Source organism: Pollicipes pollicipes, unplaced genomic scaffold (assembly GCF_011947565.3).
Source record: "Pollicipes pollicipes isolate AB1234 unplaced genomic scaffold, Ppol_2.1 Scaffold_6138;HRSCAF=7277_pilon_pilon_pilon, whole genome shotgun sequence".
NCBI classification, from domain to species: domain Eukaryota; kingdom Metazoa; phylum Arthropoda; class Thecostraca; order Pollicipedomorpha; family Pollicipedidae; genus Pollicipes; species Pollicipes pollicipes.
The window spans coordinates 25,807,733-25,879,821 of NW_023596818.1; the positions used below are offsets into that span (position 1 = coordinate 25,807,733).

At 52.3% G+C, this 72,089-nt stretch overlaps 1 protein-coding gene and 1 long non-coding RNA gene across 2 annotated transcripts; both read right to left on the reverse strand.

The window, feature by feature from the left end:
• Positions 1-10,290: 10,290 nt before the first annotated feature.
• On the reverse strand, positions 10,291-19,264 carry LOC119105898 (uncharacterized). Its single transcript, XR_005095080.1, has 4 exons — positions 18,948-19,264; positions 14,237-14,354; positions 12,929-13,222; positions 10,291-12,650 (listed from the first exon to the last, which is right to left on the reverse strand). It is a non-coding gene; the product is annotated as an uncharacterized LOC119105898 (long non-coding RNA).
• Positions 19,265-19,435: 171 nt separating this feature from the next.
• On the reverse strand, positions 19,436-34,115 carry LOC119105508 (homeobox protein araucan; the record flags this gene model as incomplete). Its single annotated transcript, XM_037228973.1, has 5 exons — positions 33,943-34,115; positions 31,317-31,574; positions 26,050-26,159; positions 20,097-20,407; positions 19,436-19,749 (listed from the first exon to the last, which is right to left on the reverse strand). Coding segments are annotated over exons 1-5 (1,044 nt in total), but the record flags the coding sequence as incomplete, so codon positions are not given.
• Between the last annotated feature and the right edge of the window lie 37,974 nt (positions 34,116-72,089).

A 72,089-nucleotide genomic window follows, 5' to 3' on the forward strand; every position in this document is an offset into this window, starting at 1 on the left:
CTGATGCCACTGATTGCGTAATGGGGCGGAACCTCCTGGGGGATTGCGCTCTTATAAAACTACCAACTAACTAAACCAAAACCATACAGTCTGAGTTCCATGTCACACGTACACGCACAGGCGCAAAACTTATCCGGTGTGGATCATCTGCAGCAGCTCGCTTCACAATTCTACCACATCGGGTTCACCAGGTCCCCGGCCACGATCCCCCTACACGCATTCGGTTTCTAACCATTCCCACCTTCATCGTGGATGGCGCTTTGTATGCTCGGAGAGAAATGTCAGTCCGGTTCTTAAAGCTCTGCATGAGCCCTACACTTCTCCGATTGTGAGAAACTCCGCAACAGTTCTGCTGCGGCGGTGAGCGTCGCAGAAATATCTCAGCGTACATCAGCTAGTCGCGGAAGTAGCGCCACCTATTCGGCATTGTGGCGCCAGCTATATGTATAGTAGGGCTGCGTGCTCAGGCGGAGCTTTTCGAACTCGGACGCATTTTTGCGCTGACTGGGGTGGCAATATGTTGTCCTGTTGTCACATTGAAACCGCATATTGATGCGGCTCCGTTCCAACCTAGATTTGGCGGCGCGGGGGGGGGGGCTGCCCAACACGAATAAAAACGAGTGGAAGTTTGGGATGGCGACTTGTCGCGACGTGCGGGATTAATGCCGCCAGCAGTTAACTAATTGGCACCGTTAGACCTAAAACTAGATAAAGACGATGCAACGAAATTACAGAGCATGGCTCTGAGAACCAGCAGTAAGGGTCTAATTAGGTAAGTGTCATATGATGATATCAGAGTTCGATCTGATGGTCTAGTAGGGATAATGCTTTGCAGAGAGGTGAGTCGAGCGAACGCGTATCTGCGTTATGACATATTCATTAATTAGGGACATATTTACAGTGTTTTTGTCGGACACAGCCTGGCCAAACCCTCTAAATCGTTGAACTGAGATGACCTGGACCCAGAATTTCCAAAATGTCCGTAACATTTATGTGGGAGAGGTCGAGAGGATAGCAGAGATGGCAGGAAAGTGATGCGAACCGTTCTGGAGATGCTAAAAAAATGTCACAGAGTCACTGATTCCTGCCTCCCCTCCCCTGAGGCCGATAATTAAAGTTGTTGATATGCCCTCGGTCCAGCATATCTTGAACCTCATACTTCCCAGAATGCGGCCTTATGAAATGAGTGGAATTGTAACAGGACCCCTAAAACCATCTATGTTTGTAATGATGTGCAAATATTCAACACTGCAGTATCTCGCAGCATCAAAACCTTGTCTAGTTCGCTTCGGCAACGAAAATAAACAGCACACTCGGCACTGAAAACCACGTCCACCTTACCACACACAACAAAAGAGCCCCCTGGCGGGCGCGAGCTCCTGACTAAATGTTGATTCGACCCTGTTTCAAAGTTAATCGACCACCTGTTCTTACACCAGCCCATTAAGATCGGTGGCCGACAGCTGTTGAGTCTTGCCACGGACAGCTGTCGGCTCCCGTCTGTCAACAGCATACCAGGGAATGAGCGCTTCACAGCACGAGGAGCCGGTGTTCATGGGCGCTCGCTGTGTGCACAGCCTGACATGCAGGAGATGAGCGCTCTCCACAGCGCATGGGGCGTACTGTCGAGGGATTGAGCATACAAGAGTATGCACTGTTAGCTCATATGTTGAGGGCTTCTGCGTACGCCTCTGGTTTGTGTCAAATTTCTTGCCGCCTGGGGCGCTTCCTTACACAACAATAATCCTGCGAAGCATTTTCCAAAGCGAAGGCCCGATGAGAGGCGTGTACCACTCGGCAGTGCTTCCGTTACAGCGGCGTTTTAGCTCACGGCGCTACGGCCGAGCACCATGAGTAAACGGGACACTAGCAATGTTTCAGATGTCCGGGATCTGTGCCCGTGGTATGCCATCATGCTATTATGATTTGATATGTTATCGTGATATTGCTGTCAGGAGTGTAGTTTCCTATTCAGTTGGGGGCTGCAGCTCCCCCCCCCCCCCCCTCCCATCCCTCAACTTAATGAATAAAGTGGACCAAACCCGTGTAGAAACCCGTTTGTTGGCGTCTTTCAGGGTAGTTTTTTTCACTGTCCGGCCCTACATTTCATTTTGCGAAACTAAGCCCCTGATTGTAATGTAATAACAGGCACTAGTTATATATGTATATACATATATATATATATATATATATATATATATATATATATATATATATATTGCGCAAGATTATGGAGAGCGTATTGCGGGCATTATAATGCGTTTCTGCCAATGCATATTACGATCGGCGTGATGCAAGAATTCTAGGGGGCCGTCACCCAAACATCCTTCTTCCCAGCTCTAGTTGCCCCACTCCGTCTCGGAGCCGGTAGCGGCCGAGACACAGCAAGGCCGGTGCCGTTGCACGAGCGCAGGTTGCAGAACCTCTGCCGTGGCTAGCTCGTTGGTCCCAGAAACCCAGCCACGCTGCTGTCGGCGATGCCTGAGGGTACCGATGGACATGTAAAGCGTTTGTAGCGGTGCATAGCCCTTTCTTACGCCTGTAAATGGACAGTAGCTCAGATTAGAGACGCAGCTTTCCAAAAATATCAGCCCGCAGCCCTGCCCGTCCCGCCTAGCTAGTGATCAAGCTCGCAGAAGCCCGCCTAGCTAGTGATTTAGCCTGCAAAAGTCCGTCATGATCTGATGCTGATCTACCAGTAGTTTTAAAACATTCATTTATTACAATATGCATTTTATCATTTCACCTTAATTTCAAACTTATACATTATATTGTGCATGTAATTGGCATCCAACTTGAGGTACAGAAAAAAATGCATTATTTTGTCTGCTAAAATTTTTGACCCGCAGAAGCCTGCAAGTCTGGATCATAATCCCGCCAAAAGCCCGTGGGTTCCTGCAGGTTAGAAGTCGGCGAGTTGGCGGGCTGAAAGGCTGCGTCGTCATTTCAGATGCTGAAAAGTGAGGGATTTGTGCTGATAACGTAAAATTCATTCACCAATCCTTTGATAGCTACCAAGTGTTTGCTACTGAGTCATAAATCAGACTGGTGTGCACACCGTAGCAAAGTCTGAGCGTGGCATAGGAGCTTCGGTATGTAAGTCCACCTTAGTTGTTTTCTCTGAAATTCATAGAAGCGGGTAGCAGAGACCGTAAAATTTAAGGGAGGCTTGGCTTTGCACAGCTGCTAAAACCTGCCGATGTTGTTGTTGCTAATGTTGGGAAGCCACCTTTAAAGGGAATGTTTTTTAATTTAATTTAAATTTAAGGGGAAAACACATTTGAAGATATTGAAGCAAGCTATGATGAAATAAGCTCACTTGTATGCATATGGTTTGTTTTAAGTGTAAACGTCCGCTCTAGACGACCCATTTTCAGGCAAATATGCTCCTCAATGTGTTATCGTTTGATTACGTCACGAAACGTGTTTACGAAGTCAGGGCCGCCGCCAGGCTGGCCGCGTCAAAGTTACCACTTTAGCAGACGTCCGATTCACTTGAAGTACTTCAACTTGCCGAGAGATGGGATTTTTCTGGTGCGTGTTTGGTGAGTTCGAATATCGTTTTGTTCTCCTGTATTGGTAGTTTCTCGTGGTGTTCTTGCATATTCCTCCGGGGCTGGATATTTTTACTAGCATTTACGCAGTTGATTATGGCGCTCTTCTTTAGTTATTCTATTCGCAGTACCGACATAGCTGGTACCGCTGCCCAAATTTTTCCCTCATGCAGCATAAAACGTCATTCGTGTTAAGAACTTGTACTAAACGCACAAACCTGCTTAAAACAAAGGTCAACTGATGTCCGTTAACGCTACGATTTGTACTGACGTAGATAAGACACGAACAAGTCGAGAGTCACATTTTTCTTGACCTTGAACATTACATGGCGATTGAGGTGGTGGCATTCGCATGACGTTTCTATGGTGTCACGCGTGCTCTGGTGATCTCTAAATAGCCAGCATGCTTGAAATAGTCTGTACAAGATTACAGGCGTCAAGCTCAGAAACAAGAGAGTTTTAAGCAGTGGCGTAGTTTAACAAAAGGAACTGGGGGCTGAACAGTGAAAATGACCCAACGTTCCTTCTAAATGTGCCAAAACACAGATTTCTCCGCAGATTTGGCCACTTTCTCCCAAAATTTGAGGGGCTGGAGCCCAAGTTGGGGAGGGGGGGGGGGGGAGGGAGGGCTGAAACCCCCATTCCCTAGCTGAGAAGGAAGCTACACCGCTGGTTTAAACCATAAAAAGGCATGGCTGTGACTGCACTAATGAACTCTTAAATGGCAAGCCCAGCTTAAACCCCGTACCAATATGGAGCGCTCTCACAAATGGCGAAATGTTGAAGTTAGGACGATTCTAATGAAACCTAATGTGTCAGGTGGAACCGCTCGTCATACACATGCCACAATCCTGTTCTTAGAAGAACAGATTTGATGCCTGTGGCCGGGGAATTTTATGACCTCAATGACAGCAACAGAAGATAAATTATCGATAACTGAAAGCTGGCACATTCGTGGCATTGAACTGAACATGAAATGTGGTTAGGCTGTCTCCGCTGATTTGAGGCTCATTCCTCTCCAAATTCCATCCGACCAAGGCATAAAGTATGAAAGCTATTTATGTTTAAAACCGCGCTTCGCACAGCTGCCTGAAGTCACTTTTACGCAGTCGAAAAATGCCCATACGTACTGAAAATAATACGTAACACCGTACCCGTTGTTTCGCTTTCAACGCGTTAAGAGAGCTACCATAAGTGCTTTGTTAGACGAAGCAGCGTTTTAGTCACAGTGTGCAACGTGTCTCGTGCGCCAAGAGTGCCTTAGACACAAACATAAGATCCTCGCATATTTGCAAAACATGGTGCGAGAGTTAGGCACCCGCCGCCCATCATCCGAAACCTGTCGCGGCCGCTGGCGTTTTAGCATCTTACATACAGTCTAGCCACTTGCCATGGGTTCTAGTGATCGCACAAGCTACTTCAAGTTTTACCCAATTTTAAGTTGAGGCATGAAAGTGTGCAAATAAATGGATGTGAGGATGCAGCGATCTTTGTTTTGGCAGATGCCTGGAAATGAATCAGGTGAAGTAGCATGCTTAACTTGAAGTTGGTGCTAAGCTCATAAATTTGGCTGGCTGAATAGGTAGACAGAAACTATGGTGTTGACATGTAGTTGACGTTTATAATGTGCTTAGACAGGAGCTTATATTCCCAAACTCTGTGGTGTGCTTTTACCAGCAAAACATGCCGCTGTCCCGATTTTCAACCCTGAGATGCAGAGTCACCTGTGCATAAATGGGATTGCTGGCCAGGCCAGAAGAAATGGTAGCTATGTTAGGATCAGACGGGTATTAAACAAATACATATTTGAGCTACTTGGAAGGAGTGAAAGCCCTAGTTTCCCATAGCAGCATAACTGAGTGCCACTTATATCAAGTTTTCAAAATGATCTGTTCAAATGATAAAAATGATTAGTCAATTTTCTGGAATATTTGACTGAGTTATGCTTTACACAGCCTGTTTGTGCATTGCTCTTAATTGAAAATGCTGCATTTTATTGGTCTAGAGGTTATTTTCTGAGTTTGATGTCTTCATTCAGTATTTTAGGGACTATTTAGCGATAAGTTCCATATGATTGATTTTCAATCCGTTCAATCTGTGTGAGCTGGTAGATTTGAAAATCCGGTCCGGTCCTAATCCATGTTTTGACGTAAATTTCTGATTCGGTCCAACCCGACCTGCGGATTGGCCCACAACCCGCGGATTGATCCAATCCATGAAGCGCTCTACCGGCAAGCAACTGACACGCTCTCCCCTTCCCCGCCCCCGCCCAGGGTAGGAGGGGGGGGGGGGGGGGGAGAGGCGCGTGTCAGTGTCATCCGTCAGCGTGCGTCCAGACAGTGCGTTTGTTTTTCTGGCGAACGCGGGGAGCGAGCGCCTGCCCAGCGCCGGCCTGGCCAGTCAGCTGTTTATTGCCAGTGCCCGCGGGTGCTGCGGGGCCAATTGACAGGCCGGGGAGAAACGAGCCCGCAGCGTGCCGTCGTGTTCGTTGATTTGAGTTGTGTCGACGGGCGGGCGCATCAGAAAACGTTGTTTGACAGGTGGAAATCCCTTGTCAGGTTCAGGGCATAAGACGGATCGAGCCCCTGCTGGGATCTTCGAGGAGCTAGATTTGTTATGAATTGTTGATGATGCCTAGGCTGCGAGCCGGCTCAATGGTTTTCTTTTTATGGGCACATTTGTACACACATTCATTTCTATGCATTCTGAGGCTAGCATCGTCGTTGTGGAAGGAGAGGCGGTGGCTGAAGTAAGAGCCAGCACGCGTCCAATGTCTGGGAATTTCTTTGAACGCTTGGGTCCCTTGAATTTCGTTACGCTAGGCTCAGATTTTTCTTTTAACAAGTTTTGCCTAGTAAGAAATGCAAAGAATGAGCGTTTTTGGCCAGTTCAACAATGATTGATCGTTCCGTGCTGGAGATATTCCGATGGTGTTGTTTGTTCAATCAATATGACATGTAGATTTTGAGCCACATGTGTTCGACCTAAAATTAGAAGCTGTTGGGAACGCCTAAGCGTTGCCTTCAACTTTCATGTTAATCACTTTCAGGTACGTTGAAAACGTCACCTGCCAAAACGGGTAGTATGAAGTCCAATGCTTGTTTTTCGTTTACGCGTGGACTGATAATGCGCTTGCAGTTGCAACTTACTTCAAGCTAAATCAACGCATCATCTTAAGTAAAGAAAAATAAGAATAACCTCATGTTCATAAAAGAACTAATTAGTCCAGAAAGAAGCACATAAAGCGAACATTGGATTTTATGGAACGGGTCGTTTTCTTTATTCGCGAATACTGGTGAAAGCCCACGGCTGAAATATATACACTTTTTTCTGGATGCCTAATTCGTTATATTATGAGCATAACGCTATTATTATTTTCTTCTCCATGTGTCGTCATACTGCTCGTCCTACTAGCGTTATATCATATCCGTTTCCCAAGCACCAGCTTCCTCCGTGAGCAAAGTCAAATTCATATGACATCCTTTGGTGACTTTCCTTGTAGCGCTCTGCCCGACTGGAGTTTCACCTAAACATATCTGTGCATTGCAACCTTACTTGTGAAATCTGTAAAGGCTTTGAGACATCACTTTAAAGCAATTCCTATTGGATTGGATACGATCCTCAAATGGAATGACCCTCTTGGGAATTTCTGTATATCTGAGGAATTACATTCGTGTATATTGTATTACGGTTATTTTGATGCCATCATGTCAAATTTAAATGGCACGTTGAGCTTGAAAAGTATTTCAAACTATCACTTGCATTGATGGTTTGCTGTTCACCAGATGCATGTCTGTGTCTGGAATTAGAAAGTACCCCGGATCCAGGAGCATCTATCCCCACAATTAGGAAAAGGATCCTAGATTTCGAAGGATCCCGAGACAAAATTCCTGAAAATGTATATTCCAGTTCGGAGCTGTTGCTAATTGAAACCTACCATTCCATTGCTGAAGTATCGTTCGAAGCGCTGGATTGCTTTCAGTGCTGCATCTCAGAATAACAATTGTTTGAATCGTGATTTCATTTATTTGGTCCTTGGTCATGATCGTGGGGCCAGATAGGTCAAACAGGGTCAAACTCCACATTAGTGTCCAAAGTGCCCCCAGACCGCCTCATGCAACCGCCGTGAACCTCCGCACCTGTTCTAAGGAAAAGATCAATGGTGTTGGTTTAAGGTCATAACCTCGTTTGACGAGTAGAAGGTCTAGGCGACCAAAAAACCCACGAGATTGCTCCTATTTTGTCCAAGTAAGCGCCAGGGATCACTCTAGGTGGTAGGTACTTAAAATTGAAATGTTCGCCTGGGTCGTCTTAGGTCAGCGACCCGTTTTGGTCTTAGGAAGTCCACGGGACATATATGTTGCGATCCCTGTCATTAATGAATTCGAAATGAGCACCAGAGACTACCATGTACAGCAATCTCGCGAGTAAAAAGGCACGTTAATTTTGACCTCGCTCTGGCCTTTATACCATTCAATTCGCTCAGTGACCTTACAAGGTGTATCTAGTTTTTGACACCAAAGGATCTGCGCTTCAGTTGCCTGTAGCTATGCAAGGACTGACGCAGCCACGCTCGAAAACCATTCCGGGAAAACCGTAGGGGGCTCAACCTGTCCCCCACCCGAGCGATGATATGCATGTATGATAAATACCAGAGATAAATGATACGTATGATAAATATCAGAGACTTGCAGCTAATTTTGCTTTGTTCTCACGTAAACCGTCTAGGAATGCAAATGAAGGGAAACGGGATGCAGTTTTTCAAAAAGATTATTGGGGCCTGTGCCTTACTTGGCAGTAATCAGTGATGCTGAGAGGCAGAGCAAGGCGCAAAGCCACATGTGGGTAGAACTTATGTGTACAACCCATGAAAAGAGCATCTGGAAGATGAACTTAAGATCACAATAACTGATCATTTTAGCAGATGCAATGCAAAATATTTGTTGTGATGGAGTGATGCCATCATCGAGCTCTGTCGTACATGCTCTGCTCTGATGAAGATCATGTTCTAACTGAAAACCCCTCTTCTTACTGAAGATGCAAAAAATCATTCACACACATGTGGTATGCCTTAACACATGACGCCAGGTTATTTGTGCTTGCATTTCACTAAGTAAACAGCCAAACCGGGTCTGATGCAGCTTTGAGAATGATTGTAAATTACTTTGTGCTCCTTCCATCTAATACAAAAATGCCCATTCGCTAACGGAGAATGTTGCTTAAGTGCCGCGGAAGGTTAGAGCGAGCATTTACACCAATGACAAGACGCTGTTGAAATTTAAAACGCTCAAAACACAGGCATTACTTATAAAATATCAAAACTTGGTTTTGAGGTACCTGAGAACATGCAGGGGTTGAAAATTACAGTTTTCAGAGCGTTGTGAGAATTTAAGGGTGTGAAGAGTGGTCTGAGAATTTTTGAACAGGAAAATGGCGTATGACGCCTCTGACAACCCGCGATCAACGTACAACAGCACATGGTGTCGGATTTAGAACACGGTAACGTAATCCGATGGTCCCCCCCCCCACACACTATCCCCCCCCTCCCCACCACCGTGCCCCATTCCCACATGCCTCCGACCCGGATCAGAGCTCAAAAGGCGGACACACTGGCACGTGCCAGAGGCATTACGTATCGTGCGCAGTCTCTGACACGCCGCTGCGGCACCGCGCAGCATTATTGTCGATGGCCCATCGGCGGCCGAGACGGCAGCGATTGCTGATTCATCGTGTCAGAGGCTGTCCATTAATCATAACAGCCGGCTGTGTGCTGACGCGGTTGCGGTGATGCCGAACGGACGCCGTCGGTTGCGCGTCTGCTGCTCCTCGACGATCAGGACGCAGATCGCGCTCAGGACGAGCCGGGGTGGTTGAGTGGATTTTCTTCATAGGCGTCCGTAGAAAACATGATCTCGAGATCTGCACCGAAATTCTGAATTTAGAAATCGAATCCAAAAACCAGCATTGTCACGCATTTCTTAAAGGATTCGTCATGGAAACTTTCATTGCAGAGTCTATGACATTTGGCTAACTGAATCCTCATGGTTCTCTGCGCCAGTGCAAACGTTGTCGAAAGACCTCCCTTTGCTTACACAGATACATTTGTTTTCTGTATAGCCAAGTGTTTATCGTAATCAGCCGGATGAGCGGTAATGGTTTTCAGGCAGCTGTGGCGGTTTCTGGGGCCCGGTAGGGCGCTCGGAGTAGCACAAACGTACGATGGAACCGTGCGATCCCGGACTTGGCGAGCTTTCCTTTAAAATGTGGAGGATTTGTTGTTATAAAAGGAGTTGTATCAGTTGTATCATCGAATGCTAGGCTAAGTTTGTGTGTATTGCGGCATCACATGCCTTCATGCATGCACGTGACAGGCTGCGATGGCCGCTTCGTTATGGCGTACCTCATTACTTCACTTTCGTGTTCCAAAGACTGGAACAACCTGGCGGGACCTGAGCTTTATTTGACAACAGATCATCAGTTCATGAGAATCCCGGCTTGTTGAAAGTTGTTGTTAATGAGACGTCGCTTCCTAAGGCTTGAGCGAAAAACTTGTCCTATAAATCAACATGTCGTCGTTGAACCCTTGGCATGCATTATACACATTGATCAAACCGTATCGATTTTGCTTGTGGCAAACTACAATAACTCCAATCAATGCATTAGCTTTCGGCCCATAATTGGCGATTAAGGCAAGCAACTTTCAAGGTTTGGCTGAATCCTCTTGTGCCGTGTCACTGCGAATGGACAGAGGTTTGCTTAAAGATCACAGCATATGGAGTGAATGGGACTTGTCACAATATCATGATGCCGGTAGGATTATACCGCATGCACTTGCCTTGAGTGTTGGCTTTCAGTGCGGATGAGATCTCAGAATGTTTCTTGTTGGCGCTGTTTTTGGATTTTTAACAAGGAAATTAACGAACATTTTCAAACATTTCCGGTCTGACTTAGTTTCACACGAGGGATAAACAGCTTACAGCTGCAAATGTTTCATTCGGGTCGAGTTACTTGACCCAAAGCAATGTGTGGCGTGACGTACACACACCTGCATGGTGGCCGACACAGCAGGGCGCAACATCTGACATGCACAGCCACCGCCGGAGTTCCCTTGAGGATTATGGGGGTTAGGTCCCCACCGATTTCACGACTTTGGTAATGGCGCGCGACGCACTCGACCGCTGAGTTCCCATCCCCGCCTGTCCAAATCTCCGCTACCGCCATATAACCTTCATGTTGCATTGGCCACGCTAACTTGAAGGGCCGTTTCCGTGCCACTTGGCAACACATGTATTTGCGTCAAAGTACCCACGCAAATAATCAAATCACAAACTCGTGCAGCGAGAACCAGACTGCACACGATGCTCGCATCGTTCTCCTCACATGAAACAAGACGTCATATTACGCGATATGGCACATGAGCATGACGTTCTGCGACGCATGTAATCAACTGGTGAACGCTCAACGTGACTCTACACTCGTAACCTAGTTCACATCGATTCCTCTGCACCCACGTGCGGTTCTTAACCCACGAATGAACGAATAAACCGAAGTCTGCTCGGCACATCGGAACAGCACGCGCGAGCAACAATGACACATATCACAGTTGACAAAGCCAGGACCCCATCTCACGCAGCAACTCAACGGAGCACCTACACTTGAGAACACGGCGATCACGGCGCTCACCTCCGACAGCTGGCCAGCGAGCGATGCTGGACTTTTGATGCGCAACACATTGTACTCAGCCATCACAGGACATGACGAACACGCTGCCCCATACGATTGACTTTGGACGTTCGGCCCGAACACGAGCTTGTAAGTACGCGACTACGACAGGCGGCCCCGCCAAATCATCTCGAAGAAGCAAATCACGGTGGTGGCACGATTCGGGGTCAAAACGAGCCGTAGCCTGCTCCTCAGATCCAGATTTGGCGCTGGTGTCGGCTCCGCTCTCTAAGTCAAGCCTGCATCCGCCTGCAAGCCCTGCCCCTCGCCGGCCGAACAGCAGCCTCGCTTCGCGGTGACCTCTGACCTCTGACCTCCAGCGACCCAACCTGACCTCGCAGTGACCTCTGGTCGGTACCCCTCCATGCTGACCCCACTAGGAGCCACCAGTGCAAGGCACCCAGCTGTGCGGCTCGCACATGTCTGCGCAGCTTTTGAACTGAGGCAAAACTGACGACTCCCGACGACTGTCGACCATCACCTCCCCTGGCCGATCCCACCCAGTTCGGAGCGGAGAGGCACGCGCGGAGCACCTGATCGAAATGGCACGAGTACCGCCGGCATTTACTGCGCTGATCACGGACCAGGGCCGCTGGTCGCTACCCCGGCAGCTGGGACCAGGGGCGTATTCAAGGTGGGCACTAATGGTGTCGCACCAACTACCACTATTATCAAATATGTAATGCATTGATATGCATGTGGGGAAATGTCTACGATTAAATAGTCAGGGTAGACGAGTAAAAACAAGTAGATTGCAATAATGCGACGATGTCATATGCCATGCGAGACTTTTTGCGTACCTCAAACGCTCTAAAACGGACTTTTCAGTGAACAGTTTTTAGTTCTGACCCCCTTCCCCATTGAGAAATCCTGGATACGCCCCTAGCTGGGATGGTGGCCTCTGCGAACGCCGCTATGCCGCGTCGCGGCCAGTCCGTGCCTCGTGCCCGGTTGTTTCTGGCCGTATCCGTTACAGCCCTGCCCTAGCGCCACGTGGCTTCGTGCCTCCCCCAGCTGGACACGACTCCACGACGCTTCGTCCTCGCTTTAGGCGTGAGCACGCCTGGAGCGCGAGCGCGTGCGGAGCAGCCGGACGTGAGCACGTGCGGAGCAGCCGGACGCGACCACGCACGGAGCAGCCGGACGCGGACACGTGCAGAGCAGCCGGACGTGAGCACGTGCCGAGCAACCGGGCGCGAGCACGCACGGAGCAGCCGGACGCGGACACCTATGCAGCAGCCGGACGCGGACACGTAAGCGCCAGCCGGATGCGGACACGCACGCAGCAGCCGGAAGCGGACACGTGCGCAGCAACTGGACGGAAGACATCAGCTGCAGGTCTTCCTGGCGGGAGATGTCGGCTTGGATGTTCGTCTGAGGAATCGCACGATCGTTAGGCAATCCGACAAATGGCCCGACGCGAAGAATGTTGGAGCTTAGGAGGCAGCTACTCAGGCGCCCAGAACAATCTGTTATCGGTAGTTGAGCAATTCAAGGAGCACCACTGGAAGCAGGACCGCTAGCAAAATGACACTGCACTGGCAATGGGTCAAAATGCGGAGGCTAGGACCTGCTGCTGCTTGGACGACGCTCTCCAGAGAACACTGCTGGGACATTGGTTCCTTGCATCGGAGCAGCGTGCGACCTCTTACCTGACCACGGGTGTCTCCAGTAGGTCTCCACGGAGATGGCCGTGACACAGGAGCGCCAACTGATCTCAGCTGTGTGCCAGCCGACGTCTGCCGCCAGTCAGCTGATGTCTGCCGCCAGTCAGCTGATACCCGCCGCCAGTCAGCTTGCTGATGTCTGCTGCCAGTCAGCTGATGCCTGCCTCCAGCCAGGTGATGTCTGCCGCCAGTCAGCTGATACCCGCCGCCAGTCAGCTGGCTGATGTCTGCCGCCAGTCAGCTGATACCGTGGCGAATGGGACCGCCGCAGTTGAACCCCTGCGAACGGTGATGGGTCCGCTCGTATCCGGCAGCCGACATTCTTACGACTCGTTATTATAGACAGAATTCTACTATATCCATTGCAATGCGCCTGCAAAGCTTCTGCTCCGACATGGATGAATGATGGATAAGTATGCTAACGGTACTGGTACTTCGCCTAACTGCTTATTTTAAAGCCAACACTCCTTGGCAGAAAAATGGCCACGGAAGTAGAAAACAGCTGGCTGAATGAGACAAACGCAGGAATCAAGAGATACAGCAAATGTTAACGCATGTGACTAAAACGAATTGTCCATTGGGGAAATCTCCTAAACAAAGTACTCCTGCTGCGCATTGAGACTCGAACCTACGACCTTTCGTTTGCGAGACTGGTGCTTCACGAGTTGGCTGTCGCGTCCATGACATTCCCATCTAGTATTGAGCTGGTAAGTTTACGCCTGGGTTGACAGCAACGACAGCAGCACAATCACCAGTGAGAGCTCGCAAACAATCAGCCATGCTGTGATGTCTCCACCGGGTTATGACTACGTCTTTGTTATGTCTGCCGGGCAGTTGCGCTATTCCAAAAGTACCCATGCTTCTCTGTTCGCAGAATATGCTGTGAAGCGCTTACAAGAAGAGACATGTAAAAAAGCAGAAACGCGCAAGGACTGGGATTTTGACGCCAGTCAGTCTCTGCAATAGCTGCTGGACACAATGCTCCCTACGTAATCAGATAAGCCCCTTCGTTGTAAAAACCACAAAATGCGACACAGGTAGGTGTTTTGGACAGGCGCCCCGTGACACCGGACAAAGTTGGTGTCGTTAAGCCTCTGATAGTGATGTACGGCCTTACATCGAGGTGACAGTGGTGGCGCTATCGCGCGCCGATCTTGCCAAGTAATTGGCAGGATTAATTTCCTGCAGCATCGTGCCGTGGAAGGGTGTTAAGCTGAGAAACCACCCGGCCAGCTCTGTCGGGCGGTGTCGGTCGGCCGGCCGGCGGTCCACGGGAGAGAGACGGCCGCTCACCTCAGTGGGCAGGAGCGCCCGACCGGAAGTCAGGTCAGAGGTCGGCCTGCCGGGCCGGAGGTCACGCCCTCACACGGGCGACACGTACTCGGCCGGCGGGACGGAGCCGGAACTACCGCTGAAACGGGAGACGAGACTAGTAAACGGAAATACAAGACTGGTGAACGGAAAGGTACGGCTGAGGAACGGAGGGATGCGCCTGGGCAGCGGAGAGCCGCGACTGGTGAACGGAGGGCCACGGCTAAAGAACTGAGAGACTGCTGAACGGAGAGAAGACTGGGAAAGTATTATTGGTTGACGGAAAAACAGCCGCTGATCGAGGTGAGAGGAGTGGTGAACGGAGAGAAGAGGCCGCTGGTGAAATAACGGTTAGAGAAATGACGTGTGAATCCGTTCCTTCGTTACCAACATTCGCTGAGAGCTGACCGGGAGCTCTTTGTCGCGCTGCACCTCTATACTAACCCACCCTGCCAAGATCTACGGATCCAAACCGCCGAAACGAGCCGCGAGCAGCCTTCAGCAGCGTGAAGCATCCGTCGGTCATTACGCGCAGCGTGCACGGCGGCCGATTTTTAACTGCGGTTACGTTGAATAATGCCACCTGTCGCGCTCTCGTCGCGGCCGCGTCTGACAAGCTCTCGCGTGGCTGCAGTCGGCCGCCCTGCGAGCCTGCCATCAATCTCGGCGGCACCGCGCGGCGTCTCGAGCGGCGCCTGGCGCGGAGCCTCGCCCGGCCGCCGTCGGACACCAGGCCACCAAATGTTGCCGTGCAGCGGCGGGACTGGGGCGCGACCGGCGCTGTCCCGGGGCAAGGGCGCGGGAAGGACGCTGAGGCGTGGGGTAAAACAAACAGCCCTGGTGCTCTCGGCAAAACCGGGTAACAGGAAAAAGCCGAATTCTGAGATACAACACAGACCATGTGGCGTGACGCTGGTCAGCTGGCGTTTTTCAAGTAACCATTTGGGGTCAACTAGTTTAGAGAAATCAGATTAATTCATGGCAGTTTTAATCGATGAATTTTATGCACACGGTATAAAGTGGTTTCATTTACATGCGATTTGATCCCGGAATGCTGCACCTATGCCACCTGACCATGTGGGCTGACGTTCTGTTTACATCCGTCTTTTGCCAGCTGACGTATCTTGGATAGCCGTTCTGGTGATAATTAGCATACAGAAAATGACATAAATCTAAGACAGCTGAAAATGTCAGAATGTATGCCTACAGAGTGCAGCATGATGCGATGTTTATCAGAAATGAACTTGAAGTTGCGGCTGCGATGTTAGTTGAGCGTGTCAGCTGACGTTTTGTTTACATTTATGGCACGGCCGCTTCTGGGCATCTCCGGAATGGAGGACCAAGCATCAGCTGGCGCGGAATTGTTTTGATCCAGGCTGTCGGCGTCACCCCGTGCGGAACGTAAGTTACGCTCAAAGACATTTTTCTCATCGAATTTCGGCAGCTTTGCTAACAGATCTCAAAGACGCTCGTCAATTTCTGCATGCCTTTTAAAGTATGTGTTTGTTTACCGTCAAGAGCAAAAAAACTTTACGGAGCACTCATGTACCATGAGCTCACTAGCTAACATATCTGAGGCCCTACACGCCGAGCGCACACGGTCCACGGTCCATTGTCATGGAATGTCCCTGTAGCGATACGAGCCACAGTTCGTCTAATACATCGTGAGTCTTGGGCCGTGTCTGCACTGGCCTCTAGCGCGGCCTGCGGTGTGTACCACGTGTTCCGCACTCAGCCGCATTGACGTCTTTACCGCAGTTTGCAGAGTGAACGACACTCACTCGCGTAGAAAAAATAGCGGGCTTTTCGGGCCTTTCCACACACCTTTCGGGAAAGCTTAGTGTTAAACCTGTGGTGATACATGGGAAGAATTGGCTTCGGAGAGGTGCTGGCCCACCCTCCACTGACGCGTCCCTGCGCTCCTGCTGTCCCGGATCACTGCAAGTGCAGTTTCTCCGGCGGCGTCAGAAACGTCGCATGTCCGCGCAAATCTCAAGTTAATACGCCAACCTTGGACGGACATTACACGGCGCGGAGGGGGCTAATCCCACTTGCAGGAATCGCACGCGTGCTCGGAGCGCGGGCTCCCGTCCACTGGCGGCCCGCGTTGTCCTCAGCGCGGGGTCATGCGCCGCGCTGACCACAAAGCTCTTGGTGCGGACCCCCAACAGCGCTTCAAGTGGTCGGCAGCCCGGGCCAGTGCAATCAATCGCCTTTAATCCCGCAACACGCTCGTCAGTTATCTGATGGGCGCCCGGTTTGTATTGGCAGGGATGCCTGCGGCGCCCGTAACATGCAGCGCGCTAGCGACGATTGGCCCCTGCAGTGTAAACAATAACACGCTTATGGCTAAACTGATAAGAAGCAAGCGGACATCTCTGGCAAACATTCCCACACTCGGCCCTGCCGGCCGTCGGGCTTATGCTCACGAAGATAACACGCCGACGTAACTGGCCTTATGTGAAGCACATTCTGCGATCGCTCCCACAGCTCATCGTTGGCATGTTCGTTTCACGAAGAAGTGCAAATCGCGAGCGTTAGCTCAGTGATGAACTGCCTGCAGTGCACACTAGCTAGTTTTATACAGGTTGCAATGCACCTGTGTCGTGGGAATGGACCAAATAAGATCGGTTGAATTCTCAACGTCCCGAAGCGATGCACGGCTCAAACGCAGCCTTCAGCTGGTTCTAGTTAATCACAGCCTTCCCACAAACCGGACGTCTCCTACACCCATGAGCCAAGCCGCAGCCCACGGCCCGCCGCGTCGCGCCCCGCGAGCCCTGGACGTGTGCAGCGCGGCGCGCCGCCGTCGCGCCGCTCGACTGGCCGTGCCGCCGTCCCGCCGCCTGCACCGCGACGCGCCCGCTAATGCAGCCACTCAACATTGCACACCATCGCTGCAATAAATCCTGCTCATTTGCAGCTGGAGACACGCGGCGACGCTCGCCGGCCGGCGTGACGTCATCCGTGGGACAGCGGATCACAGACGACGGACGCGAGCCGCAGCCGAGCTGACGCGGGACAACAGCTACGGGGCACGTCCTCTGGAGAACCCAAGGAGAGCAGCGGGCCGCGGGCCGCCAGAGCTAGCCTCCCCAGCACGGCCAGCGTTCTGTTGTGTTTCATTAGGCTTGGTGTTTTGAGGAGCAATGGCCGCAGAGCTTGCAGCCTACCCCTCCGGGGTTCGTGCTGGATCTGCCCTTGCAGACATTCATGCTCCAGGCGTTCGTTGCCACGCGACATCCATAAGCGCAACGTCCAGTTCTATAAGGGTGGAGCATGGTGTCCGTTCCCTTCGGTGACGGAGTCCACGGGTCCCTGCTCATCGTTCCCGCGCCGGCTGCGTCCCAAATTTCAGCTCGAAGTGGCGAGTGCTGGCAATACGCCGAACGCTTGCTCTATAACGTCGTTTAACCACTACTTCACGGTATGTTGAAAGTCAATAACTTGCCATAACAACGATGACTGACAAAGAATTGGGAGCTACAGAGACGAGAGGGGGATGGCTGACCTGCGATGGCGTCTCACGAGGGCTGAGGAATCAGCGCGCCGCCAGGGGGCATCTGTTGTGAGGGGTCAGCGGGGTCACCACGCAAATCGGCGGAATATCGCGTATTACGGATGAGCGTGATGTAGCACGCTGTGACCATGTCATTTTCTCGTTACGAAATGCAGCCGACGATGTGCGATATGGACATCGTCAGCACGCATGCCAGCGACGCCGCGACGCCCACTTGCGATAGTCGCGATATCACGCTTGCGACGCACCTAAGGACTCCAGGGAGCCGTGCAGAGCTTGAACGTCTTGGGAGCAGGGCCGTGGACTGGGCCGTGACCGGCGGCGGTCGTGCGGGACTGCATGGAATAAACCCCCCCCTCCCTCCCCCCTCACCTGACGACTGATGGAATGAGCGGAACGACGCGGCAGTGCGTGTGACAGCGCCGTGGAGCAGCCGATGGGCCAGTCAGACCTCTACACAGACCCGGGCGTCATGAACGGCACCTGAAGCTTAGGCTAGTTGGAGCTAGGTGCTGCGATTCGAGCGGTAGCCTATGTACCGATCCCTTCGGCCTGTGATGCATGCATCATGCTGTTCTGCTTTTCCAGTGCAGTCGTGCCACGGCTTTATGAGATGTGATGATGACGATGATGACCATGTAACTGCCAGCAGGGGAGATTTAGACTCGCTGTGTAAGGCAATACGTCTCTAGCTGGCAAACCATCCAAGTAACTTTAAAACACCAGATAGAACTGTGCAGTGGACAGCAGGAGTCAGGAAGAGCTGCTGTCACACAGATTAACAAAAAGTGAAGAATTACGCGTAGGGCATTACATGGAAAACCACACCAATCAAAATGCAGGGGACGGTGCAGATTCTGGTTCAGCAATCACTTCACATGCTGCAGAGAATTGTTGTGCTGAATTCCATGCCTGTTTTTGGAAAATTTGGTTTCGGACCGCTCCTACGGAATTGTGATCCTTCTTAAGGTGATCCTGCAGATGATCCTGCTCAATACACATTATTTCACATATTACGTCTCTGTGGCTTGTTTAGACCGGCACTGATTTCACATGCTACGTCTCTGTGGCTTGCTTAAACTGGCATTGCATGATACACCCAGCAATGACAAGACGAGCTCATTGCATGATATTTGCTTGGGAGGGAGCCACAAAATTTCCGACAATACCTACCCTTTGTATGGGGCGGCGTATGAGGTCATCTCCACAGGCATCTGTTGTCGCGCCGCCTGCTGACTCTGCTGCACGTGCTGCTGCTGCTGCTGCTGGTGCTGCTGAAGGTGGTGCTGCTGCTGGGCCGACAGCTGCGTCTGGTACACGTCCGGGCGCCGCTCCAGCGTCGACGGACGGGTCGAGCCCAGCGACGAGCCCGGGTAGGGACCGCCGTAGCCCATGGCGCTGCTGTTGAGGTGCGCCAGCTTGCTCAGCGAGCTCATCTGGCCGAGCTTGAGGCTGGGCGGCGTCTGCGGCGGCGTGTCGGTCGGCGCGTCGCTGTACGAGCCGCCGGCGGCCGGCAGGCTGGGCGGCGGCGGCGCTACCATGCTGCCGTAGCCGCCGCCGCCGGCCGCCGCGCTGGCGTAGCCTCCGCCTCCGCCTCCGCCTCCGCCGCCGCCGCCTGAGCTGTGGTGGTAGGCGGCCGAGGCGGCGGCGACTGGCGAGGCCTGCGCCTGCGCCTGCGCCTGGTGCGAGTAGCGGGAGAAGGGTGCGGCGCCGGGCGCGATGGTGGGCGGCAGCGGGAAGGTGGTGGCTGCGGTGTGCGCCGGCAGCCGCTCGGCCGGCCAGCCGTGCCCCGGCGGCGGCGGCGTCTTGCAGACGGCCGTATCGGCCAGCGACCAGATCTTGGGCTTCTGCGGGTCGCTGCAGTCGTCGAGCGGCTTGTCCTTCCAGTCGCCGCCCGGCGAGAGCGTCTCCGACTTGACCTCGGCCCGGGCCAGCGGCGACAAGCCTTCGCTCGCGGCGTTGCTCAGCGGCGACTCTGCGACAGACGGCGTCGCGTGAGGTCACCGGGCGTACGGTAAGTTCGGTCATTACGGTCCAACGACTGGCTAAACAACCTAAAAGGATGAACAAAGCGCAGGCACGTTAGTGAAGTATGAATTCTAAGGAGTGCGAATATTGTGGGCATTAACGTCCTGCTGATAGACGCGTCCTGCTTTACCAAGATTTGCTTGCTCTTGAGAATGGGACACAGAACCTCAAAAGAATACCACCGCATGAAACTGCGACCTGCAGATCAATGAGAAGCAAGAGATGCATACCATTAATTTCTTATAAGTCATGCAAGTTATTATGACACTGAGTCAAGCGGCCAATGGGGTTTACCTTTCTCGCCATCTTCTTTCTCCCCCTCGCTCTTGTCCTTGCCATCCGCCTTTCCCTCCTCGTCGTCCGACTCTCCCTTGTTCTTCGGCTCCCACGTCATCTTGTTCTCCTTCTTCAGTCTTCGCCGGGCGTTGGCAAACCAGGTGGAGATCTGCGTCAGCGTCATCTTGGTGATGATGGCCAGCATGATCTTCTCGCCCTTGGTCGGGTACGGGTTCTTCTTGTGCTCGTTCATCCACGCCTTCAGCGTGCCCGTGGACTCGCGAGTGGCATTCTTCCTCCTCGCAGCCAGGTCGTAGGGTGCACCATACCTGCGGCAAAATATAACGTTATGGGGATGCTGATTCTCATGCTCTGCAATACGGCCACGTTATCAGGTTTACCATGATTGCCGCTCCCGGCTAAGGGCTTGTTATGTCAGCACTTCTGTTGCTTTTTACTTACTCCACTCAGTCCTGTCTTCTCACGCCCAGCGGGACGTGTTATCGAAACGCCTCTCCCAGACACCCAATCCTGCCCTTTGACTGAAGTCTGGTGGGGTGTAGATCAGCATACGGCTGCTGCCCACCCTTCCCAGCCACCCAGTCCAGCCCTCTGACTGAAGCCCGGTGGGGTGTGGATCAGCATACGGCTGCTGCCCACCCCTCCCAGTCAGCTCAGTCCAGTCCTCTGACTGAAGCCTGGTGGGGTGTAGATCGGCACACGCCTGCTGTCCACCCCTTCCAGCCACCCAGTCCTGCCCTCTGACTGAAGCCCGGTGGAGTGTAGATCAGCACACACCTGCTGTCCACCCTTTCCAGCCACCCAGTCCTGCCCTCTGACTGAAGCCCGGTGGAGTGTAGATCAGCGCACGCCTGCTGCCCACCCCTTCCAGCCGTTCGTCACCGCCGGCTTATCTGGCCGACGGAGGTCCCGCTGCTTGGTTTATGCACGCGCCAGCCGGGGCCGACATATCGCGTGAGATCAGGCTCAATTATGGGCCGTAAATCTGACCCGTCCCGTCGGGACAACAAGCCGGCGTGCACTCCAGGTCCGCCCAGCTATGCGGGGACAGATACGTGCCGGCTTCGGCTGGAGCGGCGCCGCTCACCGGAGCGGGGTCAGACGTCTGACCAGCGCCAGAATGCCAGGCTCGCCAGCGGCCGGACCGGCGACTCGCGCCCGGTAACATGTGACGAGCTCCGTGCCAGGGTTCGGCGACGGCGGGAGCCGCGGCCGCGCTGGCCGGCCCCAAAACCGCGAGGCGTGGCGTACACTAGTCCCCGATGGCGTACACTAGTCCCCGATGGCGTACACTAGTCCCCGATGGAGTACGCTAGTCCCCGATGGCGTACGCTAGTCCCCGATGGCGTACACTAGTCCCCGATGGAGTTCCCGGCTCGTCGGACGTTGACGTTGGAGGGAACTAAGGACGTAGGATTGCTGTGAACAGAGTATTCTAGCGGGTATTTGCCATTCCATACCGTCTTTATTTAGATAAAGGGGTCATCAAAATTGGACATGCCGTAAAGCAGTAGCATCAAAAACTTTGAATGGTGTGATGCATTTTAGCAACGTCCTACGGGCAGTTATTGTTTACGACCGCGTGTATGTTCGTTAAGTTTAGAGCAAGCCTGTCTACACACCCTTAAGCGCAGCCGGAAGTACGCATGCTTACTTCGAAAAATGCATACAAAACCTAGATTCTCCTCAGTCGTGAACCAATGCTTGCGCTCAGCCTAAATCTATAACACATCCTCAACCACGCCTTTGGAAATGGAAAGCAGCTGCGCGGAGTAGTTTTACGGAGAGATTATGCAAGACCCTGCACGGCGGTGACTTGCGGTGACGGCGGTGATTGATTGACTAAGTATGCAAAGCAACCAACAAACAGAACTCATTCAAACATGCATCTTTTATATAAGAAGGTTAAAAGCACTTAGCATATTGTAGCATTACGATTCATTCTACCCTTCAAATATGTGTTCTGATCTATCTTGTTCCGGTCGCACTCGAAGGAGCGAAACCTGTTCTCGCTCTCATAAATCATCGGCATCCCCGACGCACGAAAACCCCGACAGCTGTGTCGTTCCGGCGGACATAAGTTGGATTTTATTAGTTCTATTAGGCTGACGGTTGGCGCCTGGCTGGCGGGGGCGACCGGCGAAAAAGCGATCCGTCCAGTCCACTCAGGGGCGGGGTAAAAACTGGCTGGAGCGGACGGACGACGCTGGACACGGCCGGACCGGGGTCGGCTGAAGAGGCGGCGGCGCTGAGAGGGGGCGCCCGGCCGGCCGCTGAGCCGACGCCCACCGGTGACCGCCCACTGGCGACTGCAGAGGCGGGTCCAGCATCCAACCTGATGGAGTGACAATTTTCGCCAGCATCCATTCAATTTCCAGTCTGTTCGCTAGACGATACGGCTTTGATTGAAAATGAATTAAAATATAAGTGATTCTTTTTTTGGAGTCTAGTAATTCGGGTCGGGTGGGGTCGGGTCGACCTGACCATCTGTTCCCAACTGCAGCTGACTCGAAGCTGTGAATCGCAGGCGTTCGGGGGCGTTGAGGCGAAGCGCCGTAGGTGCCGCATGTACGGGCTTTACGTCAACCGCTGTGACGCAAAGGAGGGGCAGCGATCTTTTCCTCTCCTCACAACCTGTTAGAATCTAGCAGATTTTGTCTTCACAGCCTTTTCGCCGTGTCAGGCTCTGGCTAACCAGCGGTGTGACGTCAGTGAAATGGTGAGCCAGTGACGTCATATTCAGCCGTGACTCGAGCGTGAGCCCGCTCGGGGTCGCTCGGCACATTCGACAGGTCCATAAAACAGGTGAGCTGCTAATTGGTCTCGCGGTGTTAAAGATCTGCACGACTATTTTTCCAAGGCGGCATTGCTAATAAAGTATGCAAGATAGAGCCGTTCTGCGCTAATTAGTACCTATTAGATGGGTCTGACAAGTTGGAGAGCTCACGACTCCTGACATTTTTAGGCGATCGGCTTAGAAGAATCGGACATCGAGAATAAGCGATCAGAATCATTGAATGATCTGGTCCGAGCCAGACTTGCTCCACGGGGCAGTTGGACAGATTATCTAGGCAAAAACATTTCCATGAACTTGGTCAGCTCCAACCACTGCACGCACTTAATAGACCAACTTATTTGTATCTCAATCAGTATATTCTCACTTATTCCCCATTAAGTTTATTTCTATGGCCTCCCTCGAGCTCCTTGATCACGCAAGTGCGAGAGGAATAAGGACGGTTGAATCAGCCATGGTTACAAGTTCCTCTGTAGGGCAGGGAACGGGGGCGAAGCAGTCCCCACAGCTTTGCGGAAGTTGATGTAACGTCTACAGGAGTTGCACGCAAAGAAACGCCTCAGAAAGCCTTGATATCCCTCTCACCACACCTGAGCCATGGCGCAGCTCCTTCCCACAATTCACCCACTTATGTGAAAGCTGAGCATTTGTCCCACGGGCGATGCATGAGGAGAATGGCTTTTACGCAAGACAGCATCCTAATTCCAGTCCAAGTGAGCCGGCTATACCACAACCTTAGCTGCATCCCACAACGGAACCGTCCTGCAGGCGCTCAAGGCCACCACAGCCAGCGGCGGTATGTCCGTCGTTCCGAATCTGTCGCCCCATCCCGTGTGCCCGCTGTATGTTCCTGTCGCCCCATCTTGCATCCCCGCAGTACACCCCTGTCGCCCCATCTTATATGTCCGCTGTATGTCCCTGTTGCCCCATCTTGCATTCCCGCAGCTTCAGTCAGCGCAACACGTCAGTCAATTTAGTAAACGTTTGCTCACTTCCTCAGTCACTTCCACATCGATTTTCTGCGGTCTCAAAAGCTTAGCCGAGGACTCAAAACTAATGCACTTCGCGGTCGGCCTCCGTTTTACAGCCGCCTCAAGCAGCAGGCATGCGTCCGCAGATAGCCGGGAGGACAGCGCTCAGCGGCTTATTATTTACGTTCTGTCCAGTACCAGCTCTCGAGTAACCCAGTCCTTTAATCCCATATGCCCTGAGACCCAGTTCCCGATTCCTTATCCTCCTAATGTGCGGGTCCTAACCTCCGGTCTCTAATCCCTCAGTCTCCCAGTTTCTTAGTCCTCAGTCTCCCAGCCCGCAGTCCCTAATGTTTAGTGCCTAGTCCCTAGTCCTTAGTCCCTAGTGCCTAGTCCACAGTCATCAGTCCCCAGCCCCCATTGTCAGACCCTATTCCCCAGTCATCAGTCCCCAGTTGCCCAGTCCCCAGTCTCCCAGTCCTCAGTCCCTAGTCCCTAGTCCACAGTCCCTAGTCCCCAGTCCCCAGTCCCCATCCCTGCAGTCCCTGCAGTTCTCCATCTCCGCCCTCGGGCCGGCTTCATGTCTGGCGATCATTGGCGTGCCGCACCACAATTACGTCCCATTTGGCCGACATAGCTCAACAGCCATTGCGAACGGACGGAACAAAACGCCGGCCGGCCCGGCCGCCATAGCTGTTTGCCCTGGGGCTGACCGTGCAGCGAGCGGAGCGGGGCAGTCGGGCGCGACGGCACCACACGCACATGGGGGGGGGGGGGGGGGGGGGGGAGCGACATGTCGCGGTGGAGGCGGAGCAGGCTGCAAAAGGTACAGGTTTGCAAGTGATGCTAGGAGGAATTGGGTAACGTTGGACGCTTGGCGACAAGTCGTCAAAGAACGTCGTTAGTCTGTATTTGTTTTTCTTTTTGCCGTTGAAAGATCGACGATAAATGGACACTGCTGACCTGGAGCTTCAAACCACTTGCATTTGGAAGCCTCCAATCAGACTAATGCAAAAATTCAAGTGCACGGTTGGATCGTTTTCGAAATTTTACACTGCATAACACAAATTTTGACAATACATCTTAAGAGTAATCTGTCACAGGTATGATATAATTGCTGCGGAATAAATGGCGCACAATCGGGCCAAGTCAGCGACTTCGAAAACGGGAGCCCAATGCCAGCCGCTGTCGGGGGCCACTACACCAGCCGGCGATTAATTAGTGCACTTGCTGTGTCTGTCTCAGGCGACGGCTGAGAAATTAATTAACGTCACCCGGCCTGCAGCAAAGCCGGCAGATGTGGAGGGAGGGACGGTAGCAAGCGAATAGGAAACGGGGGGGGGGAGGAATGGGAAAGGCGGGGAGGGAGGAGTGGGGACAACGGGAGGATGAGAGAAGGACGGCAGAGGCAGGGAGGGATAGACAGCGAGAGAGAGGGAGAGGGAGAGAGAGAGATGGAGAGAGAGAGAGAGAGAGAGGAAAGAGAGATAGGAGAAGAGAGAGAGAGTGAGAGCGGAGAGAGAGAGAGAGGAGGAGAGAGAGAGAGAGAGAGAGAGAGAGAGAGAGAGAGAGAGAGAGAGAGAGAGAAGAGCGCGAGAGAAAGAGAGAGAGAGAGAGAGAGAGAGAGAGAAGAGAGAATAAGAGAGAAGAAGAGAGAGAAGGAAGAGATAGAGAGCGCGAGAGAAAAAGAGATAAATGCGGGATGGTAAGGTATACCTATAATATAGCCCACCCCCGCCAATTACTGGAAGAGGAAGCGAAACAAACAAAATGATGAAGCGTTATGCACGCATCCTCAACAATTCGTGCTCATGGCAAACATAGAAGCGTTTGCTAATATCGCGTAAATTGCACTGTAAACAAGGACCTTTGACGCATTCTTGGATATAATTGAGTGTGTATGTGCTCTGGCGATGCTATGGCGCAGCGTGAGCAGTGAGACCTCAAAACTGGTGCTGTGCACCTTTTTCAAGTCGTAAGCTCCCGTAAAAAGGTCACGACGAAAAATTGTCAGTTACTCCGCATATTCTAAAGTGTCAAACGAATGCCCATCACGGTGTCAGGAAGATGTCACGGCGTATGCGTAGAGGCTTACTTGAGTGGAGTTTATATTGAACAAGGGGTCAGACGAAGGGTTCAGGCGAAGGGTTAAACGACGCACAACTTGGCGTCCTGGCGTGCTCACCCGTACAGCGAGGGGTCGTAGGGGCTGTAGCCGTAGCCGGCCGTGCCGCCCAGGCCGCCATAGACGCCCATGTCAGCTCCGCTCGACTCCTTCAGGCCGTACGGCGTGCCCTGCGGGACAGAGCGACGGCACGCGTCACGGATGGGGCAGAGGAGTGGCGCATGTCACGGGGTGCAGAGGAGAAGCGGGGCATGTCACGGGGTGCAGAGGAGAAGCGGCGCACGTCACGGGGTGCAATGGAGAAGTGGCGCATGCCACGGGGTGTAGATGAGAAGTAGCGCACGTCACAGGGTGCAGAGGAGAAGCGGGATAAGTTATGGGGTGTGGAGGAGAGGCGGCACACGTCATGGGGTGGGGCATATAAGTGGCGCACGTAAGTATAGAGCGGGAGCACTTGGAGAGACCGTGCCGATAGTGTAGCCGTTAACACGTCTGCGTAAACCACTGCGCCTCTGGCAAACTGGAGGTTCCGGGTTCGATTCCCCGCGGTGCCCGCCCTGCCCGCCAGGGTGAGAGGCAGGCGACGCCGTATGGCCGCAGCAGCTGAGTGCGTCATAACGCCCTACCCCACTGACAGCAGCGATGGGAGCACTGACGACAGCGACGGGAGCACTGACGACAGCGACGGGAGCACTTTGAGCACCTCAAGGATGGAGCGAAGGAGTGGGTAGATCACCGACGGAGTAAGGAAGTGCGCGAGTCAGGGGTGTCAGTAGCCCATTAGGACAGTAAGTGGTGCACGTCTGGTTTGAGGCAGGGTGGTACGCGAATTCCTTGGTTCTAGGCGTAAATAGCGCTTTGGCCGGGTCGTAGGGTTACCATTTGCGCTTCGCAGGGGATCAGTAAAATTCGAGTGGGCGCCAAATGACCACTGCAGTCGGCGCGCCCGAAAACACCAATCAACAACAATCAACAACAGTAGAATTCGGTTAGTTCACTTACTACCGCAAGGAACCAAACGCCGCGTGCCTTGATGGGGAACTAAGATACACTTTGTCTTTCCGCTCGAAATTTAGTCACGATAGGCCGTGGGTCATTCTGTGATGAGTGGCGATAAGGTGAACCTGAACTAGGTGTGTACCGCCCCACAACAGGAACGTTCGACACTTACAGACTGTCCTTTGGGACGGATTCTTTCGTCCTTCACTCGCGAGAGAGAAAGCCACGATCCATTCACGTGCGTCGCCCGTGTTTTTTATCAGCAGAGCCCAGATTAGTACGCCCTCGACGCTCAGGCTGCTACAAATCGATTTCGCTGTCATCAAGTCTTTTTGTGTGTCCGGACACTCATTGGATAATGCTTTCACGGACGTGTACGGTCTTGTAAGAGACCGATACATTTTATCGCCCATTACCATTAGGTTTATTTGCGTTCTTGTCGTAGTTCTAGAGGCGTCTCACGTCCAACCAAAGAGGAACAGAGGGGACAGAGCGGAGGGGGTTCGTGGGGGCTGTGAGCGACGACGACGACCATATACTACTAACTCGATTGCGGGCTCGTCCTTTAACCCAATGACGTACATAAGTTACGGACCGGCACAAAACCCCGACATGAAACTAATGGAGGGGCGCGTTTTCTTCGTTTTATGGGCGTTTTCAGTGACGACGGCAGTAAAACGCATGTTTACGTCTGAAGCAATGTCCGGACCGGTCATTAGATGTCGAGGGAAACTGGTGACATTTGTCTATGTTGTCTCCAAAACCATGCGAGTAATACATGCTTTATCGGGTTAGCACTCCGCTCTTGCGTCAGCACTTTGCTCTATTTTGGTTTCCTGCTCTTCACTTAGTCAGTGACCATTGAAATCACCTCGGCGGAATGTGAAGCCATGGATGAGCTTCATACATTCATTGATGAAAGCCATGAGACATACTTACAAAATTCATGTGAAAAGTCGTGAACACAGACGCACTCCTCTAGTAAGATCTAGCACAGTTATCGTCCATTAGTGTTCGTCGGTCGTTCCGGAAAAATATCGTCATGACACGTAGAGCACGCACCAGGCTGCACCTGGGGCACTGCTCGAACACCCGCCGGACAACCGATGTTCTTTGAAATTGATGATCACAATAGGCGTTGCTGCATGCAACATATTGATTCGACACAAACAGAGTCGCCCTTCAATCACACCAGGAGTGCGACCTCTCCCCACGCCCATCCAGTCCCTGCTCCGCACCCTGCTGCCGGGTCCAGATGGCGCTCAATTAGCGCCGATTCTCGGGCGCGGCTGGCGCTCGCGCGTCTCGCGGGGGGCAGGGGAGGAGATCGTTTAAAGCGAGCAGCCGGCGGCGGGGAGAAGCGATCGAGTGTGCATACACAAACGTTAGCGAGGCGCTAATCGGCACCGGTGCTCATTGCTCTCGTGTGGCTGAGCTTGACTCGGTTATTTGGCGGGCAGAGGAGGTGCTGGTGAGACGGTGTGGCGCGAAATAGTCCTGTCATTGCAGGCAGTGGTGCCTTTTCTGAAGGCTCCATTCAGCCATGTTAATTCACAAAAGAACGCATTTGAATAGATGAACGTCGCTGCGGTGTGGTGTTCATGAGAGAGAGCGGATGTGACAAGCAACACCACAACGGATTATTTCACAAAGCGGCAACAGACTTCCTTGAGAAAGAGGGAAGACATTTTTGGTGAACTGCGTGCAGCCCATCACGAGCAGCTGGCTAGTGACTAACGACCCCGGCACGACCGTAAATAGCGTCCTACCCAACCATTGCGTCCCTCATAACTAGGTCACGTGGCCAGGGCCGGGTCACGACGGAGCACGTTTGGAGGGGGTCTGTGTTGACGCAGCGCGGCGCCGGCGGCGATCCTGGCGCAACAGAGACAAATGGCCGACGTTGCGCGATTTCTCATCGACCGCGGCCGACCGCGGCGTGTTTGACAAATGACTCATGAAACGACGCACGACGCGCGCGATTGGTGCGCTTTTTAACGCGGCGGGCGGGCCGAAATTACAATAATTCATCGATACCATTACCATTCAATAAAGTCATCCTTTCCTCATCCATCACCGCGCGGCTCCCGACGGAGCGGTGTGGGTTTTCCGCTAATTCTCATGCAAAGCGTCCCCATGTGGCCCGCCACCAGCCGGCGGTCGGGACGGGCCGTATCGATTTCGGTCCAGCGCCCTGGGAGGGCGCCCGCCGCCCGGCCTCGGCCGCGGCCGGCCCGCCGGCCCGGCCAGTCGGAATGAACCGCTGGCGCCAGGCGGAATTATTTGTGTTTCAAGTTACGGCCGGGGGACGACCATAATTCATTCCGCCTCCGAGCGAGGGGCGGACAGCGGAGGGGAGGGGAGGGGCACGCGGCCGCGAGCCGGGGAGATTTGTCTCCACCAGTTTTGGCGGACTTGCCGCCCGTCGGCTGCCGTTGGCGGCTGGGGGTGTGGAGTCGGGGTCGACGGCGGTGCAGGCGTCTCGGCGCCGTCACCGTGGGGGCGGCTGCGGCGTGTTGGCCGGATCGGCGTCGACGTTCAGTGCGCGGTTTTGGCATCTTTCCCATAACGGCGGAGAGACGGGTGAAACGACAGGGGTGATGGGACTGAGACTGGCCGTCTCTAGAAAGACAAAAGTAGCCTAACAGCTGATGGCTTCGCTCGTTTAGGACAAATGGGAAACGACCCAAGAGGATTCGACGCTAGGAGATGAGAGGAGCACGTTTCTCAGACAGTGCTTATTGCCAGGTCAGGGCCCTAGCTCCCGGAGGGTCCCTAACCCTGTGATAATGGAGCGTTATCAGGGACAGCTCACGTACCGGAGCTGCTGGGACGCGATGGGTTGTTCCCTATGTTCCCGTTCGTATGAAACATGCTCCCGGGACGGCCCGTGTTCCCGGACCAACGGGACACGCTCGCGGGACAGTCCATTTTCCCGGACCAATGAGACATGCTCCCGGGAAAGGCCACGTTCCAGACCGGCGGCTACGACATCCAATGTTCCCGTTCAAACGAACTCGCCACATGACAGACATGTTCCCACATAGCTGGACCACGCTGGCGGGACAGGCCACGTTCCCGGACAGGTGGGATGCGTCCCCGGAGCAGCGTGGAGGTGTGCACGGGCCGACCGATGCCACCACTAATGGAAAAACCTTGTTGTGCGCCGCGGCGCGGAAAAATATTGGCAGCCCATCGCTTCCCGCGGCGTTATCATCGGCTTCCGCAAGGGCAGGCTTCTGCACGAACTCCGGGTTCAGTGGACGGTGGGGCTGTGCGTAACTGAGGACTCTGTCTCGCTGGTTCCGTCTGCGCTGCTCGTTTTGAGAGAGGTGCGAGCTTCGAGCTAATGCTTTCCGTCCATTTCTCGTTCGTCCGACTCCGGACCTCCTCCCTTGTTGAGGCTCAATAGTTACACTCTTCTCTGCTTCCCGTGAATGCTTTCGGCAAAGAGAAGAAGACGAGCGTGCCGTGGTTACCGTGGCATCCGCCCACGTTGTCACCTCGCATGAAGACACGGTAGCCGCCTCTACTCCAAGGATAACTGCCAAAGGGCTATTCGAACTACATTGCAAGGCATCCGCCAGGCATGGGGTCGAACAGGCGGCTACGGCCCTTCAGAATGTAGCGTATGCCTGCTCCATCAAGAGGCACACGTACGGGACATCACGGCCATAAAAAGCAGCAGGTATCCGGATGCTCAGAAATGTGATGAAGCGGGCTTAGTATGCGCGTTGGGCCACGCCCTCCGGACGGCGAGCATACATGGAAATGGAATGTCGTAATGCCTGTCGTAAATGCCTACAGGTTGCAGAGTGCATACATTTAGGGCGCAGGAATGTTCCTTTAATACGGTTGGTGACCTAGTGGAGTCATGGCAAGAGGACATCAGCTCAGGCCACCGTGGTGAACAAGACGTACTGGACGGGGTAGTACCTGTAGGGTACATCGGACAGAGGTCAAAATGGCCCTCGCCAGGGTGGTGAAGCCAGTGCGTCTGACGAAACAGTGCTTATGAAGGGCGAGAGAGAGAGAGAGGGGGAGAGAGAAAGAGGGGGAGAGAGAGAGAGGCGAGAGAGAGAGAGAGAAAGAGAGAAGAGAGAGAGAGAGAGAGAGAGAGAGAGAGAGAGAGGAGAGAGAGAGAGAGAGAGAGAGAGAGAGAGAGAGAGAGAGAGAGAGAGAGAGAGAGAGAGAGAGAGAGAGAGAGAGAGGGAGAGAGAGATGGACAGAGCGCTGCCCACAAATTTGCTGGGAGAAAATGCCGGATGGAGCCCTACACAGCACTCCCGAGGTGCTGAGACAGGCACACCGGACAGAGCGGCACTCACGAAGGTGCTGAAGTAGGAGGAGTCGACGCCGATGCTGGGGTAGGGGTTCTGCTCGCCGCTGGGGTAGCTGGTGCTGTAGTGCAGCGTCGAGCCGGTGCTGAGGCGCGGGTAGGAGTTGAGCGCGGCCAGCCGGCTCGGGTCGTACTGGCACGAGCAGACGGCCTGGCCGGTCACGGGGTCGGTGCCCACCACCCGGCCCGTCTCGCAGCACGACGTGCCGGCCGTGCTCGGCGTGCTCGGCTGGCCCGGCATCAGCAGCTGGCGGAGCAGGGCACGCTCCGGTCAGTGTGGCTCACGGGTGAGCACAGGGTTCAGGTCAGCAGAGTGCATACAGGCCGGCTGAAGTCACGCGGGTCATCTGGGTCGCACGGGTACGGACATGGGTCAGTACTGGTGCTACAGGGGTCAACTGAAATCACACTGGTCGGATCGATCGCAAGGGCTGTTGCCAGGTGAGTCAGCTGGGGTCATCTGTGTCATCTGAGGGCATTTGGTGTCAGATGACATCAGCTGAGGTCAGCTGACTCCGTACTGGTCAGCACTGCCTGCACTGGACGGCTGAGGCTCTGTTGTTTATCTGAGGTCACCCTGATCAGGTCAGTTGGCGTCATCTGACTTGGACAGGTGAGAGACAGTCAGCGAAAACTGCTGAGACTATACCGATCATTGTTGTGCCAGCTGACGCTTGGCTGCGCACGCCGAGAGGCCCCCGCTCGCGCGCACGCTGAGAGGCCACCGCTCGCGCGCCGCTGCACCACTAGAGGCACCCGCTCGCGCGCCGCTGCGCCACTAGAGGCCCCCGCTCGCGTGCCGCTAGAGGCCCTCGCTCGCGTGCCGCCGTGCCGCTAGAGGCCCAGTTCGCGCGCCGTTGCGCCACAAGAGGCCCCCACTAGCGCGCCGCTGCGCCGTTTGAGGTCCCCGCTCGCGCGTTGCTGAGCCGCTGGAGCACGATGACAAGTCAGCTCAGAGGATGCGGCGCATTTGGCGGCAGGAATGCTGTGTTAATTATTTTCGATGCCGGCGAGTCATGGCCCCTCGGCCATCGCACGGAGGTCGCTAACATGAGCATGATTCTCAGTCCACCCTGGCATATGCGCCTTACCCCTCCCCCCCCCCCCCCGACCCCTGCGTCGGCGATGTCGCGAGCCGGTTTCCTGCGGAAGACGTTATCGACCAGACTGGTGTCGCTTGGCTTCGACGTGCTCTTGAAACAAATGCGAGAAGACGACGGATTGCAGCGGCGGGTTGACCGCTTGCGACGACGCTGCCGTGCTGTTGTGCGCGGGAATTCGTCGGCGAAGCGGTCATAGCAGCTGGACATATGCGTCAGGGCATGTGGTGCTGCGGTTACATTTATTATTTTTATTTTAACTAAATGACTTGGCAGACTGTACGAAACAGTTGTAGTCATAAAGAAACATAAATTCCCGTTTACCGATGATTCCATAGTTCAGTATGCTTTAATGAGCAGCCGATATCCCTATAGGAACGGGGCGTTTCATTTTAGGAAATTTGTCGAGCCGTCAAAGAATACGTGAAATGTCTTTAGACTAGCGACATATCATCCTGATACTCAATTCACGTTTCATTTTATCAGCCATTCTTTTTTTACGCTGCCACAATTTTGCAAAGTTTGCACTGTAAGGTGGCCCTACGGGGCCCTAGTGTCAATCAGAGTATTAGTTTTTAAAGATGCGCTTTACGATAGTTGGACGGTGGCGTCAGTCGAACAAAAAGTAAAATGCACTTTTCGCCTATTTTTACACGTTGTATATCACTATTGCGTTGCACTTACTTGCGCTGTAAAGCTGCTAACCGCAATCGCAATTTTCGGCCCGTTCTAAATCATTTAAGTTCAGTGGAAGAGTCTTTTCACCATAGTCTTTCTACATCCCGTTAATTCGTATGTATGCGGTATTTACAGTACGTTTACGCCTAGCAGCACATTACAGCGCGTACAGCACCAAGCACGTTTGGCCAAAATCTAATATCGGTTACCAGTTTCCGCAGTGATGATGTCTGCTGCAGTATCACGTCACATTCACGTACTCACGTCAATGTGCCACGTATTAAAAAGAGCCGCAGGCGTTCTTTCTGACATGCAGTTTTGGAAGCTCTCGATCGATGACATCTCTCGACTGAGCACATAAAATTTTTCGACTAAGTGCATTCGAAGAATACCAAGTTCGACATCCATTGATAATGTATCGCATTTGGCACGATCCGTCTGTGCAATGTTGTTCGCATTTATGATTGGAAAGCTTGACTACCTATTAAATTTGGTCCAAATGATGAAGCTGGCATGCCTTTCAGACCTTAAAATGCGTCATATGAATGTGCTGCGTGAGCATGTGCTAATTACTCAGGTAAGCGCAAGGTTATGCTGGCTTCGATACACTAAACGCAAAGGTGCTGCGCCGGCTAAAACACCATACTGGCTGAAAAAGACCCACGGCGGCCGCAGAGTCAGCACAGATGTCGAGGATGCTTACCTGCTTATTTCTTTACAGCCGGATTATTATTTTTCAAATTTTTAATTTTAAGATTTTTCGTGTATTTTGCAATGCATTTCCTTTATTTGGCGGTGGTTCTCAGCAATTCAGAGCCCACTCCTTCAACTGCTCACCTGCGAAGCAGCCGTCACGTAGGGGTAGCCGAACTGGGTGTAGGCCGACATGGCGCCGATGGCGTGCCGCCTCAGGTCAGAGTAAGTCAGGCCTTTCCGTGGCCGGGTCACGTGACGAGGCCGCGGGTCGGCCGCGGCGGTGCGGCGCCGGTCGTTCGGTCACACAGCACGCGCCCCTCTCTCGCTCCGCGCAGCACGGCAACTGGCCGCCGCCGGCCGCCGGCGCGCCGAGCGTCATCAGTGGGCGGAGCCTCACCAACCGCCGACCAATCAGCGGGCGCGCCGGCCCCGGCTCCGCCCACAGCCATTGTGGCCGACGGGAGAATTAGCCTCGGCATTTGCTGACTGGCTTGCTGGCCACTCCCTGAGAGGACGAAGAAAAATAGCCAGGGAATAGACAGTTGAATTCTAGTGGCATTAGCGTGCTGGTGAGCCCGTGAAATATGGAGTAAAATGCAATTAATCATGTCTACGGTACGAGGATGGTGTAAAAAGTAGGGACACATATGTAAAAATTATGTAGGACAAGCGCCAAACACAGCGGAATTCATACTCACATCATGCAAGTGTTGGTCAGACAAACGAAGCACACCTGAGAACCAATGAGAAGTCAATATAAATAAAATATGGCGTTCTGAGGGGAAAACCACGCCTGCAGCGGCGGAAAACTCGAAACACCGTGTCTCAATGAATGCTCGTGTGTGTTAGAGAGCGTTTGACGCGACATTTATGGATGGCGCGTACAACTATTTGGCCTGTGAAACCTTTGTAGGTAAAATTGAGGGCCCAGCCAGCCAGCTAGAATCTGTTTGTTGCGTGGGTACATGCCGGATGGCTTACACGCTCAAAGTAAACAAATTCCTGAATGGCTTACACGGAAGCCCCCGGTTGAAGCTGAACGCACTGCTACATGAAAAATACATCAAACACATTTCAAAGCACAACTAAAGACGCGGCGGGTAGGCGAAGCATCCAAAGCTTCTTAATGAGCTGTGAGCGGTATCAAGCACCGTTGTAGTCCTTGGGATATCTATTTACCACTTAAATAGGTTCCTGGCTACTGAAATAACTCACTATTTGAACCACACATCAGCTATTCCATACACTAGTCTCCAACTTCAATGGTCTGGATGAAAATGCAATTGTCGTGTTTAGAGTCGCAATAGTTACTTTGTGCGTGTCACGCTTCTCCACGGGGCATATAAACCATGCTGTTACGGTAAGTTGGCGTGCTAACAGCCCCCTGCAAAACGAGTGTGTTGCAAAGGTGCGCTTGGTCAAGAGATTATTTTGTTTGGCCGAAACACGAACAATGCAATGCGTCGGATTTAGGACAAAGGTGTCTAAAGTCACCTGCCTTCAGCGACCTCCATGAGCCAGATGCAAGACGTGATAACACAATTTTACGCATCAGCGTTTTTGACCGAACCATAATTAATATATCTGTGAAATGTCGTGGGTTTTGATACCTGTAGATGATAGGATGAAGTAGATGGTAGGATGCTTGGTGTTTGACCTTCTTGCTAATGCTCGTTGTATGTCCTGTTCCACGTCTTTAATTTTGATAAAACTTAGGAGCTCTTATGCGTGCTTCCACGTAAAATGAAAAAAACAAGCTTCAATCCATGGAGAAAATGCCTGCAAAGTGAGGCTGTTATGTTCACTAAAGCTTGTTTATAAGCGTGATTTTAAGACCAGAAAGAATTTCACGTCTAAAACCAGTGGAATTTGTAATCAGTGGGAGAGACGAGACAGGGCATGTCAATAAAAACACCAGGGTAACACAGCTTATTATCAAGTAAAAACACTAGGCTGGCCCAGCTTGATATTGTATATATGTACACACACACACACACACACACACACATATATATATATATATATATATATATATATATATATATATATATATATATATGCATATGTATGCGTGATAAGAGATCTTTTGTTCAAGCCTGACTTCGGTGGTCATTTCCTGGTTGCGGTCCAGCACAAGAGCAGGAGATGACAGCAACTTGGAAGTGATGAACAATGCGCGATTTTAGCTCCCCAGAAAGGAGCCTGCAGTTAACTCCCAACCAAAGTGTGAAAATCCGCTTTATTGACGCTCACAGGCCGACATGAATTTCGTTTCGTATCATGTCGCGTCGCGCAGCACAAACTCTGCGCAGTGGCTGCCAACACCCCTCGTTTGCCCACGTTCTTTGTTAGCGTCGCGGCGTGTATTACCTACCATTACCCACCCTCCCACCCATCAGACCAGTGGGCACCTGAGCGGGACAGCTCGGATTCTCAGGAATGCCGTCAGGTAAATGATTGTCAGAAATTCAGAAATAGCTTATATTGATATTCACTCACACAGCACGTGCGTGTGACTGTGTATTATGGTGTCATAAATTGCAAATACCGAGCTGAGGGAGGCGGAGCCGAACTGTCGTCTCCAGATGTTCCGGTGTCTTCCGCAGTCGACTGATGAGCGGATGCGGACTGACTTCGGTCGGTGCCATGGCGGCGGGGTGTAGACAGGGCGGCAGTCGGCGAGTGGATCGTATCTGGCCGCAAAGTACACACCCCCTGCCCAGGGTCTGTCAGCTCCTTAACGCGTCGGGAAGGTGACACCAAAGGTCATGGCAGCTCCCAGGATGGGTTGTGTTGGTGCAGTTGTAGGCTTGGATCCTGTCTCAAGTCAATGAGTGCACTGGTCTACCTCTAGTTCAGCATCGAGGGCGACGCCGGCGTCCTCCGCGTACAACTCAAGCCTGACGTCAACACCAAGTATTCCTGGCCTTACAGGTACTTACATATTACAATATTTTTGCGAAACTCTACAGGTTGATACGCTTCAAACAAGCACGTTAAAGGAGCATCCTGGCACGATGCGTGCTCATGGCGCGCTCGTGCCACAAGCAGAATAAGGCAATCCCGTTGTTTTGGTTTTTAATGTCTTGTTTTTGCACGCGGACGAAGTCATTAACGTAAGTTCCAAAACACAATGTTATGTGTGACGGGCATGAGTGAAAAATGAATAGGCCGGTTCTATCATGCCTCTGGGACAGTGTTACGTCACCCTACGTCAACCTTCAGCAGTGGAATGAGTCACATCTGGTCACACGAAAGCGTCACAACCTGCTGGCAGCGCTTCCTGTGGTTTGAACAAACCGGATGAAAAGATGCGCACGCAATGGATTTTACTTAAACACGAACGAAACACAGCGGAGCAAACGAATATTTTTGCGCGTGCAAGGTTCCAGCGATCATGCACCTTAACTACGCAAAAGGAAGTAAAAGATTCCATTAATAATATTGCAATAATTCAAAAGCAAGGTATGAATAAGGCACGCGCACAAGCGATGTCCCTCACTGTCATTGCATGCATAGTTAAGCCACTCCTCCAATCGCGTGCTCGGTCGCCGTATTTGGGCAAAGCGGGCCAGAAATCGCGCCGCTAATCCTGTCTCAAAATGGCGATGCTCAGGACTGGCCGGCATACTTCCTGACAAGGATATGGACACTTATTTTCTTGTTAGCTGAATGCCCCTCAAATGACCTTACTTTTGCAGGCCAAAGAGGGATTAGCTGGCTGTGTCCCGTGCCTCACGCCGCGCATTCTGCATTCTTTAACAGGTTATGAACATAAAATGCAAGATGTTGAGTGCATTTTACACGCACGGATACAAATCAGAAGAATAACTGACTGAGGGGGGAGGGGATAACTGGCTGCTACCCCATCAACGTACGCAACATCAGAGAACAAATATCACTGGCTACCTTTAATGATGTACTCATTAAACCAGCAAGATGCCTTTTGCAGCGAGGGACGAGTGAAATGATGACAGAAGGGTTTTCTCCATGCAAATATGATACCCTTAAACAGGCATGTGCCAAGATCCCCCAACAAGGATCCCGAGACCGCATCCTTCACATCCGGATCCAGGACCTTATGAAATCCTGCACCCTGGATTATTTTTATTCGGTCTTGGTCATGTTGCATGCCGTTGCTCATGAGGAGGTCGCTGATCTTTTTGATTGTGTAACACACAATCAGCTTCAGTTTAGTCTTTTATCTGTACGGCTGACACGTTCTCCGTGATGATGTGTGGCAGAACACATTCGTCGACTTCAGATGTGGAGCTCAACTGTTTTTTTTTCTGTAAAAAGGTGTGATGTCTTGTTTTTGGGTGTCCCCTGTGTTCCGGAATTTGTTGGTTTTTCGCACTTCCGATTCAGATGGTACCTGATTTCCTCGACTTCTTACAAATTCAAGTGCCGCCGCTGATGAGAGGCTGCTGTACTCTCCTGAGCTCCAAGCGCAAATTAAGCCAAGAGCAGTTTTGAAACGCCCTGTGTATAAGGGCTCAATTCTCACTACCTTTGTAGCGATCCAGACACTTGCTATCAGCGTTTAGAGGAGATATTACATCTTTTCCACTTTTACTCGTAACTCAGACGCGTCTGGGATATCCTTCTGAATTGCTCAGAATTTATGTTTGAAGTAGCAGCTCTGGAGAAAGCATTTATCTTTATTTGTTTTACTCTTCCCAAAATCTATGGCATGTAATGTTCGCGATATGCTAATCGCCCGAAACGTTTATGCATGTAAATGTTATGAGGGCTTGCAACACCCCAATAGAGAGAGAACGGTATTCAAATACGTGGTCGTTATCACTCAAATTCAGCGAAACATCATAATATGGCTTTCCTTTCTTCCCATGGCGTTAAGCGCAATGACTCATTGTGAGGGGCACTTTGGCTGGGCGAAATAATGTTTATTGGGATGCTCAGTCCCTTCCATGACTGTGTTTATAAAGCAGGTATATATATATATATATATATATATATATATATATATATATATACCAACGGCATATCACGTGGTCTCGCGACGCAAACACTCACACTTTCATCGATTGACTCCCTATATAGCTAAGGCAGCCCGCCGGGGCGATCACAAGCGGTCATTTCCACTAGCCATTCATATTCATCAACGCCGGGGTACGCTCTGACCAGCACGAGTCAGATACGCCAAAGGCCTGGTTATTGGCATTTGCAGATACAATTTTCTCTTGTTTGGGCCAAATGTCAATGATTTTATGGTAGTTTGTTTGTCGCCCGTGCGCTACATCCGTGACCTGTGTTTTGGCTGGTTTTGGATCTGCGCAGCGCGTGTACATTGAGAGACTTTAGAAACGTGTGTGTTTTTAGAGACTGTGACCGAAACATCGAGAAGAACTCTTCTTTCTGGGAAGGAGGATATTGATAACAAAATACCTCACTCTGCGCCTGCGTAGTTTGCATGCTGATTTATTTTGGTATAGACCACAAACTGTTGAAACTCGTGGGCGTTTTTGGAAAGGTGCCATCCCACGGCTTGCCGGTCTATTACCGCCGTATGTATTGGTCGGCCAGCGCTGAGATGGTTTCGTTATTTGTACACGAGGCGTTCATCTGCGTCGTGCAGTTGGCTCACGTCTCACTCTGTACTGGTTGCCAACATCTGACATCAATGCTAAAGACGCCCGAGAGAAACGCGGACCCATGGTCTGCATGAGATAGCTCCTGCCAGCCTGTACACATTGCCTCTTACTTTTACCGGTGCGATTTTCAGCGTTCTCCTTCGCCAGTACTCCCCAGCCTATGTCACTGCTGACGCCAGGCCACCGAGAACCTCGACATGTTTCCGACCCCTGGTCCTCAGCTCATTTGGCAATCGGAAAATTTATATTTTCTATGTCAGCCTACTGGGAAGTGAACAGGGGTGATTCTGCAATGACGCATGGACACCTTGCGTGATCAGGCGGCCTTCGCTGCAGCACTTTAATCTGATAGGAAAACAAATCAAAGAATTGCGCTTGAATTGCGTTGAAAATCTCCTGGCAGTGTAAAGAAGTATGTGAAAATATTCGGGTCCAACCAGGTCGGGGTGGCTCAATGAAGTTACCAAATCCCAGCGAGTCGATGTAAACGCTCGCTCAGGCTGCAGTTGTGCTCGCAGTTGGCTTCGGACCAACTTCACTGCGAATCATGGCCGCGGGCTGCAAGTTCAACGTTTGAGGTCGCGAAGCAGATACACCTCCTGCTTGCGGTGTATGACCTGCTGTTCATTGTCCCGCCGGTAGTGAGCAGCCCATTGAGCTGTACAGGCTGGGTGGCATAGCACTTATGGCTGGGTGGCATGGCACTTATGGTTGGGTGGCATGATGCTTATGGCTGGGTGGCATGACATTTATGGCTGGGTGGCATGATGCTTATGGCTGGGTGGCATGACACTTATGGCTGGGTGGCATGATGCTTATGGCTGGGTGGCATGACGCTTATGGCTGGGTGGCATGATGCTCATGTGTCAGACCACGACCAGCAGCATTAACATCGTCACATCCAGTTGCTGAAGAGTAGCATAAGAACAAGTTGTCGCATCATGAGCTTTGTGAGCATGGAAGCCAACTCTGGTGGTCATGAGAGTACGGCTTCAGTCTCGAGGTTTCCAACGATGCTGTCATCGCCTTCCACAACATGCCGTCAGTGCCCAGTCCGTCAATTGTTTCAAAAACACCTGAACCGATACTGGACGGATCACTTTAACGTTCCAGACCAGGCCTTCCCTGTCACACGATTCGCAGTGACAACTCTGAATCACTTCCACGGTCGCTGGAAGCGACTTTAAGCCTTCTATCCGGCTTTGGTTTACCCAAGTGAGGCTCTAACTTCGTGGTGTGGGGATCAGGAGCACGCAAGAGCTTTGGGCCTGCGATGCCCCAACAAAACAGGATCGGTTACCTGTTGTAGGTTAGGTTAGGTTATAGGTTAGGTAATTGTTGGTGCGTTTGCCCCAATCGATGACGAGAGAACTGCCTTTGTCAGCCGGCTTTTGTTCTTTACAAAGAGCATCGCGATGGTAGAAATCCCTATAAACAACCAGTTCAGCAATGGAGAGTACAATGAAAAAGCATTATGCATACCGCTTGCACCGTTTTTTTGCAAGTTCATGACGTCAACTAGAAGTCTGTCATCCTGAGCGTGCCCCAACATTTGTGCAAGCCAAGAGATGAAGAAACATAGCGAACCAATTAGCCTTCAATGGAAAAGGACATGAGAGTATGACTATGCAAAGACTTACGCCGCTCCCATGAGCCATAAGCTGTGCCGTTTCTTTATCAATTATGAGCTAGTTCCTGGCGTCTTTCCGATCATACATTTTCACGTCATCTTTCTGACTCGCTGACTTCGGAAAGAGGCTGGCACATGTCTGGTTAGCCAATGGATCTCATGGAATTATTTTGTGTAGTGCGCTGCCTACTAGTGTATGTACACCGAGCACGCAGTGGCATCCGTACTTACCTACCACCTGTAAGTGCTTCGGCAATCCGCACGCCTGATTGTGCGACAAATTAGGAAAAAGTATCCAGACCAGGCCTGACCGCGGTGCTGGCTACGCGACTACCAAATATGGGCAGGTCCTTCATTGCAAGCGTCGGACCACTGGCCAAACAAATCAGGCGGTAATTGCTCGTATTAGGCAGTTGTTAGTCGCCGCTGCCTTGTAATTAAACATTATTAATCGCGGTGGACGCGGCCAAATAGAAACGCCGGCACTGCTTTATGGCGCCATTATGGGAGGTTTATGCCAGGCGTCAACTCGGAAGATTATGCTGATTTACAGGACAGCATTGCCGCAAATGGCGCATAAATACCGTATGCGACTATGGCTGGTGCGATGGTGAGCCCTTGGGGGGAGGATGATGCTTGCAGACAGTTCGTCAACACATTCCGCGAAGCTTGCTGTCGGCGTTCACTTTCAAAGAGTTTGCCCTGTTGTTGGCTGGAAAAATGAGGTGGGCACGCAGCTACCATAACACATATTATTGGAATAATCTTGGCAGCTGTTGACACTAGGCCTATCGCGTCACACCCACACCATCAGCCTATCAAGTGCACCGGTCGCTGCTGCACGGGTGTCGTTGAGAGGTTAGTGATCAGATTCGGACTGGCCGACCTCACAGCGCTCGACCCTTCAGCAGCGAGTGCTCCGTCGCCCGCATGGCCGTAACACGTGCTTTGACGTGATCTGCTCCATTCCGGGATGTCATGCGCACCACGTCTTCGGTGCAGAAAATGTGAGTGTCATCACATGCACTTCCGACTCCCCCACCCACTCACTGCATCCCAATTCGCAGGATCTTCCACCGGGGAAGTCCCCAGGTACGCTACCAACCGCCCAGCGCTGTGTATGACCTGTATCAATCTCCGACGTCACTGGCATGACGGGCCCTTCGGACGCAGCGTCCAGCAGGCTTACTAACTATGCGCTCACGTCTCACGGTGAAAAAGCAGACAAGATCACCAGGAGCCTTCCCTCTCTTTCTCGCCGGATCTTCAGGACCGCTCTCTCTCTTTCTCACCAGATCTTCAGGAGCATTCTCTCCTCTTCTCACCAGATCACCCGGATTCTTTCTTTTCCTTCTCACCAGATCACTAAGAACCTTTCCTCCTCTTCTCACCATATCACCACCAGCCTTCCCTCTCCTTCTCACCAGATCACCAGGAGCCTCTCCTCTTCTCGCCAGATTACCAGGAGCCTTCCCTCCCCTTCTCACCAGATCATCACGAGCCTTCATTTATTTTCTCACCAGACCACCAGGAGCATTCCCTCCTCTTCTCACCAGATCACCAGTAACCTTCCCTCCCCTTCCCACCAGGCACTTCTTCCCTCTCTACATTCTACCAGCTCGCTGCCGGTGGGAGCCGTGATCCGTATGCCGTCGCCCCCCGCGGCCACCCCCAGCCGCCGCCGCTTGCCGGCCGCTCCTCCGCGGCCGGAGGCGGCTGCAGCGCCGGGCTGGGCTGGCCGAGAGCCGGCGATGGACGGCGGAGGCGCCCCGGCCGACAGCGACGGATGGCCGCCGACAGCCGGCACAATGGCGCTCACAGCCGGGCTCGTGTGGGAGGCTGATGAATTCGGCTCAGTCGGCGAGACAATACACGCTCTAATGACGCCACTTACCGACGGCCCGAGACAGCGCCCGTGTCAAATGGCCTCTTGCATGATGCAGTATGCATGCAACGGCACAAAACACCATGTTGGCTCAATGCAGGCGGTCGTGGTCTCACAACATGCTACATCGCTAACTCTGCCGCAGCATTTACGGGGATAACGCATGCCCATTTCACACTGTGAGGTTAGGTTGTGCGTTGACAACGATTATCCGAGGGAGACACTTGTGAGAACAATTGCCCATCATCCCCCCCCCCCCCTCTTCCTCCCTCTCGTGTTCATCTCGTAGCGGGCTAGGATTAACCAAGTGACAGGGCTGAATGAGCCGCTCGGCCGGGATCAGTCACGCGGCGTTCGGCAGGTCTGGGCGGGCCGCTCGGCCGGGATCAGTCACGTGACGTTCGGCAGGTCTGGGCGGGCCGCCCGGACGGGATCAGTCACGTGACGTTCGGCAGGTCTGGGTGGGCCGCGCGGCCGGGATCAGTCACGTGACGTTCGGCAGGTCTGGGCGGGCCGCTCGGCCGTGATCAGTCACGTGACGTTCGGCAGGTCTGGGTGGGCCGCCCGGCCGTGATCAGTCACGTGACGTTCGGCAGGTCTGGGTGGGCCGCCCGGCTGTGATCAGTCACGTGACGTTCGGCAGGTCTGGGTGGGCCGCGCGGCCGGGATCAGTCACGTGACGTTCGGCAGGTCTGGGTGGGCCGCGCGGTCAGGATCAGTCACGTGACGTTCGGCAGGTCTGGGTGGGCCGCTCGGCCGGGATCGGTCACGTGACGTTCGGCAGGTCTGGGTGGGCCGCGCGGCCGGGATCAATCACGTGACGTTCGGCAGGTCTGGGTGGGCCGCGCGGCCAGGAGCAGTCACGTGACGTTCGGCAGGTTTGGGTGGGCCGCGCGGCTGTGATCAGTCAGTCACGTGACGTTCGGCAGGTCTGGGCTGTCTGTCTGCCTGTCTGTCTGTCTGTCTATATACCGGAGCTGGCGTGCGGTGTGTGTGTTTGTCTGTCTGTCTATCCGTCTACCGAAGCTGGCATGCGGCGAGTCTGGGCTGTCTGTCGGTCTGTCTGTCTGTCTGTCTGTCCATCTACCGGAGCTGACGTGAGGCAGGTCTGGGCTGTCTGTCCATCCAGCGGAGCTGGCGTGCGGCAGGCCTGGGCTGTCTGTCTGTCTGTCTGTCTACCGGAGCTGGCGTGCGGCCGGCCGACAAACGAGGCTCCGATAGCCGGCCGGCTGTCAGCGGAGCGGAGCGAGCTCCATCTGGCGGCGGGCGGCAGATAAGGCCGGCCCGGCCGATACAGCCGCCGGCCGACGCTAATTGTCCACCACTATCGGCCGCCCATCGGAATACAGATACGGCAGTGTAAAGCCACAGGGATGTGGATACACCTGGGGTGAATGCAGCGGTGCGGAGACAGGGGTACGGATACAGGCGAAAGTACGGATACCATTGATGCATACCTATATGCGTGCGACGAAACCGACATGAACAAAATGGGTAATTCAGATGGAATGTCCCGGAACGCAGGTCAGTGGGATGGATGCTGTTTTCACAGCGCAGTGTGATACAGTGTGCGCAGCGCAGTACACACCATATACAGCATGCAGAGAAATCCTTCACTCAGCGTGCGGGCACAAAGAAAATGATATGCAGCTACCGCACCAATGTGCAGACAACAAGGGTTTTAACACTCAGAGCTAAACCAACGGCATGCGCCATAGCCACGAAATACCTACCCAGATGCAATGGTGTAATGCATTTGCCTAATTTTAGCTTTAGTTATTTGTCAAATTACTTGCTACTTGACGAATAACAAAAAAATGAGGCAAATGTTTAGATTATTGCATCTGGGTTTGGGAGATCGGCATTAAGAGTAACTCAATGACAAACGGGGCTCTCTTGTAGTGCAGTGTCGTTTACAGCGCCAAGAGGTTTATGATGACCTTCATTTATATTAGAACGCTTCATTCCCTTAATCTACACTGAACGGCTTCATGTTACAATTTTGGACTAATACTAACTGAAATTGACGTGTTTTGCTTCGGAAACCGTAAATTATTACAGTTTGTTCGTAAATAATCAGGCTGACCTGATAAGGACAGCCATTGGCTGAACTGAATGATCAGTGCCTTCGTGGGCAGGGTAGACCCGCAGGCATTCAAACTAAAGGGTAGACCCGTGGGCACTCAAACCCAACGAATAAAACTGACTGGCACAGGTATGAGCACCGTTACAAATTTCACGAACAAGGGTATGAACACGGGTACCAGTAAAGGTGGTGCTATCTTACCACCAGATAAATTCGCAGGTAAAACTAAGTCAATCATCAAAACCAAACCTGTTCGACACAAATGGTTGGTAAGGTCACGTACCGCATATCCTGGAACTTGAGTGGAATTTTTGACCAATTCACTTGTTTTCACATAAGCACGCGGCTGACCTATCATATTCCAATCGCCATAATATGTGCTGACCTACCATATTTTCATTCCCACAATATGTGCGGAGCTTAATGTCGTCCGCATGGCTTTCCTCAAATAAATGGATGAATTTGATGACTAAGAGGCGTTAGAGCTTGGCTAAAGATGCTGTTGACCTTTTGTAGACTTAACAGCGTGAGAAAGCTGACATTCCTTGGTGGTAGGAGCCCCTTGCGCCTTTCGTCTTCGGTACTGTGCTATGATATATTTGCCACAATGTAGTGTTAAGGCTTTTTGAAATACAGGCGATGCTCAAGTTGAATTGCGATCGAGCGCTCACTGACCATACTGTGTCATACCGGAAAAGCAGTCGAATATGTTGAAATCAGCAATGCTCCTCACATTTTGAAGTACGTTTTTTCACTTAATCTCAGGTTGAGAACAGTAGTGATGAATTGCAATACGTGAGTGCGTGACAGGAACGTGTTCTTGCATTTTTGTACTTTTCCCCTGATTTTAAAGTTCTGTTGGCTCACTTTGTCCTCCTCAGCCCCCGCTCCCCACGCCGGCTTGTCTTGCCAAGCCAGGCCATGGTGTATGACGTTAAGTATGACGAGCTTTTGCCCTCGACGACCGTAAGCCCTGGCGGTCTTTTGCCGTTCTTGAACTCCAGCACGACAAACTTCTTTGATCTTTGGTCGGAGAAGCCTTTGGTGAATCTTTGCCGCGAGGATTTTGTTTTTTTACAAGTTTTAGCGTGAAGAACTTCTACCCTCGATAACTTTCGTCTTAGATGAATTTTTGACATGTATAAACTTAAGAACGATGGACGTGTGTTCCCGACGAACTTGCCCAATGAACTATATGCATTTTTTACCTAGTACCAACCCACTTGTATTCAAAGGATTAAAACCTACAAGCTTAGTCTTGCACGGTAAGCGAATGAAGTGGCCAAGCTGGATGTCGGTGAATTTCCCAGATTTCAGTGAGCTGGTTTTTGTTTCGCGTCCTTATCACAGCTATGGTCCGAACGGCGAGACGTGCCTATCACCCCGTAGCCTAGGACGCGAGAGAAAATCGGTCCCGCTCGGGGAAAGCAGTCAGCATAATGCCGGTGACGAAAACTTGTCATTCATGGTCAGCAACTCACGGGCAACCACAACGGCATGCGCAGGTCACCATGCTTCACATGATAAGGCATCAACCAATTAGCCTCTAATGGTGACGGTTTTATGGTGATCGGTCTAGCAGGTTTAAAGTGTCGTAGGTAAAAGGCTTTGTTTGTTTTGATGTAGATATTTGACATGATTCAGGGGGCGGCATTCTTAGAGCGTGAACTTTTTAAATTGAGGAATTGGAAGCATGAAAGATAAGTGGAAATCCACAATTATGAAATATACACATTATCATCCGTGTAAAAGGCATATTAGTGCTGTTGTCTACGGACGTCAGAGTAAAGCCCTCACGCGGCCTCAATGTGTTCCTTGGTAAATGTGTCCTTGTTCCTTAATGTGCTCCTTCGTACCTTGGTAAAGCTAACCGGAGCAAACGTTCGAAATCTGGAGCGTAGGGTGGCTGGATGAACGAGTTCACGTGCGAAGGCCGGCGATCCCAATGTGCTGCCGCAGCTCTTATGACAGTTTGAACGCCCTTATGTTAGATTTAAAGGTTTGTTAGATATAAGCAAAATAGACTCACTTGCACCGAAAAGCGAAAGCTTTTTCAAAAGTCTTTAGAACTTTGATGGCCGTGATCTTCAGATATCCTTCTCGAAAAAGGTGCCAGTGGACAGAAAAAGAAGCAAGCTACCGCGCCACGACACGTCAAACATCGGGCAAGACCCGACAATGAGCAACCATTACCGGAGACTTCAACACTACCGGAGCAGGCCGGCCTATGGGCACCACTTGGTTGACTCCATCCATGCACTGAGTGGTGCTCGGGTCAAGATATATACCACGCCATGTTTAAAGTACCGGCATTTGCGGATCTCGCATTTTTCTCCCGATGGACAATCCGATTACTTTCGGATGATGAACCACGTTGTACGTTCATCGAAACGTGATGGTTGCTCAAAACCACAAGCAGTTGTGAAGAGTTGGTTTTCATTCCTGACATCATCGCTCATGGTGACTTGTACACTTCACATGAGAACGCTAATGAGCTTACACGGGCCGGCCAAGAACCCGAGCCCGAAATAGGACGGACGGCCACGTAGACAAAGTGGACCTGTCCCGGCTCGTTAGCGCCCATTAAACCATTAATGATCGGCCTGTTGATGCCGATTAACAATCCGGACAGATAACCTGCAGGGTCGGCATACAAGAAATGGCTCGCTTCGGGCTACTTTCGCTATGCATTATCCCTTCCACTAACGGCTATGAGCTGGCTGAAAAAGAAACTAAGGATTAGTTAGAGTCCGGATGGCAGCTGGCCACTGTAGTAAAACTGTGGCTGGAGTATCGCTATTGTTGGTTTAAGTGCGAATGCCTGCAATTCATCTGCATTTTACCACGCATGCCAAAAGCATGCCAACCCAGATACCGAATCACTTTAGGGAACAACCGGTCATTAAACAGGACGTACTACTTCAATTTATTAAATACCGTCCAGTTTTTGCAGCTGCGTCTAATGGACATGCTGTGTTGTCGGATAACAAGCCACTGCTACACTGGCCGGAGATGCCGTCCCAGTCAGGCCCGTACAGCCGTGTGTCCCGCTCCAGCCCGATAACAGTGGCCGGAGATGCCGTCCCAGTCAGGCCCGTACAGCCGTGTGTCCCGCTCCAGCCCGATAACAGTGGCCGGAGATGCCGTCCCAGTCAGGCCCGTACAGCTAGTGTGTCCCGCTCCAGCCCGATAACAGTGGCCGGAGATGCCGTCCCAGTCAGGCCCGTACAGCTGTGTGTCCCGCTCCAGCCCGATAACAGTGGCCGGAGATGCCGTCCCAGTCAGGCCCGTACAGCCGTGTGTCCCGCTCCAGCCCGATAACAGTGGCCGGAGATGCCGTCCCAGTAGCCCGTACAGCCTGTGTGTCCCGCTCCAGCCCGATAACAGTGGGCCGGAGATGCCGTCCCAGTCAGGCCCGTACAGCGTGTGTCCCGCTCCAGCCCGATAACAGTGGCCGGAGATGCCGTCCCAGTCAGGCCCGTACAGCCGTGTGTCCCGCTCCAGCCCGATAACAGTGGCCGGAGATGCCGTCCCAGTCAGGCCCGTACAGCTGTGTGTCCCGCTCCAGCCCGATAACAGTGGCCGGAGATGCCGTCCCAGTCAGGCCCGTACAGCCGTGTGTCCCGCTCCAGCCCGATAACAGTGGCCGGAGATGCCGTCCCAGTCAGCCCCGTACAGCCTGTGTGTCCCGCTCCAGCCCGATAACAGTGGCCGGAGATGCCGTCCCAGTCAGCCCCGTACAGCCGTGTGTCCCGCTCCAGCCCGATAACAGTGGCCGGAGATTGCCGTCCCAGTCAGGCCCGTACAGCTGTGTGTCCCGCTCCAGCCCGATAACAGTGGCCGGAGATGCCGTCCCAGTCAGGCCCGTACAGCCTTGTGTCCCCGCTCCAGCCCGATAACAGTGGCCGGAGATTGCCGTCCCAGTCAGGCCCGTACAGCCGTGTGTCCCGCTCCAGCCCGATAACAGTGGCCGGAGATGCCGTCCCAGTCAGGCCCGTACAGCCTGTGTGTCCCGCTCCAGCCCGATAACAGTGGCCGGAGATGCCGTCCCAGTCAGGCCCGTACAGCCGTGTGTCCCGCTCCAGCCCGATAACAGTGGCCGGAGATGCCGTCCCAGTCAGGCCCGTACAGCCGTGTGTCCGCTCCAGCCCGATAACAGTGGCCGGAGATGCCGTCCCAGTCAGGCCCGTACAGCTGTGTGTCCCGCTCCAGCCCGATAACAGTGGCCGGAGATGCCGTCCCAGTGAGCCCCGTACAGCCGTGTGTCCCGCTCCAGCCCGATAACAGTGGCCGGAGATGCCGTCCCAGTCAGCCCGTACAGCTGTGTGTCCCGCTCCAGCCCGATAACAGAGGCCGGAGATGCCGTCCCAGTCAGGCCCGTACAGCTGTGTGTCCCGCTCCAGCCCGATAACAGTGGCCGGAGATGCCGTCCCAGTCAGGCCCGTACAGCCTGTGTGTCCCGCTCCAGCCCGATAACAGTGGCCGGAGATGCCGTCCCAGTCAGGCCCGTACAGCTTTGTGTCCCGCTCCAGCCCGATAATTTACAGCCCGCCAGTTATATGGGTGTAGATGAGCCAGATGAGCCGAACAATGCCACCATTACCGGACTGAAGTAAACTTTTTGACAGATGTTAGCGGCCGATAGAGTCTGTGGCCGGCATCATCGGAAGGACGTGGCTGTGGATGATGAGCTGATGTGTGGTTGGCTGGGCGGGTTCAATCCTCGTGCATTGTGCCATGTAAGCACCTTCGCGGAGGGGAGCCCGCGTTGCGAGCGCGGTATAAAATGCTTAACGTGAACGAAACATGCAGAAAACGCTTGAGGTGATCTCCATTTATGTGCTTGGTCAACATGTGATTGAGTGATGGGAGATGACGTGCTGATTCCTAACATGTCGCCGCTAGCTCTTATACATTAAAACAGAACCGGCCGTTTACAAACGTGTCAGCCGTCTAGCGTGGCTGCGGCACTGCAAACTCTGCAAGCGCCCGCCGACATGGATGTCATTTGTTCTCGCCAGTGACGCACGGATCCGTTATTTTTACGTACGGCATTGTCGTTGCAAAAGGGGCGATTGAAGACGAAATACAAAGTTTCAACATGGCCGCAGGCCACGAGATCATGACGTCACTTCTCATGCTTCTTAAGTTTAGGGATGTGGCTTATGATGACAAAAGCAGAGGGGGACTTGTGAGCAATCATTGTTGATATATTGGGATTTAAAGGGAGCATGCCATCTTGCTTACACGTTTTACCCATTGTTTGATCAGACGCAACCAATGTGGTCGATAATGCTAACTTTCCCGAAATCCTTCTGAGAATTTACAAAACCCTGACTTTGATAGCTACCTCGGCGGGAAAAACGCCATTGAACTCGATGCAAACCACTATAACACTTCATGAATTCACGCACTTTATTTCTTCATCATATAGCACCTCATTTGATTTGCCTCTCCTATCGTGTATGTTGTTTAATGCTTGCAAACTACAATACAGTAGCCAGCTCAAATGCCTGTGCGGGATGAGAGCTTGAAACCCCCCGTTTAGAGAAAGATATCCAGAATGAGGTCACTTTCGCACGGATTCAACAAACCGTCATACCATAACTTTGGTTTTTCCCCTGTGGCATTTATCACAACGACTCTTTTTCAACGCACTTTGGCTTTCGAAAACATTGTTTACTTGGATGCTCAGCTCATTCCAGGGTTGTGTTTACAAAGCAGACGTACAGCAGCGACACAGCACGTGGTCTGGTGATGCAAATATTAAATGCACTCGCAAAAAAACGCAAATCAACGCGTTCACTAAATAGCTTATGCCGTCCGTAGTTCCAATCACAACCGTTCATTTCTATTAAATCCGTTCATAGCCATCAATGGCTAGTACAATCTGACCACCACACTTGAGGCGTACTAGCGGCCTGGTTGTTAGTGCTTCTAGTAACTTTTGACTTCTAGTAACATTTAAAGTTCCATGCCAATTTTGAATGAAACAAACGCGAAAATCCCTCCCACAGTCCCGGAGGCTACGGTAAATATATTGCTTAACTGTCCTGTGTGCGCCACGATCGCCCATTCCAGAAATAAAATATTGAACTTCAAAGAAAGAAAAAACATAATGCCGCACCGAAACGTGCGCCGCATATTTTGGCATCGAAAATGGTTAAAATCAGTTTGCTTGATATATATTGTTGCTGCTGCAGAGCCGCTTCCAGTCGGCATCATTAGACATAGTTGTCGCCGAGGTTTTACCAGAATATGTTCTTCCAATGCCCCAAAGGTGGCACAAACCCTTTAAAACAATTTTTAGCACGGCTTGTAAGCTCCATGCCCAAATACAGAGGCATGGCTGGCTCGGGCCTCCGATACATATCGGAAGCTCCACAGAAAGTCAGCACCTGTAGGCGGTGGACCGGGGAATGCCGCGGGCAGCGGACGGCGATGCGTGAGCCCACCACATTGTGCTTTTGAAGTCACTGTGGCCGCCACACTGTGCTGTCACTGTGTCCACCACACAGTGCTGTTAATGTCACTGTGTCCACCACACTGTGCGGTTAAAGACAATGTGCTCGCCACACTGTGCTGTCAATGTCACTGTGTCCACCACACTGTGCTGTTAAAGTCACTGCGCCCACCACACTGTGCTGTTAATGTCACTGTGTCCGCTACATTGTGTTCTTAATATCACTGTGTCCGCCGCATTGTGCTATTAAAATCCGTGCGTCCGCCACGCTGTGCTGTTAACGTCACTGTGCCCACCACACTGTGCAGTTAAAGCCACTGTGTTGTTAAAGTCACCGTCACGATTAACATAACTCTGAAATGACATTGCGTATAACCGGTTCTCCTGTTCTGTTCTCTCGGTTCGAATGGTTTTATGTAGCCGCTCTCGCCACGATCAGCTATATGATGAAAATGATGATAATGTTGATGATAATGATAAGGATGCGACTTGGTTCGCCGCGGCATGCACAAAAATCGCGACATAGATTGAATGATCTCCACTCTCTGGAAACGCCTCAATTTCATCCGGACCTCATCGAATATCTCCCACCTCTGGAAACGCCTCAACTTCATCCGGACCCCATCGAATATCTCTCACCTCTGGAAACGCCTCAACCTCATCCGGACCCCATCGAACGCCTCTCACCTCTGGAAACGACTCAACCTCATCCGGACCCCATCGAACACCTCTCACCTCTGGAAACGCCACAACCTCATCCGGACCCCATCGAACACCTCTCACCTCTGGAAACGCCTCAACCTCGTCCGGACCATATAGAATACCTCTCACCTCTGGAAACGCCTCAACTTCATCCGGACCCCATCGAACACCTCTCACTCAGCTCCGTGGGAGCTGGACCATGCCGAAAACAGCGGTGTCGGTGCCGAACGGCGCGAGCCTGTCGTGACGATGGCCGCTCGATAGCCGGCAGTGTGCGGCGCACGTGCTGCACGCACGGGCTCCGCCTCCGGTGCCTGCTGACGCTATGCTGGCTGTGTCGGCGTGGCTCTAGCTGTGTCCGATGCCGCCCACGTATAGTGTGTATTCGGGCGGGTTCAGGTGCTATGTAAGGTCGAGGCGGGCGGTGTTTGTTTTGCGGGCGTGTGTCCATGTTTATATCTTAAACGTAATGATGATGATGATGAATTGGGTGCGCCGACCTTGAGGTCATTTTGCGTCATATTTTAAAAAGCAATTGCACTTTCAATGCTTATAACCCGGACGACCATCTTTCCTCTGGATGTACGCTAAAGCCGAACAAGTTTGATTATACAAATGCAAGCCGTAGAGCCCACGGCCAGAAATCGTCCTTATCGATACATTATCAGCACGCCAGCAATTTGCACATTTCGACTTCCAGACTGGTTTGGTTCTCAGCGCGTCCGGCACCTTACACCTTACACCGTGTCGCCTGTCGCTTCAAATCGTGCCGTCTGGCGTCATCACTACGGTAGGCTGGTCACTGCGGTATGCGGAGATCGCCCCCTCCCCCCCCCCCCCCACACACACCGGGGCCCGCGCGAGATGATGGCTATACTGACCTCCCTCCTCGGCAGTGACACCAACCACTCTCCCAGACCGGGGGTGGAGGCCCCGTCTTCACAATGCGCGCCCCTGTCTCGACTCCGGAGCGATCACTCCACACCGACCGATGTGTGCATATCTTGCGATGACAGCTCTGAGTACGTCGGTCACCAAGCCTGCAGACGCGGCGACGTCGGAGCAATTCAATCTGCTCAGCTCCAGACGCCCCCCCCCCCATCTCCCGGGGGGGGGGGGGGGCGCGACAATCGCGGCAGGGCAGGGGCAAATGCCCTAGATTTGGTGAAACCCAGTGTTGGGCTCGCGGACCGTGGATGAATATTTAGCTTTGTTTTGAAGCCAAACAAAAACCTACGGCAACAAAAAGACTCACAAATGTGTTTAATCCTGTTCCAACTTGCTGTGGGTTTGCATGGCCTACTCTTTGAAGGCGACTTATGCTCATTTCTAGGGCATTCATACCATCTTGCCCTATTTATTGCTTCGATTCGACTGTAGTACGACTCATATAAAACACGAACTAACGATCCGGCAAAATCCACCATCGGTGGTGGCCTCTGATTTTCTGTAGAGTGGCGCCACTAAGTCGTTCGTCTTTGGCTCTGGAGAAGAGTGTTCCTCACGTCCACGACACGTCACGTCACGTCCTGGACAGGGCGGCTCTTGAGACGAGTGGACCAGTGTCGGGGACGTTTGCCAGAGTTGTTTGTTGGTACATGCGATTGCCTTTGAAGCTGAGAATGTCCTACAAGTCCGGATGCTTGGTGTGCGCTACCTTAACCACCGAGAAGCAAAAAAGTCTATGGCGCATACTCGAGTCCAGCGTTTGATCGGAGGAACTAGATAAGACAGCAGCTGGTCCCCCCAGGCGGGCTCTTGACACCCTTCCTTGAAGAGGCATCCACCACATGGCCGTCCCTGCCGCCTGATAACTATGACTGAGTGGACCAGCGAGCGAGGGCCGTCGCTGACGGACAGGCCCCAGACGCAGCAGAGTAACTGACCGGGCCTCCACCCAGACCCTGTTCCCTCCTCTTTACGGCACATAAATCGCGAGGAACGCGAAGCGCTAGTGTTCGCGAGTCGTGCGCCGGCCGGCGCGGGCGCGGCTCACAGCACCGTGAAGCTTCAGGCTAGAAGCCGTCAGGGGATATTTCCTTTAGGCCAATCCACCCACAAGGCTGCGCCCACTTGCTCATAATTACAAATCCGTTGTACCTACTCGCTGTTTATCCGTCTACATTTTGCCAGCGCTTTAGTTCTAAATGAAGGAAAAGCTTCAGGGAAGTTTACACCCAAACGTACCCTCTATGTTGATAATTGCAATAGCCGTGTGAACGGGTCAATTATGACTACAAGGAAATAACAATCTGTGATATTTCTTGAAACATCTACCCGACATTTCGTAAACGTCCTACCCATACATACCCATACATATACCCAGCCCATGCCGTTACTCATTCCATATGAGCATTCATGGCCTTCCCCAACGCGTGAAGATCGCTTCTTCAGACATGACCGATCCCGGCATTTGGTAATAACAGACGATTGGCTACGACCAGTTGCATAATACCTGCTGAGGCAGATCGACTGCACGAGATGTCTTTACGCACAGCGCCAAATGCTGCCGGCCTGACTGAACACAGACAGGGGCGACTGGAGGGAGGACCGCCCAATGCCTATCTTCCGTCCTCAACCAGACTGGAAAATGTTGACCGACTGAAGCTGTCTGCAGCACGGCGGACAATTTTAATGATGTTCCAAGCAGGGTTTGATTACGTCAGACGTTAGGCAAAGTTTGAAGTGGCGTAGGAGCATGCAAACTGCAAAGGTCAAGTTGTTTTCCATAGGAATAAGTTCCAATCTCCCAACTTTACCAAAAGGCAACGTTAGACAATCATTACCGACGGTGTCCTATGCACCACAATCAACCAAAAACCGCTCAACATCCGTCTTACTCAGAAGTTACCACACTGCTGCAGGAATCTCACCCGTCGTCGTGGACATTTAAGGACCTACCAGAGCAAAAGACCTGTTTGGTAAGCGCCAACCGCAGCAATTCTGCCGCAGCACGTCCAACAGGCGCCCCGCCATCCGGCCCGCAGGCCCTCCGCTGCTCCATCACCTCACTGGCGCCGCGCCCGTCGGCGCAACTGATCTCGGTCCGTGTTGTCCCAGGCATAGCTGCGCCGATAAACGCTGACGGCACGGCGGAGGCGCCCAGCGCTAGCGGCGTGGGGCCGGTGACGGCTCCTCAAGGGAATGCTACACGCGCCCCGATAAGCAAACAAGCGGCCCTGTGTCGGCGCGGCCGCGCGGCCTGGCCGGCGCCACCGCCCATGGAGAGCAATGTCAGGCACGCAGACGGGCGACATCACGCAGCCGCGGCCGGGCGGGCAGACGGGATCGTGCAGGCGGGCGGGAGGGGACGGAATCATGCAGGCCCGCGGGGGGAGACGGAATCATGCAGGCGAGTGGGGGAGACGGAATCATGCAGACGAGCGGGGCAGACGGAATCATGCAGACGAGCGGGGCGCGCAGAATCATGCAGACGGGCGGGGCAGACGAAATCATGCAGGCGGAGGGGGGAGGAGACGGAATCATGCAGGCCCGCGGGGAGAGACGGAACCATGCAGGCGAGCGGGGCGCGCAGAATCATGCAGACGGGCAGGGCAGACGGAATCATGTAGGCGAGTGAGCCAGACGGGAACAATAGACGGTATCAATGCAAGCAAGCGGACGTGAAAACCGCATCTTACAAGCGGGCGGGCAGAACAGACGGCATCGTGCATCGTGCGAGGGAGACGGCATCGTGCGGATGGGCGGGCGGGGCAGACGGCATCGTGCATCGGGCGGGGAGACGGCATTGTGCATCGGGTGGGGGAGACGGCATCGTGCGGATGGGCGGGCGGGGCAGACGGCATCGTGCATCGGGCGGGGAGACGGCATTGTGCATCGGGCGGGGGAGACGGCATCGTGCGGATGCGCTGCCGGGCCAGATGGCATCACGCATGCGGACGGGTAGGACACGGTCATTATAATGATTGCCGTTTGACGTCTCACTGACTGGGCGGGTAAGGCAGACGGGCGGACGGGGCAGATAACATCATGCAGACTCATAGAAGAGCTGGCTCAGACTGGGCGGGTAAGGCAGACGGGCGGACGGGACAGATAACATCATGCAGACTCATAGAAGAGCTGGCTCGACTGGGCGGGTAAGGCAGACGGGGGACGGGGACAGATAAACTCATGCGACTCCATAGAAGAGCTGGCTCAGACTGGGGTAAGGCAGACGGGCGGACGGGCAGATAACATCATGCAGACTCATAGAAGAGCTGGCTCAGACTGGGCGGGTAAGGCAGACGGGCGGACGGGACAGATAACATCATGCGGACTCATAGAAGAGCTGGCTCAGACTGGGGCGGGTAAGGCAGACGGGCGGACGGGGCAGATAACATCATGCAGACTCATAGAGAGCTGGCTCAGACTGGGCGGGTAAGGCAGACGGGCGGACGGGGCAGATAACATCATGCAGACTCATAGAAGAGCTGGCTCAGACTGGGCGGGTAAGGCAGACGGGCGGACGGGCAGATAACATCATGCAGACTCATAGAAGAGCTGGCCCATGAAAAGCAATTCATAGATTAACTTAAAGAATACCTCTACTCATAGAAATCTGCAAACTCATAATGCCGAAATACCCAGTGTTCAAGGCCTTTCTTGCTTATATCAACGAACACGCAAGATGACGCTACGTAGACAAGTAAGGCAGACGCATCACGTGGCAGGGTCGTCGGAGAGGCGTGCGGCAATTTGTAACATGAAAAATATTATATGACCTCTGCCTTCGTCTGTTTGTGTCTGTCTGCCTATCTGCCATTCCTACTCCGTGAACTGAGAGCAACGAAGGAATGCATGACTTATGACGGAATCATTGTCTTGAACTGCCTGAAGCCTGGGCGCGGGATCGTTCTTCCTTTTCAAGGAACTTTCATTACCTTACATCTACATTTATTTGCCTTGTGATGAAGAATATCAAAACATCGTTTTGAAGCGAGTTTTCCTCGTTCGCCTTTTGGATTACTGCTACGCCGATGGGGACTGTGCAGCAGATCGGCTCGATGCTGCATGGTGGGTCACAGATGGCCGGTGAAAAACTGTAGCCATCAACAAGGCACGACGCACGGTGCCGTGCTGTAAAATATAGGTAAAAAGGTTTTTTCCGCTCTCCTCTCCCAGAGCCTTATGAAAATCATTGATTATTAACCACGGCATGCAAAAGCAACACAGCCTGTCAACACAACTGGTTTGAAAGAGCAATGCAGCCGCCAGCTGATCCGATCTCCAAACATTCGCAATTGACTCTCCTGCACTGCGGCTCCTCTACCGGTAGCCAAGCCTGGACGGAAATAAAACAGACTTGGTAAGTTTTGTGCGCGCGACATGGGCGGCGTGTGCGGCGGAGCCGGCGCGCCGACATTTGTCGCGCCCGTCCGGCGCGCCGCCGACCGTTTTCCGAGCATTAGCCCGAGACAAAGACGGCGGAAGTGGGGACAAATGTGGCCGTCCATTCCGGCCGTCCCACCTGTCTGAGACGGGCGCCCTCTAAATGGCTCGGTGCCGTCCAGGCAGCACCGCCCGAGGTGAGGGTTGTGAAGGGACCGGGCAGTGCAGCACCACTTCCTGTTGGGACAGAGCCGAGCACGACGTGTCGACAGACAGATTTGTGCACAGGTTATGTGTAAAAAAGTGTAACACCCTGCGTACACACTGTGCAATGTGTGCACGGGTTCTAATGTATGCACAAAAGAGACCTGTATCAAGTAAGGAGAGCAAGGTGCGACACCTACTATCTGAAAGAGGGAGTCTCAGCCAGGAGATAGGGACATATTTCTTGACAGTAAAACGTTGATTGCATGAATTATTTATTCAGCGGGAAGAAAATAGATGGAGAAAAAGCTGTTCCAGCCACACCCATCTGAAACAACACTGTAGTCCCAATAAGCACAGCGGGGGTTCTGCCCAATACGCCATAACGCCATAGGTATGAACTCGGCTCAGCAAAAGGCACACCGAGTGTGCGCTGGTCCCCATATAGGACGAAACGAATGGCATATTTGCATCAACATTGTAATGATGTAAATACTGCAATGGCTAGTAAGACAAGGCCACATCAGGACAAAATGCTGCAGAGCTTTAAGCGGGAAACGGAAAGATCACTATAAACCTGGCCTATGGCGTTCGGCCAATTTGGAAAATTACTAAAATATGAATTATGCCTCCGATAATTATCCGCAAGATATTCTTTATTTGCGTTCGGCCGGTCCGGAAGTTATTCATAACGAAAGCACATTCCCCGTCTTGACCGCGCTCTGAAAATTTTCCAGGATCCTCCCCCGGTATGGAAAATTATCCCATATAATGTCCCGCGTTGGCAGTGCCGAACACCATTCCAGAAAATTGGCCAGCATTCCGTGTAATTTTCCGAGATTACGCTCCCTTGGTCATATGGTGTCCCTCAATCCCTGATATTAAGATGGAAACTGGCATTTTCTCGCTCTCTGTCTGTTTGTCTGTCTGTCTGTCTGCCTGTCTGTCTTCTTCTGTCTTCCTTCTCTCTCTTCTCTCTGCTCTCTCTCCTCTCTCTCTTCTTCTCTCTCTTCTCTCTCTCTCTCTCTCTCTCTCTCTTCTCTCTCTCTCTTCTCTCTCTCTCTCTCTCTCTCTCTCTCTCTTCTCTCTCTCTCTCTCTCTCTCTCTCTCTCTCCTCCCCTCTCTCTCTCTCTCTCTCTCTCTCTCTATCTCTCTCTCTTCCCTCTCTCTCACTCTATCTCTACCCTCTCTCTCTCTCTATCGATCTCTCCCCCTCTTTCTCCCTCCCTGTCACCATCTTCCATATGTCCCGAATCAGAGAAAGACTTGGAAACATACGCACACTTGTGCGCACACATCCCACCACGCACACATACACACGAAGTATAAACAGCAGAGCCTGGCCTCATCTGGTGGTTGGAAAGAAACAAAACATTTAAACCGCGACTGAGCTACGACAGAACACAAGTGGACGTATCAACGGTGTTTGCGTTGGAATGTGTAGAAACAATAAGCCCGACCAAAGTACGGGCATCAAGAGGTGGCTTCCGTTAAGCCTGTGGTGAACGTATCTCGTAAGATAAACATCAGCTGAGAACAGGCCGGATCCATGTGGCTTTTGTGGGGCCTGGTTGTCATCTGTGGATATCCCGGGGACGTAAGCCACTCGGGCTTTGTATGACATTGTTAACACATTTAGCTGTCATGTCCCCGTTTCTATACATGCTTACTGTGCGTTTATCCGAGATTCAGAGTGCAAAGAAAGGTCGCGCTGATGTTTCGAAATGCCTTTTTGTGATGGTATCGTGTCTGGAAATAACGTGCCATGACATATGAGATGGAAATTTTGTGCAATGCCGATGCAACTTTTGAGTTCCCATCATTCGCCAAGGTGATGGCGGCCCATGCCTGGGGTTCCATTATCATGACATTCCTGTCAGGACAGCGAACCGCAGTAGGAACAGAGCGAGAATTTTACGCTCAACAAAAGACCGAATTTGTGTGCGGAGGGTATTTGCTGATTTGAGACAGCCTTCATGCACGGCATGTCCAGCACCAGGCATCGAAGTACCCGCCCCTGTCTGGGCTTTCGGGCTGCTTTACTTGCCAGAACCTCATCCCTCAGCACCAATGGCAATACCAACTTTGGCGATCAAAGTAGATCATCCCGGTTCCATGTTTTGCGTTTAGAACGCGTTATCTCTAAAATGCGTGCTGAGTTGATGAGAACGGCGTTTGCCGCAGACGTTTCTTAGCAGCGTCGTGGGATCAGCCCGACTGCTGTCACGCGAAGAGTTACGGCAGCTGCATCCTTCCATCGCCTCCGCGCCTGCCCCCCAGCCTGCTCCCAGTGCAGCGCGGTGCTGCTGCATGCATAAACACCCCACTTCGCGCCGTACATTTGTCGGAGAGTCGACTGAACCCAGTCCCCCCACCAGCGCGGACATGGGAGCCAGAGGGAACCACCTCTGTCGTTGGCTCACCAGCCGGATGGGCTAGATTATCCGCTGAACGGGCGCCCCCTGTCGCCCCCCCCCCCCCCCGGCGCCCCCTGGCGTCTCTCTGGCGCCTCTCTGGCGCCTGCCCGGTATTTCCCAGACGACCGGAGTCCTGGTGTCTCACTGGCGATCTCACCGCGACAGAAAAGCGCAGGGGTGAGGGAACCAGGGATTCGGGGGGGGGGGGGGGGTAAACTGAGCCTACAATTTGCTGAGCTTTTTGCATCGGGCGTTAGGCTTCATGGGCGTTGGCTGGAAAAAGCATACCAAAATGGCTAGCCCCAACTTGGGAAACCTGCCGTTGTCCCTTGTACGGCGGGCGGTTTTCGAAAAAGTGGTCCCTGTTAAATTGTAAGGGAGCAATGTAAAGCATGACACATACAGAAAACCCTAGGATGCAACCAGAACGAAGGAGATGCTGCCAGTCACAAGCCAAGCTTCACTATGCACCGAGCACATCCCAGCACAAACGACGATGCCCGAACAGCATTCGGCGTGACTAGGGCATTTGTCGCATGACATGGCTTGTATGGCGTACTGCTATCTACAGTACAGACAAGTATTGTCACTAACCCTCGTCCTGATAGTGTGCGTGGGGGGGGGGGGGGGGGGGTCGATAAGACCGTCCCCCGTTCAGGTTTTCCAAGGGAACTTCTCCAGCTTACTTAGCAATCGCACACAAATTTTCGGTAGCCACTGGGGATCCATTGCGCGTGTTTTTACACCAAAAATGTGCCCCTCGCCTGTCCGGTCTCTGAGAAGCAACGGTCTTCTGGAACACTGCACGGCGATTTTCGGCCGGCGTGGTCGGCGGGCGGCAGTCAGCGATTCAACGGACCACGAATGTCGGGGCGACACTGTTATGTTGACGGGACTCCACATCATAAATATATGCTCAAAGCACATTAAAGTGCACACAGTTGTACTTTGATTTGAATAGAGGGCGCGCATGTTTACGTTTTGGGTCGCTGCCGAGTATGGCGTAGTACACATGAGGATGTAAAGCTGAGAAGCACGATTTTCAGGAAATATCCCTTTGACCTGGCAAAGTGCAATCCAATTTTGACCTAACAACGTACTGCTGGCAAAAATCGCGAGATCTCGTTCATACCAATCCTCTTGTTTTTGTTTTCGCGAGCTCTATCTTTTTTATTTCGAAACGGCATAGGGTCACATCACCTTTTCACCCGATAAGACCGCGTTCTGAAAAAGGCGATTCCGGGCGCTAATTCACATGCGTGCCAATTACTTCTACAGTGAGAAGCTAGCACGCTATTGAGCATTCAAGCGGCACACCAGCATGAGAGATGAGCCAAAACCAGTACTTAAATACCAAACCACAGCACCACCAGAAATGCATTCACAATACACATAACAGCGATGCCCGCCGTTAGAGGCGTGTCCGAACCATGCGTTGGAGTCCCGCGCCGCCACTAGATACACCTAAACCGCGCAGGCCAGCCGTGCGACGCCGATCAAGTTGTGCCCACATCAGACGGTGGAGCGGTGACGATGCTCCGCTCAGGGACCCGTGTCGTCTCCATCTACGCAGCTGTCTCCCGCAGCGGCTAAGCCCCGCCATATGCTGATCGGGCGGCCCTCCGTAATCCTTTGTCACACGGCCGGCTTAGGTCCTTAAAGCTCTTAAAGCGATATGCGGGAATACAAGCCGTACAAGAGCTCGTATCTTCTCGATCCCGGGCAAGCAAACACGTAAGCTTCGGCGAGTGCTTGAGTGGCCATTGTCCGAGTAAGCTGTCTGTTGTCTGGTGTGGCTGCCACGTGCCACAGGTCTCCATGTGGCAGTCGTGCGCCCTCAAGTCCGTATGATCGGAAGAGGGCGTGCGGAAAGTGCAAAGCCCGTGTTATGCAGAGTGGCGGGACGTGATTGTCAGGCACGATGGCAGAAGCTTAAGGAGAACATTCGAATATTTTGTGATATGAACGAGGCTAGTCCTCAGCTACTGGTTTTTTCGGCATCATCGGTCAAAGCTTTTTTTGGCTGACTTATCGACTTTTAAGATGACGATCCTCATTGTGGGAATGAAGTTTCCTATTCATTTGGAGGAGAAGTAGCCTCAGCCTCCCTCCCCTTCCATCTTGAGCTCCAGCCCCCAACTTTGAAACAAAATTGGGCCAAATGCGGGGAGATCCGCTTGGTGGTGAATTTTGAGACAGGTTTCATTTATTTTTCACGACTCAGCCCCCCCCCCCCCCTCAAATCACTTTGTGAAACTACGCCCATGCCTCATTGGCACAATATTTGCCCTATAACATTGCTTAACACGCGCTCGGGTGGGGGTCAAATTGAGCCCCCGAGGTATTTCCGAAATGGTTTTCGAGCGCCGCGGCGTAGCCACGCCAAAATTTGGTGAACTGTAAATAACTGAATAGCGCATCGTGTGGTATCACAAAATTAGATGGTATTAGATCGCCAGGTATGCAAGTCAGACCAAGGTCAAAACCAATCTGTTTTTTTGCTCTAGGGATTGCTGTATGAGGTGGTTTCTAGTGCTCATTTTGAATTTATTGATAACGAGAGCCGCATCAGACATATTCCATGGACCTCTTGAAGGTCAGAGTAACTTACTGACATAAAATGTCTCAGGTCAAGATTTCAAGGTTTTTAAGATGTCTCAGGTCAAGATTTTAAAGTGTCTCGGGTCGAGATTTTAGGAACATACTGCCTAGCGTAATCTTCGTCGCTTATTCAAATGCAACACTCAAAGCAGTCTTTTATTATTTTGGTCACCATGACCTTCCAAATGCCAAAAAAGGTCACTGACCTTAAGTGAGCATGTGACCTTTTGATAAGGACAGGTAGCTAGGTTCTAGGACAATTTGGAGACCAACTTAAAGTTTGCCCTTGTTTGACCTTATTTGACCCAAAACTCATAAACTAGGAACCTCAAAATTTGGCCTAAGTGAGTTCGTGTGTAGGCAAACAAACTGTGTGAATTTGGTGTCTCTAGCCATCGTAGTTCCTGAGATCTCAGCGGGGTCAAAGTGACCCCTCACCCGAGCGAAGGGTATCCAAGCGGCCACCCGTGCGCGTGTTAACTACCTGCCTTCTGGTATATTGAAGGTCAATAATTCGACACAAAGTACTTTGAACTCATAACGCAAATATTTCTAGCTGCTTGTCTGTCCCTTGCATAACCTGCCTCACGCAAATGACATGGGATATCCTTCCAAGCTTCTTTTCCCTGTCAAGTTCCTTGCAGATGTCGTGCATATGCAACTTCGAGCCTACCTTGCCTGTGTCCAAATCTGATAATCACATCTTAAAATTGTCGAATGCTTTGTGACGAAGTAACTGTTGCTGGCCAATGCTCCTGGTGACTGCCGTAAGTGCCTGCTGAATATGCAAGCGGGAAATAAACCTACCTGATTCCAGCCGCGGGCGACCTCTGACTTGTTGATAACGAAAAGTTAATTAACCTAGAAGCAATAACTCCCCTTGTAACATCGCATTAGCATGGCGGGGATTACGATACGGCGTCGGCGGTGTCCCACGCGATGTCGGACACTGTGTTCCGGCGTGTTCCGTATGTCGCCCCGGCGGTTACGTGTCCTGACAGGGCCTCCAGCCGGGCAGGGGGCGGGCCAGAGGGACAGCCCTCAGCCGTCACGTGATGTCCGCGAGGGCTACTTCGGAATGCGGTCCGCGACAGGCTACAACAATATACCGATGTTTTACAGTCGCGGCCGGTACCAAAAACAGTGTGGGGCGAAATTAAACGGTAATTTTCACCTCTGTCTTCATCTGTTTTAACGCAGCTCATTTCTGTGTCAATGACTGAGCTTTGCTCAGAGGCAAACCTTGACGTAATACATTTGTCTCTATTGGGCTATCTTTGTGGGTCTACACTAGAAGCTGGCTCGTAAGCACCGTTCGAAGCTGCTTATCTAAATGCACGTGGAAAGTGTTCGAAATTGCCAGCTCATTCAAAGCTTTTGCACTATTTCGTCCGTGCCATCAGTCAACACAGAGGTTCGACCTATATATGATATAAATATATGCATATATAGGTTGGCGGGTCTATTGTAACACAAATAGTGACATAAAACTGAAACGCAAAAACAGATTTCAGTTTCACCAGACGGGCATTTTATCACTTATTCATTGCGAGCCACCAACGTGAGATCGGATGCTGTCTAATCTCCCCATATCTGGTTCCTGCCACGACCGCTGACCCTCTGCTCAAGGCTGGCGGCTTATAGCTTATTAAAAGTACGTTATAGTTATGTGAGGCATCATGCGAGCTAATGGCTACTCAGGTAACATTAGAACATCTCCATTGTCTCGATATGCATCGGTGATTACGCATGCAAGTTACGACCATGTTACATTCAGCCAATGCCCAACTATACGGATGTTTGCGGATCTCTGGTTAACATTCAGGTGGTCAAAGCGTGGAAGAGAACCCGAAATGGAGGTGCCAACTCCGATGCGAAGTAAGACCCTTCTAAACATTACCACAGCATTAATAGGCTATCTGACCTCATGCGGAAAGCGGGGCCAGCGCCACCAACATCGTTCCTGCGCCGCACACACGGCTTGGGACCTGAGTCGTACCCGTTCCTATTTTCGCCATCGTGTCTGGCTACACCGTGCCGGCTCCGGCGGCCTACACCGTGCCGGCTCCTACGGGTTACACCGTGCCGGCTCCGGCGGGCTACACCGTACCGGCTCCGGCGGGCCACACCGTGACGGCTCCGGCGGGCCACACCGTGCCGGCTCCGGAGGGCTACACCGTGCCGACTCCGGCGGGCTACACCGTACCGGCTCCGGCAGGCTACACCGTGCCGGCTCCGGCGGGCTACACCGTGCCGGCTGCGGCAGGCTACACCGTACCGGCTCCGGCGGGCTACACCGTACCGGCTCCGGCGGGCCACACCGTGCCGGCTGCGGCGGGCTACACCGTGCCGGCTGCGGCGGGCTACACCGTGCCGACTCCGGCGGGCTACACCGTGCCGGCTGCGGCGGGCTACACCGTGCCGGCTGCGGCGGGCGTCTGTCGCGTCACATTCCTGTCGTCTGGCGCCCGGCCGTCCCAGGACAAGCGTCCCGCCGGGCGGCGGCGCGCCGGCGCGGGCCCGTCCTCCGAAACAAGATCTGTGGCGCATTGTCCTCGACGGGGTCCGGCCGTGTCCCGGTCCGGCCGAGAAGCTGCTGTTTTGTCCGCTCTCTTGTTCCCAACACGCGCGGCCAGCGTAATTACCGGCCGGGTCGCCGGGCGTGACATATGGCCACCGGGCTGAGGCCGCGTCCCGAACGTCGCCAGCGGGAGGAGCCGATTATTGAGAGGTGTTCCAGTAGAGTTGGTGACGGCTTCCGGTTTCTGGTGCAGAGCCTCGACCACAAAGCTGACGTGTCTCAAAAACAACGACTCAAAATTAGCGTCCTTGCAAGATGGAGGTGACACACAATTCTTAAGTGGTACTACAATAAGGCTACTGCCGGACAGAGAGTAAGCTAAATTTTGGTGCATAAGACAAGATGTATGATATTGATACGTGAAGGTGTGTAAGATATTGTAAGATAGCAAGATAGAAACGGGTTGGGGGCCCAAAGCAGTTCTGAAGCGTCTTCCATTTCTATACTTTTTGAGCCCTTTACTCTTTCGGCACAACAATTCTGGGTTTCATGGCAAAACGTGGAAAAACACTGGGTGGCTCGTGACCTCCTTAAATGCATTAAAAGCTTCACGGATGTTTATATACCCGCGTAGAGCAGACTGGTAACAAACTAGACTTCTCAGTGGCTGGAGCGAAGTGAGATCGAGCCAGTTCTCCTGCGACTTACATAATGCAAAGGTAGATGCGACTGGAGGGGGGCAAGGAGTTTGTAAACCCCCAAGATGCCGAGCAAGTAGGAGATTCGAATACTTGGTAAAATAACCAAAACTTCCCTCCCGGGGATTGGATTTTGAAGCCGCCCGTGACAGTAAACACAGTCACACTTTCTTGAGAGCAAGATTACTCTCCTTAGGGGTCTCACGGAGCGAGGGCATCCCGCGTGACCTGCCCATCTGTTGATGGCATCTCCTGCGCACCTAAGCGGGAGTGCGGCCCGGCGCCGAGGCCACGTGCCGAGACTGCAGAGCTGATTTTTTTCCGACACTGGGCTCGCGCCACTTCAGCAGAGACGGATCACGGACACGTCTGGTCGCGTTGAGCAGCCGGTCAATGGCGGCCAACAACTGAACTGGCCGGCCAACTGGCAGACGGAATGAATGGTGCAATGTCGGGCCTGTCAGCCGACCCCGGCCCGGCCATACGTCAAACCGGCCGCTAATGGATTGCAGAGGAAGCTCCGCCGAGATAAGACCGCGCACTTCTTGTGGCCGAGCAGCCTATATCGGCGAGAGAGTTGTGAGAATCCGTGTCACCGAACGTGAGGCGTTATTTACTTACATTTACATATGCTGTTTTCCTGTATGTGAGCATGTGCCGCCCTTGGGGCACCTGTTGGCACCTGTTTGTGGGACCTGTTGATTAGAGTAAGACGGACATTGGCGTCACCAAACCAAGTATCCACTAGAGCCAGCTTTGGACAGATGGTTTACACAGTTATCTACGTAGGACGGTATACAAAAGGCTGGTCCTAAACGCAGAAAAATATTCCGGCCACCAAGTCGAAAATAATCAATAATCGCAGCGTAATTCGGTTCATCATTTTCCCCACGTTATAGTAGAACCGGGGTTCCCTCTCACATACGTAACGTATTACTGGCCCAGACAAATATGTTATTTCTGGGCTTTGGGTGGTCCCAATTACTTTTATGGTCCCTATGGACCGCCATCAGTGACAAATGACGAGGCCGGTGCCAGGGTTTGGCGGTATGGCCACCCACCCCCACCGGGTCCGGAAAGGTTGGGCTGGGGAGAGAGAGAGAGAGAGAGAGAGAGAGAGAGAGAGAGAGAGAGAGAGAGAGAGAGGAGAGAGAGAGAGAGAGAGAGAGAGAGAGAGAGAGAGAGAGAGAAGAGGAGAGAGAGAGAGAGAGAGAGAGAGAGAGAGAGAAAGAGAGAGAGAGAGAGAGAGAGAGAGAGGAGAGGAGAGAGAGACAGATTCACGCAGAAACTGCTAAGTATTTGGGACCATGTGTTTGCGAAGCAGCCAAGGGAATGGCTGGAGCTACCAGGCTCATGGCGGTAAACGGAGCGATGCAGAAGCGCAAGGAGGATATTCGCCAGGACTGTGGAAGCTCGGTGTCAGCATGTCACACCGATTGGCAACTTTCTGTTAAGAGCTAGGTATGGCGAAAATATGGAAAAATGCTGACCTAATAAGCGGTGTCACCGCCCACCCCCAACCCCCCCCCCCTCTCCCTTGATTGCATGCGAAGTAGTCTCATGTGCCGGCTACCGCTACCACCGGACCACAATCGCCCCGCTTAAAAGCCGCTGCACCGGCCAAGTCCTTAATCGTGCCACAACTGGCTCAAGTAGCCGCATTAATATCGATCGTCGATCGTGGCTGGTACCGGCGTCGTCCGCTGATGTGGCGTCGTCGAAAAGAGTATGGGCCGCGCACGAGGCTGGCAGCCCCCGTCTCCACCATGCTATGGACCGCGCGCACCACGCTCTCAGCCCCCGTCGCAAATACTTGAAGGGAGTGTTTCACATCAGTGCGGGGTTTTGATTTGGGCAGCCATTTTGAAGAGCATTCAGTGCGGCTCGCAGTCTTGCTATTTTTAAAATGTACAACCCTCTGAGTTCTGAACTTGACGCCCGTGAACTTGTACAGACTATTTCGTGCAAACTATCTTTTACCCAGGCACCCATGACACCACTGAAACATTATGCGAATGTTGTCACCTCATTGGCCGTGCACTGCTCGAAACCAGCAAAATGTCACCATCGAGTTGTTCGCGTGTGGCGCACGTCAGTACAACATCAACCAACTTCAGTTGGGCCTCAACCAGTGTAATGCGTTCAGTGCAACTTTGGAACACGAATCACGTTGTGTGCTACACAATGTACAGGAATTTGGCAGTGGTATGAGTTAGGACGGAAATAATACTGGAAATCGGAAAAGGTAAGAAAACCGCCATAGAGGGTGCGCGAATGCAAGCGCACAGTGTATAATCAAGAACAGATATGCGAGAACACCGCGATAAAGAGGCAGAAAATGCGCACATAATGATATTTGGGTTCTGCAAATGACACACCAATTACCACGGCACCTCTCGACAAGTCGGAGTACTACGAGTGAGCCAGCTCGTCCACTACGGTGGCGATTTCGCATGGCCAGATTGGCAGTCGCTCTTACGTCATGCAAACGTTCTATGACGTAATCAAACGGTGACGTATTGAGGAGCTTGCCGCAATATTTTCAAATGTCGATCGTGAGTCACGGCCAGGAGGTCGAGCCCATCATTTGAGTGCGAGCCGTGTGGGCCAGGCCAAAAATCGGTTCACTGAACTGAAATTGCCCGTTTCAACCAGGACCCGTTGCACTAACTACGACTTTCCACATGACAAGGCACTTCCGATAATCGATAATCAGTCTGGATTTGGAGTATCTGAGCGCCGGTCGCGCCGGGAGGCCTCGGGCCTATCGAAACATGTGAGTCTACGCCCAGCCAGACTTGCGCTGGCTGAGAGAGGCGCCATCATTAACAAACCAGTTTCATCCTTTTGAGCTTACTGGTTTCACCCTTTCGAGCTTGCCGGCCTCACCCTTTCGAGCTTGCCGGTTTCAGCTTTTTGGGCTTGCCGGTTTCATCCCTTGAACCGAGCCATTCGCATTCATTGAATGCCGGTCTCACCCTATGAATAACTCGTTCTCATTCTTTGAACAAGTGAGTTCCACCCTTTTTAAGTGGAGCGTCGGTTGCGGTGGCCCTCGCAGTGGTATTTGTCCACAGAACGTGCAGCTTAGCCTGGGGAGGAGCGGATACGTCGGTGTATTAGAGCGAGTCATGTGCATATTGCCCTTATTCTAGATGATAGACGCATATTGTATTTATTGCAGCGACCAGGCTGGCAGGTGGTGCATATGTGTCTACTCAACTAGGCAGTCCCTACTGTATGATGGTTTTGCTAAGCAGTCTGTGTGCTTGTGTGCGTTATTGGACGGTATGTCTTTGTGTTTGCGTTTTGTTAGGTGGCCTACCTCTGTGTTTGCATTTTACTGAGCAGCCTGTCTCTTTTGGTGTAAGCAGGCGGCCTCAATGTCTGTTGTTTTACTACGCTATTTCTGCTCGTTATTGGTGGTCACTGTGCGCTTAATTTAACAAATTCATCTCGTTGAAGTGTGCACGTAGTACAATAGTCAGTGTTGTCCTTGTCTTTCGAATTAAGCTGAGCCGAAGTATTACTGCTGAAAGGAGGTTCACCAGGTTAAGAAAGTTAGGTCAGCCACGGCACTCACCAATCCATATTAGGATCTTTTTAGGTGATTCAGTCTCGAAGCCACCTCAAACGGTATATCACCCATGACGATCAGGTGGTTTGCATTTCCGTATCGTTTGTTGTTCTGAATCGCTTCACCGCTGTCTGGACTACAGACTCTCGCTTGCATAAATTACTGCGGACAATTGGTGCGTTATTGCGGGAAGCAATTACTACGACTTGCTCTTGCATCGTTTGACTGTTGCTATCAACACATACTGCGTGCTGAGGACTCCTTTCTTCTATCCACGAAACAATCTTACAGCTGATTCGGAAACTCAGTTTTTGATCATGCTGACGAGCTTGGTACCCCCACATCCTGACGAACGTGCCCCTGGCCGCGCTATCCTGACAGTAGGAACACACACACAAACATTTATCATAACTGTGTCATTCGAGCGTAATGAGCAGACCTGAGAGCTCATCACGTAGGGATGGGCGCGGGAGAGAGAGTGTGCGTCCAAGAGGGCCGGTTTATGGCCCCAGACCGGTCGGAGCAGGTGCGCGGTCATAAAATGCCGTTTCCCATCGAATGAATGACACCGGTGTCCCATTCATTTCTGCGATCAGCGCACCCTGTCCCGTTACGGCACCGGAGCGGGCCGGGTTAGGTCGCGCTTCCCACAATCCTTTACCACTGGGTTTCCTGCAAAGCAGGCGATGAGAAAAAAGTGCCCAATGAAAGGCTGCTTTTGTTAGAGGAAGAAATACGACCAATGAGAATTTTAGTGCTGAAAATAACCGGCCAATCACCGACATACTGTAATGACTTCCTTGGAGTTTAGCTTGTCTGGTTGGAGACATAACTTTTCTTACCTACGTTAGAAAGATGCTGAAGAAGCCGAAGGTGCTAAAAGGAAATACACTCAAAACTTAGCAAATGCCATATGTATAAAGCATTGCCGAGCGGCCTTTTTCTAACAGCACAGGGTAGCGATCCGAGACTACACACAAAGCGTCATCATGAGACCTTTTGGGTCCTCTCAACAGCTTTTTTTCGGGTAAAGCATGTCTAACAATGTTTTTTACGGAATGTTCATGTCAACACTAGTGCCCTTTAGTAGGTTGACTCCTAACCTCAGGGGAGGGTGGCAGTGTGCCTGGACTCTTGGGAACTCCTCCACTCATGCTTGGGGTTCTTCTCTACTTGGGCTTGTAGTCACCCGAACACTAATTTGATTTGGGTGACGCTCCGCCACCTCCACCACCCGCGCTTGAGACGCCTTCCAGGCATATTTGGAGCTCCTTCCATCTGAGCCAAGAATCACCCAATCACTCTGGCTGCTGTTTTCACTTGGGCAATCATGTTCTTCAGCAGGCTTTTCGCCCAGGGTTTCGTTATATCTTGAGACGTTGATTTCGTGACTGTCGCTTATAAGAGCATGTGCATAAAACTGAAATCTGGGACGCCGCCCGTAAGAGCGTGGCATGCAACGACAAATGTACCTTTCAATTAAGCATTTCTCACCAGGCAAGTCCCTCAGCCGACACATGGGGCTTGTTTATGTGTGTTCACTTGGCGGGTGACCTTCATAAAACGATGATTCGCTTCACAGGTCAGTCACGCAGTCCGTAAATGTCAGCATGACACCCGGCGCGGTAAAAAGAAACAAATGGTTTGATTAAGTTATCCGCATGCAAGGTAAGGTCATTACTTAGGCATCAGTAAGGAACAACTGACGATTTAATGATCCAAGTCCCAATAAAGTCAGTTTACATTCGCGGTTTAATGTCGCCCTGCAACAATGTCTGCGATGAAGCTCCGTTAGATAGACAGACTTATGTTACGACTGCTTCAGTGATTGGACAGGGTTTTCATGAGCGTGATAACCTATCAACAATCTTTACATCGCTGGCTGGGGCACTCCAGTACACATGGACGGGTGGAAGGGTTAATTTTACACCCTCATTCTGAGATTGTGAAAACAATGGGTCACAGGGGTTGTCAGTGGCGCTGAAGACGCCTATAGCATTTTCAGGCCTCTCAGTTACGCGGTTCCGGGGTTACAGCCTACGGCATTTTCATGTGCCGTGGTTGAACGGCTACGTTCGGCGGCGATTTTTCACTACAATGGAAAACATCGTATAAATAAATCTGTCAACATGATGCAGAAGCCTTCCAGACTACGTGTGTGTCGTGGCTGGGATCATATTTGCACAAAAAATATCGGTTGCGGCATCATAAATATTTGCAATGCATGCAGGACCACTTTTCTACGCGATTTTGAGCCTTTTTCAGTTGCGTATGGAAGAGCATAGATTGACCTAATGATCCAAAAATAAAAAGTGGTTATTAGTCGGAAAGGTTTGGAAAGAATATCACAATAAGGGACTACGCCTCATTCGCGCCATCTGTCGTCGGCTACAGGTGCAATATCTGTCACGAGTCTCTCCACACAGGCGGCAGGAAATGAGCGCGTTGTTAGAGAACACCAAGCTTAACAACATGATGGTTCGCATGCACGTGGAAGTCGCCTCAGTGCGCCAGTGACTCAGTCTAGCTCGTTTCAGTTCCTCGAAACTCTTGAAATCAAG